Source organism: Styela clava, chromosome 13 (assembly GCF_964204865.1).
Source record: "Styela clava chromosome 13, kaStyClav1.hap1.2, whole genome shotgun sequence".
Taxonomy (NCBI): Eukaryota; Metazoa; Chordata; class Ascidiacea; order Stolidobranchia; family Styelidae; genus Styela; species Styela clava.
In genome coordinates, this window is record NC_135262.1 from 11,261,554 (window position 1) to 11,318,005 (window position 56,452).

General features: G+C 36.2%; 3 protein-coding genes across 7 annotated transcripts; 1 reads left to right on the plus strand and 2 right to left on the minus strand.

Moving 5' to 3' along the window:
- Positions 1 to 11,537: 11,537 nt before the first annotated feature.
- On the minus strand, positions 11,538 to 16,143 carry LOC120333467 (snaclec 1-like). The gene is made up of 7 exons (XM_078119385.1): positions 16,009 to 16,143; positions 15,522 to 15,696; positions 15,020 to 15,118; positions 14,731 to 14,840; positions 13,430 to 13,711; positions 12,787 to 12,825; positions 11,538 to 12,400 (listed from the first exon to the last, which is right to left on the minus strand). Exons 1-6 carry the CDS (start codon positions 16,064 to 16,066, stop codon positions 12,809 to 12,811), a joined length of 741 nt encoding a protein of 246 aa, XP_077975511.1. The 5' UTR covers positions 16,067 to 16,143; the 3' UTR covers positions 11,538 to 12,400; positions 12,787 to 12,808.
- Positions 16,144 to 19,943: 3,800 nt separating this feature from the next.
- Positions 19,944 to 45,838, plus strand: LOC120333426 (uncharacterized). Of its 4 annotated transcripts, none has more exons than XM_078119519.1 (16): positions 19,944 to 20,517; positions 20,960 to 21,084; positions 21,259 to 21,289; positions 21,692 to 21,804; positions 22,317 to 22,431; positions 22,523 to 22,614; positions 23,762 to 23,933; positions 24,594 to 24,757; positions 24,927 to 24,985; positions 25,355 to 25,460; positions 25,540 to 25,698; positions 25,823 to 25,953; positions 26,356 to 26,429; positions 44,135 to 44,311; positions 44,562 to 44,647; positions 44,999 to 45,838. In XM_078119519.1, the coding sequence occupies exons 1-16, from the start codon at positions 20,355 to 20,357 to the stop codon at positions 45,170 to 45,172; spliced, it is 1,941 nt and encodes a 646-aa protein (XP_077975645.1). In that variant the 5' UTR covers positions 19,944 to 20,354; the 3' UTR covers positions 45,173 to 45,838. The 4 variants fall into 4 exon arrangements, with proteins under 4 accessions (XP_077975645.1, XP_077975647.1, XP_077975648.1 ...); XM_078119521.1 differs by lacking the exons at positions 44,135 to 44,311; positions 44,562 to 44,647; positions 44,999 to 45,838 and adding exons at positions 26,692 to 26,848; positions 27,099 to 27,184; positions 27,537 to 28,456 and having other exon boundaries at positions 19,951 to 20,517; XM_078119520.1 differs by lacking the exons at positions 44,135 to 44,311; positions 44,562 to 44,647; positions 44,999 to 45,838 and adding exons at positions 26,668 to 26,848; positions 27,099 to 27,184; positions 27,537 to 28,455 and having other exon boundaries at positions 19,955 to 20,517.
- Positions 45,839 to 46,486: 648 nt separating this feature from the next.
- LOC120333054 (glioma pathogenesis-related protein 1-like) lies at positions 46,487 to 53,636 on the minus strand. 2 transcript variants are annotated; one of them, XM_039400404.2, is made up of 8 exons: positions 53,501 to 53,636; positions 52,960 to 53,134; positions 52,664 to 52,825; positions 52,090 to 52,219; positions 50,794 to 50,892; positions 50,043 to 50,081; positions 48,004 to 48,042; positions 46,487 to 47,808 (listed from the first exon to the last, which is right to left on the minus strand). In XM_039400404.2, the coding sequence occupies exons 1-8, from the start codon at positions 53,578 to 53,580 to the stop codon at positions 47,735 to 47,737; spliced, it is 798 nt and encodes a 265-aa protein (XP_039256338.2). In that variant the 5' UTR covers positions 53,581 to 53,636; the 3' UTR covers positions 46,487 to 47,734. The 2 variants fall into 2 exon arrangements, with proteins under 2 accessions (XP_039256338.2, XP_077975620.1); XM_078119494.1 differs by lacking the exon at positions 46,487 to 47,808 and adding an exon at positions 47,821 to 47,916.
- Between the last annotated feature and the right edge of the window lie 2,816 nt (positions 53,637 to 56,452).

Consider the following 56,452-nt stretch of genomic DNA (forward strand, 5'->3'; position numbering starts at 1 on the left):
TCTTTCCGGCTCCGCATTTCTTAGCCTTAGACCTCATAATGAATAAGGTTGATGCACTACTTCGCACTCCGTTTTTGCAGCTGCCGCTGGAACAAAAATTAGAGGTACAACGTCTTGGGCCTTATCAACCAAAAAATTGTTCACTGGAACAATCCCATGACGGAGGAAAGCGTCGGCGTACATTCTGCGCAGAAACTTGGTATAAAAAACACGAATGGTTGTGTTACAGCGAGGACAAAAATGCACTTTTTTGTTTTTATTGCCTACTTTTTGCTACCGCCCGTGACTCACGTTGGTGTAAATTTGGTTTTAGAGATCTTAAACATCTTTCCGAGCGTGCCAGGGATCATCAATCTTCTATGGAGCATCTGGACAATGCAGTAAAATACCGAACATTCGGAAATGTTAATATTGCAGCACAGTTGGATGAAGGACGCGCGGTTTCTATTCGTCGGCACAACCAAAACGTCGAGAAAAACCGCTATGTTCTCGGTCGATTGATAGATGTTTTGAAGTTCATTGGTTGTCACGAGCTGTCCCTCCGTGGGCACGATGAACGGGCTGGCTCTTCTAATAGAGGGGTATTTTTGGATATGGTGGAATACACCGCATCCCTAGATACAGTATTGAGAGATCATCTTGATGCCGCAACTGTTTCGAAAAGGACATCTAAGGATATCCAAAATGATTTGCTCGACTCAATGTATAAAATTTATTTACAACATTTGGCTCTGGAAATTGAGAATTGCTAGTTCCTTTCGATTCAGTCTGACGAGACAACTGACATCACGTGCGTTTCCCAACTGGCTGTGATTTTTCGGTTTGTGAAAGATGGTAAACCTACCGAGAGATTTCACAGCTTTGTACCAATTGTTGATCGCACGGCTTGCGGGATATCGGCTGTACTGAAAGAAGTGTTACAGCCCTACAACGCGAAGTCAAAATTGATAGCTCAAACCTATGACGGCGCGGCAGTCATGAGTGGGTCGAAACATGGTGTTCAAGTTTATATAAAAGAAGATTTTTCTCATGCGCATTTTTTACATTGTTATGCACACCAATTTAACCTCGTTATTAAAAATATGTGTCTTGATACCCCTCTCGTCCGTATATTTTTTGCAAATGTTTCGGGGTTTTCTTCATTTTTTTTCCGTTTCGCCGAAGCGCTCTGACCTCCTTCGCCAGATATGTAGCCGCCGTCTCCCAGCTTGTGCACCAACACGTTGGAACTTCCAATCTCGCGTGGTGCAGGGCGTGTCCAAAATTAGGTCTGAGCTCATTGAGTGTTTCAATGGCATTCAGAGCTCTCCGGTTTGGGACGAACGCTCTGTGAGGGAGGCGGCAGGTCTAAAGCGTCTGCTAGAAGATTGTGAGTTTTCATTTTTTCTCCACGATATTCTATCACGTGGATGTATTATACGGCGCATTGCAGTCAAGACTAATGGATGGAGCGTCTGTGCAGTCGTGTATTTCAGACTTCTGCGATGCTGTATCTCGTATCCGGGAAACAATAAATTGCGACGACACATGGAGTGCTTCTTTACGCCGCGGGCAAACAACGCAGCGTTTGATTTTGTCTGCAAAGGAATGCTGTGACATTCTGGTTAATCAAATAGGCGATCGTCTGCGCACTAAACACCTTGCCGCGTTCTCATTGATGAACCCCAAAAATTTTTCAAAATTTGCACGTCAATTTCCCATCCATTTGTTGGCTACTGTCTCCAAATTTTACCCCATGATAAACGTGGGTAAATTGGAAAATGAATTGCGATGTATATACACCAATCAAATTTTTTTGAAGATCACATCAACTTGCGCGCTCTATGGGTTCCTCATAGATAACACTCTAGTAACTACCTTTGCGGCGTCTGCAAAATTTCTGGACATCATTTTGACGACGCCTATTTCTTCCGCCGACGCAGAGCAAACATTCAGCACGCTGAAGCGTATTAAAACGTATCTCAGAAACACAATGAAGCAAGATAAATTAAATTCCTTGGCTGTTTTACCCATTCACAGAGACGTTATTTCTGGGATGCATGACTTTAATCCACGCGTTATTGAGCATTTTGCTTCCAAGAAACCGCGGCGTGTTGCATATATGTTCAAGCAGTAGAAGTCTAGCAGCATATATATCTATGAGTGAGCGACGCATGTCCTTATCTTTGCATTAACTTTCCTTTCTTTATAGTAACGTTTTAAACCTTATTTTAGGTTTTGTCTGCTTTCCGGAAGTTTCTGTTAATATGTCATTGTATTCATCTGGGTAAAAATTGCCGTACCTTTTAAAAGAGGTTTCAAAATAAACTATGTCTATATTTATTAATCCCTTGACTTGGACCGGTTTTAAAGACACCTCCATATCGTTAAAAATTATCGATTTTGCCGATTGGTTGTTACCGATGGAATGGTTTTTATACTCATAAAATGATGGGAGAACTTACAGCGCTCATCCTGTCCCCGTAGAAGGTGGTGACTTGGTCCCGCAGTAGCTTGGCCCGGTTGTCAAAATGACCACGTGCCGCCAAATAGATATCTTGTTTTTACAAAACGTGTGAAGCTGATTTTGTAAACGAATCAATTAATTCAATCAACAACCCTTACGATTTATAATTGGTCTGTTGCCCACCACAAAATGTCTCCATGGCTCACCAGTGGGCCATGACCCACTGGTTGAGAACCAGTGGGCTAGCGGGTTTGTGGGTGGATCTTCAAGTCTTGAGGGTCTAAAACGCGTTTCAAGCTTCTAAAAATTGCTATGTATAATGTATTTACATTTCAAAATATGGGTCCGACCCTCAACATGGCTACGCCCCCGATTCTGAAATAAAAAACGAAAGCATTTCAGTAAGAAAGCTAGTCAGTGAATATAAATCTTGCTTATCGTTTGGGTGATTTGAACTCTCTCCGTTTCTGTCCAGCTCTCTGGTTGAATTAATACCAAACTCTAATCCATTTGAGAAGAACTTGGAATCTGAGCTGGTTGACACTTGACGCAGACTCCCCGTCGAGAAAACTTCTGTCGCCTAAATGCGAAAATAACTCTGGCACGCGGGACACATTCTGTACGGCCCGCAGAACAATTTTCGCACACACTGAACCATTGGCAGGTATTTATATTTATTGGCACAACATTTTTTTAGCTATTCCAACTGGCGTTGGGATACTGATCTGGACAGACGTTTCGTGCCTTCATTTTAGTGAAAATACACCTCTATCTTCAAGCGTGAGTCATGTATTTTTTATTTACGTCCTCCAATCCCGATTAAGACAGACTTGGTTGGACGGACGAATCTAACAATATTAGAGTTAAATGCTAACTTGGAAGAAACGTATTTCTTTTCCTAAAACAATTGTAAACCACAGTTTGTGATGTTTTTTCAATTAATAATTGTTACGTAAGAGTGTAAGAGTATAATTTGGAGCGACATTGCAACTAACACCAGGCACGCGAAAGAACTAAAAAACGCCACCCATGCAACATAACAATATGATATATTTGAAGTAAGTGAACTCGCAGTTTTCGATCACGTTTGGGGTTTTTCCAGCTGCGACCAGTAAGGACTCTTCATTTTTTGCAGCTCTTTAATATCGCAACCTTGCTTGGTGATCCCTGATCTGAAACTTTTACATTTTTTTTATTTCATTCAACTTCCATTTTACTCATTTCGCTGCACTTCTAATTTTGTATGATTTTTTGCTTGCTCTCAGCTTCATCATTGGCTTGCGTGGGCCGCTCTTGATGCCGCTGATATATTTTTTCTGATTTATTTTTCGCGGGCCGCTCGCTCCCGATTTATTTGTATTCGCTCGCTCTATTCACTCCCACCACTCTCTTCAACTCCGTTTTTATTCCGTCTCTGATACTGCCTTTTCTTTTTTACCTCTTTTTGTCTCGTTAGACCAGCGTTCCCCAAACTTTTTTGGCCACGGAACACTTACGCTTATTATCTCGCGCCGCGGAACACCAACATGGTGTAATGCAAACGGTTCCTAAAGGATGCGTTACTACCGGTAGTGCACCGTTGCGAGTTGCAAAAAGCGCCGCGAAAACCAACAGAATTATGTTCAATGTTACTAAAATTATTGATTATTTTAATTTACATACTGCATTTATTATAAATTTTCCATGCCTTCTTATTTTAAATGCTGTGTATATCTGCCTTTATTCTGTAGGCCTACACATTTGCCTAATTCATATAGACTATGTTAAAACCAAAAAAAAAATGCTGTGAACTTGATAGTCAAAAAACTAGGCCGACGAGTGACGAAAATGCCACTACCCTCAAAAAGTTATTTCGATTTAGGCCGACTGTGACGCGATATTGAACGGTCGCCCGTTGGGCGACAACTTCACGATCCCGATATAGCATGTTGCTTAAATTAGGCGTAATTTTGATCCCTATTCCACGGAACACTCGAAAGATGCTCACGGAAAACTAGTGTTCCGCGGAACACAGTTTGGGAAACGCTGCGTTAGACTGATGGAGGCTCGCTGTCGTATTAACTCACCCCTTAACTTTTGCCCCGTTTGCTAAATTTCCTGGGCTGGACTCCCGAGGTCCTTTCGTTATATATCATATCCTATCTCTCTAGCTAGACTGATGGAGGCTCACTGTCGCATTCACTCACTCATCTTTATTTTTCTTGCTTTATTCCCTGGGCCGGACTCCTGAGGTCCTTCCTCACTCACTGCCTTGCAGTCGTATTTTTTCACACTCACTTTATCTTTATTTTCTCCATATTATCCACTCACACACTTCTAAACCTTTATTTTCCTTAACTGGGCCACTTGCTCCTAACGCTAGCTTACATTTCCTTGAGTGGGCAACTGAGGATTCCCGGCCACTGTCTCGCTGTCGCATCTTCTTACTCACTTTATTTTCCTTCCTGCTGGCATTTTTCCCGCCATTCCGATACCTTCCATTTTGGCGCTGCCTCGCCGGTGAACCTCACTTATCCTGTTTTTGGCTTGTCTGCCTGTGGCTCTGGTTTCTATTACCTTTCTTTATTGACTGCTGCTCCCGCTTGCTCGCGTGCTTCCTTCCCTCCTCGACCACATGTGTTGTCCGCTGGTCCTCTACTCCTCAGTCTGCCCTTTGGGGTTCGAACCCAACTCTATATCTGGCCGGAGGTTTAACCATGTCTCTACGCTTCCCCTGGGCCACCGCCACCGAGAGGATCATAATCTTACTTAATTAACAAAGTCACGCTTGGCAGCCCACGATGAGGCTAATTACCCGGGCTGACCTGGAGCAGGTGTATTCATACCGCTCGAAGTTCATCGGGACTGTGCGCTGCTTTAAATATTGAATGTGTGAATATTTGTGCAAATAATATGATATCCCCTTTTTAATCGTGGTTCATTTTAGTTTACTTTTTACAAAAACAAAAATGCGCAATCATCGCCGACAAGACGCTCAGATAATTCAAAGGAGTGAATCTGTAAACCGAATTCCTGACTGTCAATGAAGAAATACTAAGACTGGAAGACGGTTCAGCAATTTGGCTCTTTCTGTATCTTGTGATGACTGACCGTCTAATCCAGTGGTTCTCAACCTTTGTGAGCCTGTCGAACCCCTACAGTTTTCTGTGAGCTCCCGTCGAACCACACCGTACAAAGCGGTTAAAACCAGGAGCGCATTAGGAACTTTATAAAGAGGAAGCTATACTATGCATGGTTTTAGAATATTACCATTGTGGTGTGACTTTCTTTGTTGTGTAACAATGGTGTATCCCGAATGAGAAGCATGTGTTTCTCGTTATATAGAGCAGTGGTTCTCAACCGCCGGTTCACGGACCGATGCCGGTTCGCGGCAACGTTGCTGCCGGTCCACCAAATATTTTTCTAATATCAATAAGCAAATTGCAAAATACAAAGTATTGACGGCATATCCATTATTTTCATGATTTTTTTTCGAACTCTTATTGATTCGTAGTACCGGTATTCGTCTAACAACCGAACTTGGTTAGAAATCCTCTGCCCATTTCAAACCCTGAACGGCTGGAACCTATGGCCTCATAGCGGCGGCTAACGCCATAATGGAGGAGTTTGATAGCACACAGTTAGAGTTTTGGTTGTTATCAATTCTGAAAAAACATTCTGTTTTTAAATACATACTCTTGAGTCTTGACATTTTAAAAGTTTTATGGAGGTTGCAAAAACACATGAATTGAAAAGTGATATCACAAAGTGTAGTTTAGAACAAGCCACAAGTAATACCCAATAACTCGGAGCCGTTTTGAAAAATATTACCCTACGCTTACTGATTCCACCTACAGGGCTATCATATTAGTCCTAATTTTTCTTCGAATTGATATAATTTATGTATTTCGAAATTTAAAAAATCGGGTAAATATGTGAGTATGATGAAAGGATAAGTGGCGACGAATATGAAAATAGGAACAAAATCGGAACGATGTGCAATAAAAGTTTTACAGAAGGAATTGAGTATGAATTTGAATATATCGCTGAGAAGCTTATAGCGCTTGAAATCAGTAGGACCGAAAAGAGCTGCACCATGAACGTCTGGGTTGTAGAGATGGGAACAATTGGATAGGAGCCTATAGTGCAGTGGTTCTCAACCTTTTATGGCTCGTGGCCCCCTTCCAGCGCCTTTCTGCACTCGTGGCCCCCCTGTTCGCCATCTCAAAAAACTAAACGTGTTGGATTGTATTATGCTTTAACGACCTTTTATAGAATTCAAAATCAAATCACAGACAATAAAGTAAAAGCTTTTTAGTATACAAATAATGAGAGTCTTGCACTTGGGACTGCCAGACGAGGTTCCTTATATTAGAAACCGTCTTTGATATAGATAAACGAATGTCACTGTCAACACCAAGACGGTTTTCTAGATTTTGTTTTGATGGTAACAAGATCAGAAGAACCATATTCGCACAGATAAGTTGCGGAAAATTGAACTAGCAGTGAAGCAGCTTTCTTGCTAAGTAGTGGGTAAGAATGTGATATGCCACTCCATAGCTGCATTCAAGAGCGGGCTTTTCAACTTGGCCAACGTTGTTTCCTTGTCAATCTAACTCGGGCTCTTGGAAGGGGGGGGGGGGTCACGGTGGTTTCGGAGATGGTATAGATGTAATGATTCATTGCTCATTACATACAAGCATTGAGCAAATTCTCTGTTATCTCGATTTACTTTGGTTAAGCCAAAGCCAACGTAATTGTCGTTTCATTTTCGTAATATGGGCATTAGGAATTTATAAATGGGTTATCTCGCAGTCTAGTGAAAACTACAGTATAGACGGCTTGCCGGCGAACTCTTTCGATTGGTAGATTCCAAATCCCATTATGATCAAACAATTCACACACAAGAAAGTGAATACACCCTGCGAACTCAAATAACCTATTCAGACAATGAAACAGCGGCGAACGCTGAACGGGAAATTTTATTTTAAAGGGAAAGTATGCAAACGAAGTCGCTTTATAATCAATTTTATCAGCCTTGTGTCGTGGCCCCCCTTGAATTGCTTCGTGGCCCCCTTAGGGGCCACCGGTCCCCGGTTGAGAACCACTGCTATAGTGTTAACGATATCATAATCGTGGATTCGTGAGTAATGAATCTATTTTGTATTTGTATTACCCAGACCTTCAGGGTTTTTTCTCGATGTCTCGGAAATGTCGTGTTCCACGTGTCCCACTAGCTCCACGTGTCATACTTGTCCCAATGTGATGGTAATTGGCGTATAAGTAAATTATACCTGATTGAACTATTGTGATTACTATTTATAAAAATATTTCGATACTGATATTCAGATAATATTTATTTCCTATTTGAATTGTAGGAGACAGACATGATTAACTAGTTTTCTGCGAACTATGTTTACGAACAGAACATATTAAATTGATATATGTAGTGCCTCATTTTCCAAGCGGGACACGTGGGATACGTCCGACAAGTGGGTCACTCCGGGTGATCAATCATATTCATGACTCTTTCGAAATCGGTAATTGGGGTTGAGTGCGGTCACGGGAGCACAACCCCTAATGTGGCCGCAATTCTTCGTACAACGTCAATCCAATGATTCGTTCAGACGAAGTCCTCATTTAAATTTCCTCTTGTTGTTCAGATATTGGTTGGCACTACTTTGATACTAATTTGTGATATCCCTCATCAATTTATGCGATGAATTGCTTTCACGACCCATATAAATCTTTCAACCTGTTAACTATGTGTTTGACATACATATATTTTTGAGCTAAAACGTTACTCAACTTGTGGTTTATTAATTTTGATATTTCTATGTAGTCGTTTCTCGTTTTCGTTTAATGTTATGGGCATTTCTCTTTTTATTTATTTATTTCAAAGCATAGTAAAATGTTTGAAAATAATATTCTTTCGGAAAATATACTGATGAGCGGTAGTTTATGATACGATGAGAAGAATATATATGGATAACTCCGTAAGCATCGAGATCTTTGGGGTCCATATTTCTTACTTTAACTTTTTTTAAATCTTCAATTTCAAGAGGCGCTAATTTCGGAATAAATTTTATTTTATTACTGAATTATATTTAGCCCCTTTTATTCTCCAAAGAACCTGAAACTTTACAACTGTGAAGTACACATTGAAAATGTACAGATATATACGAGTACATGGGGGAGGATTGTAAACAAAGCTAAGAAATCATGAAGTATTATTGGAAACGTCATTTCCTATCCCGTCGGATATCTATATGGAATGACTCACATCAGCCGATATGATCCTGGAAGTGTTGCTGGCGGAAGGTTGTATAAACTGCAAAATAATTATGTTGATATGCAGCCTATTTGTATTAGTGTATATAACTGTGCATGGCTATAGATGCCCAATGCCCATAGTCAATCAACCTCGTTCATTCATGACAAATGTGGTTTGACACCAAAGAAGAATGTGGACTGGTCGGAGGCAAGTTTTGTATTCAAGTCTTTGTGACCTGAAGAGTTAAGACATTGAAATGAAAACTTTGATTAAAGCGATATACTGTATTAAATATATAAGTTAAAATAATGAAATACTTCGCAAAGAATAAGCAAAATACAGAGTGACCTAAGAAACAAATCCCTTAAATTTCTTAGTTACTTCTTCGAAATTCGAGAAAATTTATCTAATTTTGTTTACAAAAATTTTTGCTGAAACCACTAATCATCTCAATCATCGACGTCGTTCAAATAATATCCAGCACTTCGCTAGCACCGTCACATAATGTTTCATATTCACCGTTTGATATTCGTTTCCATATTCGTCCGGAACATTTCGTACGCAAATGGCTACACATGCCGCGCACTGGGTGTGGCATTCTCTGCAAGACTTCCCGATGTGCCCCTGTAAACGATATTTTTGTTATTGACATGCCCAGGTAGCAGAAAGTGCGCTTCAGCATAAAACCAATGGACCAAGACAATTTTGCGCAGCGTATACAAGTCTGTCTCCAACATCCTGAAGATAGTTTAGCTTATACAACACATTCTAAAATCTAGAGCAATGGTTCTCAACCTTTTTTCTTTCGTGGCACATTTTCGCTGTACAATAATTTTGTAGCCCACTAACTTTTTCATGCTGGGGAAAAACTTCACGAAAAACATGGATTTTTTTCTGCGAAAATTGACACTTTCCTTTTAATAATAATTAGGTTAAAATTACCACCCTGTAACAGAAAACAGCATCATCCATTGCTACTACCATCAAATTTAATTAACTTTATCAGCAACTCTAGCAATTTTTAATAGGTTGTGGCCCACCTCAAAATGATCCTGTGGACCAGCTATGGCTCACTGGTTGAAAACCAGTGTTCTAGGGAGAGAATAACGTTTGTGCAAAGCGTCTTAGACTACTGTAACGTTCTGGTATAATCATACACAAACAGAAGTCCAAGGGTAAACAATGTTTAATAAACTTACTTCATCTTTGTACAAGTATGTGTTCTCGTTGCAATATGGTGCTGCAATGCGTGCTCAGTCTCACAATCATTGAAACTATGGGAATTTGATAATTCTGGGTGATAACAAAAATATATCTTAATTGATATTCGATAATATTTAACTTTGTTTCAATAGATTTCATCGTCAGATTGGTATCTTTCGTATCTTTAGGGCGCAAAAGCACATCGATTGTGCAGATAAATAAATTTTGGGTGTACCCTGCGAAGCACATTAATTAAGTGAATTTCACCTGCTATTTCTTTTTGAGAAGATAATGAGAAACACTGTTTTAGTAAGCTTAATATAAAATGAATCTGAAGCAGCTTCATAATTGTATTTTGACAAGCAGTCTATTACACGTTATTTATATTTTCAAACATATATCTGAGCCTAAAGAATTCGTGGTCGCACTTTTCAAAACCAAGGAAACAGCAACATATCGAGGAATTCGTGAGTTCTCTGGAACTATTTCTATAAATACAGAAGACGCAGATCATAGAGAAGCCGACTCTCGAGTTTCTTCTCACGTCCATGACACAGCAGCTGTGCAGGAAGGTATTGTGTTATTTTTAAAAGGAATCCATCAGGATTTCACGGCGATTAAGTTTTACAAACTTATAGTTATCATGAGGAATTTCAAATAAGTACACAAATTATATACATGTTCGAAAGCAGCAGACAGGGGTAGCTGAAGAATGAGCTTTTTTCGTGAATACAGCCTTGCATGGAAATAAGTATATATGTGAAAATGTGGTATTGGGCCAACGGGCGAGATACTAGAATATTCGATTTATTAAAAATGTAACTATTCACTGGAATCCATTTTAGCAAAAAAGCAATATCTGATATCTAATACACCAACCAACTCATTAGAAAACGAGGGCAGTTTTGAAAAATAACATTTTATAATCTGATTGATTCAATATTTTTATATAGTGTGACTTCGATTGTGATCACTATGGTCGTAACACAACCGTTTGTATAATCCATGTGTGTACGGTTACAGTTTAATCTATTGAAAATGGCGACACGGAGATCATGGTTGCAACCGACTATTCAACATACATCGTTTGCATTGATTGTAATATTTTTGAAGGTAATTTGTTTATGATTTGGAAATGGCAAGAAACGAATTAGCTTTTTATTCATACACAACCGTAAGTTTATGAAAACGAGTAAAGCATCTTATTTGTAAATTAACTGTTTCAAGTTACAGCAAATGCGTTAACTGTAATCGAGGTATAACTTTGAAATGTGGTTTTGAGTATTGTGCTGCCAGGGAAATCAGACAAGCACAAGAGAACAGCTGCCATAATCATCTATTGTTACGTAAAATGGTATCGCACTCATTGTTGATTATTTCTTACAAATATCAAACATGTCTTATTTTAAGAAACACTGGTCTAATCTCTGGTTTACTGTTTCTAAATTTATAGAACATCTCAGGTTGAACTGATGCGGCATTAATTATCTTTACAGATTGAAACGATGTCACAGTAAAAATAAAACGAATTGTCTTAACGAAATTTTGTCTTAAGAGCCCAGCGACAGGTAAAACATGCCACATACACTAAAGATGAAACGCACTAAAACGTGCGTGCGATGTACCTTTCTATTCATTCTGAAACTACGTCGAGGCCGCACGCCATCTTTCCCCGGATTCTGATGAAATATAAGATAATTAAACAATGTAAAGTACCGTACTAGATTATGGTTAATCAGTTTTCCATTCTATCATAAATGCATTCCTTGAAATTCTATTGCAGATCGTCTATTAAAATTTTTGTGGTGCCCCCATTTTCTTGGTGCCCTGAGCACGTGCTAATTTTTCTTGAATCGGTAATCCAGTACTGCATATAATACCGAATTTTTGAAATGTTAAATGTCACGCTACTAGTCAGCAGTTTAGCTGCGGTTGTTTAACGTCAAAAAAACGTTTCGATGATCATCAAGGCATTCCAAGAACGGATTCGCGAAAACCCGTGTAAATCCCTCTACCACATGCACAAGAACCTGCCAAACAAATATTTCATCCGTAACTGGTAAACGAAGTATCCTAACTTGACTAAATTTCTAGGAGAATACCAGCCATTCTGACCTATGCTATATGGAGAGCGGACCGCGTTATATTTCTAGGCTGTGAACTATTATAAACATGACGACAAAGAGCTTGATTTCATTCTTTTATTTATTCCATAATAATTTGACTTCAACCAATTACATTTCGATTTAATCTTCAGAATAGTTGGTGTTGTTTAGATATTAGTAGACCAGACTTTGGGCACGACTCCTACAAGAAAGGCTGAAAGGCACGTTATCAATGGAAATACGGAGATAGATAATACAGTAAGAAGCTGTCAACACACACACATGTAGCATGATCAATGAGGTATTCAACGAATCAAAGAATATAATAACAGATCATTCGAAATTATCATAATTTTCACCAAAATTAGTTTTTCTTCCATCTGCATTCGTGTGCTGCAATACAAAAGTTGTTCTTTATCAGAAGTATACAACTAAGAGGTTTTTTTTGGAAAGCGAATGGTTGAGACGAACAATAGATGCCAGATATAATAATGGAAAGATGTAATGAATCTTGTGTTAAGCAGTCCAAAAATGGCGGCATTGCACAACATTGTCAAAACTTTTTTCGATGCTTTCAGCCAGCTTAAAATTCATCGTTTTCTACATTACGCAACAAAATATATTAAAACGCTAAAAATGTAAATCTCTGACTTCATATATCTGAAGCAAAGGATTGGAAATCAATAGCATTAGAATATTTGAATTAATTTGAACTGACTGATAAGCATTAACTGGTGAATCAAACCACGTGTTCCGCCAAATAATAATCGAATACTTACGATTTTTCACTTTTCCCCAGTCCTAATTTTTACGGAGAACTGGAAAGAAAAAACATTGGTTAATTCTTACAAAGTAGAAAGTTATCAAATTATCTTATCGAGTTTTATGTTTTGTACATTACCTTTGCTGTTTGTGCTAGATATACACCTGTAAAGCTACCTCGCTAGACATCACATATATATAACGTACTATATGACTGTAGTGAAAGGGTCTCTTAAACTGGCCCATTGAGATCTGCTGTACAAAGCCCCGCCAACGTTCAAAACAGAAAAATTAATAATTATCTAGTCAGGGTTTGGGGTAGGAATGCAGATGGCGCTGGAAATTCAAACATTTAAACAAATCCTATTCCCGACTGGATAATTACTAATTTGTTATTTTCATTCACTTTTGTTAATTAGCTTTTTAGTGCTATACTAGGCGTAAAAAATAACTGATGCTGAGATGAATACCTGTTAAAACAAATGTATTTATTTTTCTACCAAAGTAGACTGACTACAGGGACGAAATAGTACAGAAGTGTCGAGAGACTTTGAAATCTTTATAAATTCATTTAAAGCAGTCAATCAGAGCTCAGTTGTGTCTTTAAAAACGTCTAATCTGATATACATGAATGAGGCTCACTACTGGCCAAAATGTTACCTTCTAGTTTGGCCATTGCCATCACTTTTTGCTCCAAGCCATCAACAAATTTTGTAGCAGAGCATGTATAAAATCCTGCATCTTCAACTGTTGCATTTTCTATCACAAGAGTGACACCATTTGTTCCTGCAACTTGATGAACTTTTTTTCCATTTTTGTACCAGGTCATTTCCGAAAGTGCGTTGGATGCAGAACAGTCAATTTGGACGTTGCCAGATTCGTATACAGTAGGATCTTCGTTTGAAAGTGTCAGCTGGGCTCTGGTATCGCCAATTTTGTTTTCTGCGGTTTATAAAAACAGTATACCGGTAGTTATTTAGAATAATATTTTCTCTGTGACGATTAGGTTTTCACACGCAAAATCTTATTTTTCAAATATCCCCAATTAAATACAAGGGAGCTATGCTCAAATATATGGACACGTTTACCGATTCCAAGAAAAGCACCAAAATTCAAAGACATCAGTTATAACAGTGACTGCAAGTCCCGCTTTTACGAGACAGTTACGAGTTAGTTCAGTGTCACCGCCCTGTGTTACGGTACCGGAACTGCCCTATCTTCAGAAGTTCCTTTCTTGTGACAGCGTGAATTGAAATTGCAAGATGGTCCGAGTCACTACTGTAATATAACACCAAGTACGGCACTATTCGCCATTCGCCAGTCCAAAAATCTTAGCAAAGCAATGATTTCGTTACGAACCATCGACGTTCGATGGCAGCATATGCGTCCGCAGAACGTTCGTTGACGTCATAGCAAACAAAAACAAATCTCACAGAGCTAACAGAAATATTTGTAATAAATAAAAGTAATGGCTTTCTGGAGAAAAATTTCACCCTTAAACCTCGGAAAATTTCGAAGCAACTGGTCCAGTATTGGAAGAGAGAAGTGATTTTATCATGACGAAGAATATGAACAAGAACAACAACATAACATTGAAACGATCGTTATGTACACTTACGTGTCCAGTAAATTGAAATGAAAGGTTTCAAATGAAAGGTTTCAAAGTTGTGGCAGGCAAAAGTATGACCTTTTATTAATGTGACAGAATAGCAGAAGCAGCTCAATTTTTCAACAAATATTTGACTAAAGCACAGTCCCCGCATTCACAAATAAAGGAGACAACAAGGCGAAGTTACGGTCAGCCAGTGAAGGGATAAGAGCTACAGATCCAAATTTCTCGGAATTATATCAACAAGTTCGACAAAGTCATCTTGACATCAAAATTGTCATGGAAATGTTATAACTTAATTTTTTCATATTGGTGAAGCAAATACCAGACATGTACCTAATTATTAACTAACCTCTTTGGCAGATATAGCCGTGTGGTTCATCACATACCCGTTCGTACCAGAGGTTTCCATCGGGAGAAAATCCACAGTTTTGTGTTTCGTCATAAGTTGGCTCTGCACCCCTGCAACGTATGTAAACTTCAAAATGGTGAAGCTCTAACTAAATCGACAATTTGTTGAGAAACCGGACGACGTACCGGCAATAAGTATTTCCACTTCAGCGCATATTCGCAAATTGTTACAATTGTTGTCATAATTTGATAACAATATCCTTCAAGCACACAAAAAATCATGTACAAACCAATATTGTGGTACGGCGTCTACTCTCGTTCCATCAAACCATGACCATGTCTGTTCGACAAAATTGTCTGAGAGCCCGATCCATACGTCTCTGGTTTTCCTGTCAATACATTACATTCATAAAAAAAAAAAGATAGTCGATTAAGTATTCCAAAGTCAGTGGGAGACGGGCTTTACACTTCTTAAACTTTTATCTCTTTACCGAACTTGTCTGTTGTATCTTATATATCTGTTTGTGATATCTATATGAGAAATCGAAATAAACTATTTACCAACTTATTCATAATTCAATTCGTCCTTTATCTTATTAAAACAATACAAGGAAATGTAACTTACAATAATTCCTTTTAACAATAAAATACAATTACTCTCTAACGCTTACAAATTTATATCAATATCTCACAGCATGACACTAACTTAACCATAAATTTTGATCAGCAGATTTATTGAAATTTAAATTCCCCAAAATAAACATCAAAAGAAAAACAATCAGCTTCATTTACCATGGCTCAACAAGTTGCCATACTGTAAGTTTCGCAGTATCGTCAGTAATTGCTACCAAACGATGCTTTCCGCGGTAAGAGCAGGCACTCACAGCATCATGGAATGATACGTGGTCAACGTCACCAGTCCAGAATGTGTATTCTATTCTGTTTCTCGTAAGCGTTGATCGCAGGGCTTGAATAAATAAACATAAATGTAAATATGGCTTCGAAACGGTTACAATTTTCTTTTTTATCTAACGTGACTGTAATGATTTGCTTCAATGCTCATGTGCTGATAAATTGACAACACAAAAATAAAAATAAAAATTTCAACGCAAGTTCCAATTTTTATTTGAGTTTTAATCTGGTATGGAAAATAAAGTTTTTCGTTTTATACAAGGTTGTAATTATGAAGATTAAAAACAAGTAAAATACAGCGTTGTTATTTTCAGTCAATGTTAGTCTTGTGAATACTCATGTCTCACGAAAAAAGTACACGACTTACCTCCTTGTCCTAAGCCAATCAGTCCAACAAAGACCACAATAAAGCAAGATTTATTCATGTTTCACGATAGTCTAATGATATCTAAAAATTATAAACACACTTTAATGTCTATCTTCTTTATAGCTTGTATTCGGTTGGTATTACTTAATATATTTGGATTTTTTTTTGCCGTATATTTTTGTTATATTTCACTGACTTAAAAATTTATTCACACTTCCATTTTTTTATTAAAGTATATTAAAAATAAATATAGTTATTCTATTCGAGTTATTCAATGAACATCAGATTTAATGGTCACACACATTTTCATTCAATTGACAAAGAGTACTGACAAATAATTTCGTTTAAAGCATTCTTATTCATCGGTGGCCCCTGGTTCATTCCAAGGTAAGGTATAGAACATCCAAGCTGGTTGTTCTGGCCTAACGAAATTATCCTGCTATTTATAATGATTCATCTCGCTGCGGTATTTGCTATAATTCTATTTCTAATGCACAATTGGCTACATTTCATTATTTTATCTGTCTGCCTAAAATAAAGCCCCGTGGACGTGTGTCAATAGGCATTGTCAAATTAACACATCACACTTCTTGTAAGTGCCAAATATGATTTATGGTTATGAGTACGTAACCAAGTTGAGGATTAAAGCTGAGATATCAACATATGTTTCTAAAATCGATAACAAGCTCTTTCATACTTGAATTCTCTTTTTTAAACGTTCCCATCTTGTGTACACAACATTATCAGGAGTTATGTAATATAGAATTTTATGACACATGAACTCAATCTGTATCAACCACACTTCGCATGGTGTTTCTGAGTTTTGGAAGCGTTTTCACTATTTTTTGCTAGAACCCTTTTCATTTAGTGTGGCGACATATGTTCAATTGGTTATCGGTATAGAGCAAATGTACTCGCGGACCGGCAAAAAACTGAAACCACCGGAACAGAGAAGAATAGCATATGTTTGCGTAATATAAAGCAATGTCCGCTTTTAGACAAAAACACACACAACCTTTCAGACGAAGACAAACTGACAAATAATATGCCGGCCAAAAATTGAAATGGGTGAAACATAAATAACACCATATATTTGCGTAATGAAATGCAGTGCTGGGCACCCATTATGAGTAAGAAAGGCACACATAAAACATCTCACATAAAAACATGTACATGCAAAATCATGTACAAACATAATTAACTCTAGTGAGAATTTTGCTACAGTTTTGTTTCCACTATAGGATTGCAAACGAGGCCTCAAAAAAGTTTCTGCAACACGTAGCTCTGCAGCGGCGCCGATTTCCTTACTTCGTTTTAATTAGAGCTGGTGATGAAAATATTTTTTCGCTCAACGCATATAAGTAACTAGTTGAAAATACGGACAACATTTTGATTGCTTAGCAATGGGTATTCTTTATCAAGAGACATCCAAAATTGTGACAGTGATTCTTTTTTAAATTTGGACTGTAAATTAGTATCTCAATTTTAATTAAGCTTTTTCTTTTTCATCTGGTTTATCATATTAATTCCCCTCCAGTTGATCGACGCCTCAAACGAAATGAATTTACATTAAAATGACAGAGTCGTCGGTAAACTGGCAACAGGCTCAAAATACTGAAAAAGATCTTAGCGGCCCATGCTTTTTGAGCGTCTCGTGACCAAGTGCAGGGTCGCAACAAGTTCATATCCTACTGGAATATAATACTGTTCTTGAATTTTTTTTCTGGTTCAAACAAAGAAATATGTATAACGCTTTATATGGATGGTCATATTAATCATGAAAAGCATGTAGAACTGATAAAGCACGATTGCCAATTTGTAGGTTTCTGAATTTTGCGAGATTTGATGGAGCGCATTCACGATGAATCGGAGCCTAAAACGTGGAATATGTGATTACTCGGCACCAAGATGTCACGAAAGACGTCGCCAAGATTTCGCAAAAGACGTCGCAATAGGACGGCGGAAGAGAAATTGCGTAATAAACCAACGCAACCCTGTATTCGGTAAAGCGATTGAGACGGCATAAAAACAACAAAACAACGAACTTTCTCGCGGACCGGCAAAAAAGCTTCGCGGCCCGGCACCGGCGGTTGGGAACCACTGGTCTAGAGGGGTTCTCAAACTTTTGGTTTCATGCAGCCCCTTGCGAGGTTGACTATTATTTACGAGGCCCCACAAGAAATTTACCAAAATGAAAACCAAAAAACAAATTCAAATTGCGGTTTCAAATTTTCTTTAATGCTGTTATTGTTTCTTTGGAAAGTTACAAAATTATCCAAGTCAATATTAAATGAGTAAACCAGATAGCTCGCGGCGCCGTTTCTTTTATGGAGCCATGGGTCTCGGTATGGTACACTTTAAGAAACTCTGGGCTCTTGAGAGCTACCTAACCTCTGTATACAAAATTGGATATACATGGTCAAATTAGAATGTAGTTCTGCAAGAGTGGCAGGCTATCTATATAACTCCAATTTAATTACTCCAAAATATAGGCACCATATTATAAATTTGATATATATATTGCATTGACATATTAGTTCCATTTAAGTTACGAGATTCACCGTACAATATACTTTGTGTAGTGTGATGAGATCGGTATATATAACTGATTTATATAATTTCTTGTTAAAAATCATATAAACTGGTGATACCAACGATATTACTTTTAAAGGGAAATTGAGGAAAAAATGCCCTTTTCCCCAGATTCGTGTGATTATTTATACTCGTATGCTAGGTGTCGATGACAATTATGATGAGGTGGCATTATCAGATGCGATGCGATGTTTTCTGCGACGTAGTCGCGTAAAATCAGCTTGTTAGTGAACGTTGAAGAAATTGAAGGTGCACAATACTGTATAACCTACTATAAATCTTTTAAGCGGTGAGAATGATAACTATTACTTACTTGAGTATTCTTTCATGGTTTCGGTCGCGCACAAAATAGCATAAGTTGATTTACGACGTCATTACGTTCAAATTGGATGACTAAAGTCATTTGGCTACTTGGAACAAAACGGCTCACGTCACACCAAATCATCGCACACGTATCTGTGACATTTCGTTCAAATGGGTAAGTAAGGTTGTTAGTCACTTCGAAAAAATGGCTTACGCTAAGCCAAATTATTCCAAGCAGAGCCGTGATTATAATTATGAGATGCACAAATATACCATCAGACATCGCCGTGTCCCATTATATGTTTTGTATTGAATGGTACTAAAGAGGCCTAATATAATCAAAATTCATAGTATGTAGCCCACACTCCTATATAGTTTGCCAATCAGTCAAGACTCAAGAGGTCGAGTATATTTCAAATCAAAGAGGCGGGGGAGATTACGCATCATCCAATGATTGTTATATAAACGTGGCGATGCTGTGACAATAAGTGACTCTGCGGCCACTTCCTCATATTATACAGCAATTGGTCTACAACTCACATTTATAGGTTATATCATGTCATATACCTATATATCTGTTATTGACAGGGCGCTATCTATCTTTATTTTCTGATTTTTAAAACCCGCGCCATTCAAAACTCGACATATTTTCAACTTTTTAACGCAAAATGAACTGTTGACGATGGTGGTAAAATGTGTTAGCGCTGATTTCCAATGATTCGTGGTTTAAATGATTTTTGATATGATGAAACGTTTTTCATTTTTCGCAATTTTCAATTTAGCATATGGAATCATACGTAAAGTCGATTTTTTTAAATAGAAACAAATACTTGCTTTTTCCAAGGTAATTTATTCAATTTTATACAGGCATTGTCGCAATAGGATAGTAAGTAACTCGTTCTACCGCCTTCCTCATTTTTCATCGGTGCAAGCCGACGGAAGCCCTGGTTAAAAGGTAGTTTTCATTGAACACATGACAATTGAATCAGTCATGCACCTTCCAGTTAATTTATTCATATTTTATTGGGGGATTTTCGCAATAGGATAGTAACTCGTCCTTGCGCCGTCCTTATATTTTATTGGTGCAAGCCGACGGAAGCCCTGGTTATAAGGTAGCTTTTTATTCAACACGTAACAATTGAATTAGTAAATCATAGGAAACGCAATCGTGCCTGTGCAGTTAGTGCTACCTTCTAACGAGGAAACAATGTTACGTTGGTTGCGGCGATGTGGGTGTGATAGAATATATTAAAATCTGAGAAGTTGGTTTTGCCTCATTATTGTCTTAACTACGAAACTGTAGAGTCGGAGTCTTGTATTTTTTAATTTGGTAAAATATATTGTAACATATGTGTATTAGTATGACGAGCTTGTCTCATTTTATCGGCCACTAGGTCAGTTCGCTTGCAAGACAATATAGGAAATCGTTTGTCTAGGTTTAGTTATTAAATATGGCAAGTCATAAATTTGCTCCACCGCCATCTTCAAAAAGGGACCCATCAATTGACTACCGATATAATGCAAACGAAGAAACTTTAAATGAAACGGAGAGAGACCTATACGAGAATGTAACATACGAACAACCACGCGCCATCCAGGGTAACTCGAATGGAGGTAAGTGATATTTCAGTAAATTTCCCATATTTTTAGAAGTTCAGTGTCATTTAAGTGAGTGCTGAAATTTTTGTTTGTATTTTAGCTAAACAGGGTTTTTCTATATCTTTGCTGTGGACGTGGCACTGATTCATAAGGATTTGGCTGTATAACTGAAATTTATTCTTTATTTTAGGTGTCTCTAACTAACTCTCGGCTAGACTGTGTTTCGCCGAAACCGTGGTAAATTCAATGCAGTGGTTAATCTGCAAATAACTAATAATTTATTGATTGAGATGTTGCTTTAAAAAGAAAGTAATAAAAAAAGAATTTCATCTATAGTAAAACCTTTGATAAAAGACAATTTTTGGTGCCCGTATAGCTTTACAGCTGCAGATTTTAAGAAAGTTAAAAATGTCACAATGACTGCGTGTGACATGTGAAGATTAATTTTTTTTTTCAGGTACTTCAAACAATACCATTGTCGAGACCAAAACTCCAAAATGCACACCTATCAACGTCGTCTTATCTATCGCTGTCGTCATAAGTATTGGATTATCAGTATGTGGAATCATCCTTGTTATACAAGTAAAATGAAAAAAGTTTTTGAATATTTCAGTGTAGGGAACGTTTACTGTTTAATTCTCTTTGGCGCTCGCGAATTTCATTTTTTGATGATAACGAAAAATATTTATGTTTAATTGCATTTTGCGCACCCACAAGCATTGGCGTTTTAATATTCTTTCAATTATTTTCCTACAGGTTGATAACAGGCTTGGGAGAGCGATCGAAAGTAAGAATTATTTAATTGTCATCACTAATATTTGCTAGGTTCCCTAGGTATTTTCAAAACTACGGGATCAAAGCCAAACGCAAGAAGTTAAAGGAATAATTGAAGCTAAAAATGTATGAATTATAGTTTGTACATATAGACGATAAAAGATTGCGCACGGATGTTGAAGTGAATTTGAAAATCTAAATGAATTAATTTACTAATAAGAACATTGTCCATACATAATGAGTAAAGAATATACCATTTGTCGAATGTAATTTTGAATATGGCACTCCGTCCATAACCGCAGATGAATGTACTTAAGTATATATATCCGAAACCCGGGTACAACCTTATCCTAAAATCATTTGCATCGATATTTTCCAGTAGTGTTAATGTCCAAATTCTGTTTTTTATTATCAGAGTTATCAAAAACTTCTACGCCAGCAAGTTCTTGTTTCCGTATAAAAGAAGGTGGCCAAAACCAGTCTGGGTTTTATACAATTCATCCAACTTCATCACCGTCGTTTTTTAAGGTTGCACATTGCATTCTACATTTAGAGAATAATATTATTCGCATTTTTAGTTTCAAATTTGAACGCAACATCATATAGACTGGCATAATAATAGATACATAATAATTTACTGAATAGATTAGTCATAAATTTTACTTAGCTGATACCTGAACGCTTGCAAAGATGGTTAACAATGAAATACCTAGAATGCATGGACTTTTAGCTCATATTCATCGCGTTATTGTTTGTACTGCTACTGCGTGCATGTCACCAATATGTATTATTACAGTGCTCACAAGCTTAAGCTATAGCGTATCTCATCGTGCCTTTTTCGGATATTGTCATGTATTTTCATAATGCTCACAAGCTCAAATCACAAAGAGGGAAAATTTTATGTTTTTGGCGTATAGACTATACTTTGTTACAAAGTTTTGCCAGTGATCAGTGTCGGTCATTTTTATACAATGTGTCTTACAGAATAATATTTAATCAGTTATTCCACACTGATTTTGGGCTTCAAAATTCATTCTCAGGTGTTCTGTGACATGGAATCGTCGGGAGGTGGATGGACCTTGGTGGCCAGTGTTCATAAAAATGAGAGTGGTGTAAAATATAAATATACGGGGGAATCAATCGGAACACGCGATGGTAAGAATTTGAGAATCAAGATTTTATGATCTAACAAATCAGAACTTTTGTTATGAACCGGTTAAACAGTTGATGCTCCGAATCTTTACAGGATATGGTCTTTGGGAAAATTACCTTGCTTTTGGAACACCTGAAAATGCACACAAGAAAGATTTTAAAAGCCCGGCGTACTTTTCTCTTCAGGTATGGCATGTTATTACAAGGTATGTAGGGATTTTTATATTGCTAGTACTCCATCATATTACTAGTATCATACGCAGCACAAATCAATAGAGAATACGATAAATTTTAAAATCAATCAAAATTGTTTCCATAAGAAAAGTGTTCTAACTTACCCGAAGTGTATCACTGTCACGGTGTCTCAAAAAAGTCGTGGTCACAAGGTGCTTAAAACTGCACTTGCAAACCCCTCCTTATTTGCCCCTATCATCCTACCACTATACAAGTGCCGGTGCCAGTTACTTCTATTTTAAACATTATTTGAGCACTAACATCAACTATGCTGAGTCGCACATACCTTTCACCAATCAAATATTAGGCATATTGAGTTCAATTTTCTACTAATTCTACTACTTTTCTACAAGTGGTACGGTACCAGTACTAAATTGAACTCATTAATGTAGTCCGTACCCCCAGAGAGGTTGACGGAAAATTGAACTTGCTCCAGTCTATACATGGACATTTATGAATCTAAAAGCAATTTCACTTACCCTAAAAGAACAAATAATATGCAAGTCGGTTCCCTCTTGAATAACAGCGAGTACAGTATTAACAATATTTCGCGTAGAGCGACAAAGCAATCATAAAAAATCGTGAACAACGTAGGGTAGCAGAAAGACCGGGGTCAAACTTTGAAAGCAAAATTTTTTAACACTGTGGTCTGTGGAATATGCGTACATCACAGTAATCATCATAATCGCATTATACATTGTGGAAACTAATTGTTACCTATGCATCGTTGTGCTCACCGAATCGTTGTGCTCAATCGAATTTAAACATCGCAAAGCCTGTGTGACGTTTACCTACCCCATAGAGAAATAGATTGATTACTGTTGGGCTCCATGGATACTTTTTCCCCACGCCTCCATTCACCTTGAAATGAAATTTCAATTTCTTTCTGTTTGCACAAAGTGATTTTCAGTATTGTGAAAAAATCAACTACTGACTGATTGTGTTCACTATAACTAGACAACCGCATCTAAACACCGCAAGAACTACAAGCCTACATGAATGACATGTAATCTGGCCTTAGGTTACGACGGTCATGCTCCTACTTTTTTGTTCAAGACAACCTGGTAATATAAACTGACATAATTTCTGTTTATATAAGTCTTCCGATGTCATGATCTGGCACGTTGAGAGCAATGAAGAAATAACTAATGCATCGCAGAAAGCTTTTCTGAAGTATTACACGACAACAGGATTTCTTAGAGACTATGGTGGCACTCTCCAGTCGTTATACAGCCAGCACTACCCGTTGGCGCAAAGAAATCTGGGGCCAAGTAAGTTTAATTTCAATTTGTAAAAAAAAATTCCCATGAAATATTACGAAATTTTAATGGAGGGTTATATTATATGTTTGATTGTAGATTGCAGCCAAATCATATAAAAATAGTTCTATAGTAAGTTGGTACAATTCAATTTTCATCATTTGGCAACAATGGAAAAAAACATATACTGTGCTAAAGTTAATGTTATGCCGTCTATTTCCAGGCAATGTTACTGTCAATCGGTAACACGGAAACCCCTGAAATTTGGGTGTGGCTGTAGGCTATTCCACCATACACTATATTTTATCTGCCCAAATCGAGATCACGTCAGTGTCACTAAATTTACATTTCGTAACGAAAATAATTTTATTTTTGACATGATTGTTATGAATGCTGTAAGTTTTTTACCAATATATTATTATAATTTTATATTTGATTCTTTCCGCATGCGCCTTGAAATTTTGACGTGAAAAAGGGATGGTTGCATGGTAAGAGCTTGCCGGCCATTATATGATCTATATTAGGGTTATCAGATATGAAATTGCAGGCTCTCCACTCGCACCGACAGCCACCCATTCATTGAGTGAATCATAAATTAACGCTATTCATATTGGATGAAAAATACATATCTGGCTTCAACTATTTATATTTAAATACGACGTTTTATTCCAGGTTTGAAAAATTCATTAACAAAAATGATAGAAGCATTAAATAGTTCTGGTGAAGATATCAGGTCCTCGGTATTCCAGTTTTATAAATATACATACGACTTCGGCGGAAGTGTACAGAACTATATCGGCGATGGCGGATCGGACATGTTTGATGGTGGAAATAAAGTAATAAACCTTGAAATATTTTTTATCACATGAAAGGCATGAAGTATTCAAAATGCTCCCACAAAAATATTATACATGTTCTGAATATAAACTTATCTGAAGTTATAATTGTCCATTCCTGTTTATAATAAAACGTTCGTAGTTTGAATAAATTTTATATTTTTTGCAGATATTTTATCGAATCGGAGATGACCCAGAAGTACAAGTAACCTATAATGAAATGTACAGGTAATGGCAAGTAGAACGTTCAATTGTATCATGTACATAAACCACAGCACAACAATGAGTGAATAGGTCTTACCGATCCCGAAACACATGCAACTGAAGATATATGGCCTGCGGCTTCATTTATGTTCATGAAATATCAAGTTAAATGTAGGGTTATACGACAGTCAAATTAAACATACTTCACATGAATTTTTTCATAAATATATCTTGAAAATATTAAAAATAGCTTTCATACCCTTATAACTGTCTGACCCCGATTATATCTATGCCTTCTAATATGAAAAAAACGATTATCTCAATCATTGAGCCGATTTGTATTTGAAATTTATAAGTTAAAAATGCCAAAACAATCAAAAATTCTCAATGCAGAAACGAGAGTCACGGAGTAGAACTTCTGTCTTCTACCTCTCATCCATTCAATCTGTTAATGTGGGTGGAAAATACGGATCGTTCAGTCAGTTCGTTTTCACTTAAAGTAAGTTATTTTCTGAAAATACCTTTCGATTAAATTGTACCTACAAAACAGCACCAAATTTTCTTTTATGTGTTTCAAGGCGGTTTCAGATGCTGGAGCTGACGGTAGAGGTTCATACTCTACTTATGATGGAACAACAGCAATAGAAGACATTATTCTCAAATTTTTTGCCTTCAATGTATATGGTACAAGCGACCCATCCATTTCTACAGTGTTCTACTATGTTTACAACCGCAATGTGAGTATTGTACGATTATTCGTACTATCAGTTATATAGATGTTAATCATCATCAAGGAAGAATACTTATATTTATGTTGTAATATTTTGTTATGCTTTCTGAATAAAAATGATAATTTTACAGATTTCGGGATCCATAGCGTCAGCTGAATTCAAGAAATCGCTATGGACCAATGGAACCAATACCTTACAGCATGAAGTGACAGTTACAGGCAGTCCAAAATTATTTCTATTAGGCTACACGCTTTTATCAAGGTTTGTTTAGTTTAGATTTTAGCCACTTACGCATTCAACGATGTCTCAAAAATGTCGTTTCTTACTTGTCCCATGTATCTCACAATTGTCCAACGTGCCCCACATATTCTGCGTTTACCACACTTGTCCCAAGTGACCCACTTGTTCCACGTGCGACAAGTGGAAGACAAAATTTTTGAGAAACCACTCATTTGATGATATATATGAGAGGAGCATTGGCTGCGCATTCGTTTTGATGCAACCGAACTGTCAGCCAATTTGAAACGGCCGTGATAATTTCTTATCGGGTTTAGTTTACAAGACTCTTGACAATCAGTCAACAATTGTCAAATTTATCATCATGAAGTGGCCCATTATACGCTAAAATTACTGAATAGTAACAATAACACTTTTATTCTACAGCCAAAATGGACAAAAAATACCAAAGTCGAATATCACATCTGTTCTGAGTAAAATACTGCTACATATTAAACCAGGTATAGAGCATATATATCAACAAAAGTATATGGTTTTCTCTTGTTTTTAAGTTCAAAAATTGCGTCAGCATGAATTTTTTGAGCTACTATACCCAAGGAGTGTGTCGAACTAAATAAGCATAGATGTTCTTTTAAGAAGATGAATAACCTCTACTACCAATTGTCAATTACCTTAGAAAAATTGTATCTATAGATCGTTTTGCTACTTTCACTATTTAACTCCATCTTGTCCTTTCAGAATTAACTTGCGACGGTTTCCCAGGTTCTCTTTTGCAGCCGATTTCATATCTACGTGGAAGTAAAAACAGTGTGTACAATGCAATACCAGACAATGAAAAATTGCAAACCAAACCAGAGTTTCTCCAATTCAGAGTATATAACAGATTTGGAATACCTAGCGCGCTTTGTTATGGAATTAGGTAAGTGCTGGCAAGACATTCAACGGTTTGATTAACAATTGGAAAGCAAAATAAAGATCTATTAGTAGTAGAATACAATTTTAAAGAAGTCGTATCATTTGCATATTATTGGTATTTTCATGTATCCCAGCCCACATGTTTCAGCTTCAGAGTTCAAAGATGCAGCATACGGTTGTTTTATTTTTTCTTCTCATGTGTCCTATTTAATTATGTTTTACTTTATGCACTCACTATCATTTAAATCGTTCAGGACCGAATCATGTTGGCCACACAATGTCTGCATTGGGGGGCCAAACGTGGTCAAAAATAAAGATGATTCACATACAATTTATACTGGTACGTTTGTTAAGTTTGTATATACGCAATTTTGTACGGTAATTTTCTTGTTCCAATAACTCACATCTCTTCGGTCCCCAGTACATGGAACTAAAATTTCATTTTATTCGCATCATTTATCAACCTTTTCAGCCAGATTCAAATCATGATGCAAAATGCAGCGTAGTGCTATTGTAATAGTGTCACCTTTTCTTGGCTGTGTTTTCAAATACTTGTCTGTGGGAAGTATACATTGTTCACATGTTGTCTCGACCAACCAAATCCCACATTTTCCACTTGTCCCGATGTTAAATCTGCTAGAATCTTGATTTTGATTAAATTATTTGCTGAATTTTTTCTTATTATTTTCTAGGTTGGGGAGGAGATAATTCCACCCAGGTTGAATCTACCGACACTGTTCTCATCTTTACAAGATAGAAAATTACACGATGAAAACGTGACTATTCAATACTTCGTTCACATGTTTACTATTTGTATTATATCATTTGAAGAATCATACTGGACACAGTCCTTAGTTTAAAATAAACAATTCCTAATTCGTTACAAGCGATTTTGAATCAGCCTGTTCGAATAACAGGCGAGTTAAGTTGATTACCGGTATTTTTTAGTTAAAAACTTTAACTTTAAAAAATGAGACTTAGTAACTATGCCGATATATTCTTTTTCATCCCTATGCATTTTTAAATTATATATATCTGCTTGTACGTGTTTTACATCTTTATATTTGTTCATTATTCCACAATATCATACGAAAACACTGAACAGATTTTTGACTGTGGTATGCAATTCCCGTGGAATTTATTTCCAAAAATTTCAAAGAGAATCTTCCAGACGCGTAGGTAATTCAGGATCAATTTTAATCACGAAATTAAAATAAGAATTATGCTTTAATTTGCTATTTGTGTGCCCGTGCTTGTGTGTTCTGAGCAGCATTGCCATCATACCAGTGCCGCAACTTGAAACCAAATTTACTTTACGTTTCATTTAAACTTTACTATATCTTTAGGTATTTTTTTGACTTACTCACACTTATTTCTATTTCATTAACCATTTTAAAAGGTTGTATATATCGTTTTATGAGTTGGATTGGAATTGTTTGTGTCCATATCTTAATAAAAACATTTGAATAGAGTATCAAATGGCCAAGTATGATCGAGTTAATATACGCGTTAGCAATCCATACACAGATGTGTGCCATCGAGGGGATTTTTCTTTGCAAAGAATGGAGGCCAGTCAAGTCATTAGGTATTTTCTCGTGTTCATGTATATATCGTTTTATGACTTGGATTGAAATTTGTTTGTGTCCATATCTTGATAAAAGCATTCGAATAGAATATCAAATGGCCAAGTATGATCGAGGATATACGCGGTAGCAATCCATACACAGATATGTGCCTTCGAGTGGATTTTCCTTTGCAAAGAATGGAGGCCAGTCAAGTCATTAGGTATTTTCTCGTGTTTATATTTGAACTCACAATCATTTGACTGAAGGCGATCGTAAGGTCGCAGACTGTCTGCCGAACACAATAGATATCGTTATATTTATGATTTGTGACTATTACGAGATTTTAGTTTATATATATGTATTTTAAGTGGTAGTGTACAACACTAGAACATATCAATGATCAGACAACAGAATCCCTTGAACTAATGGTTTGTTTTCTGCGAGACAAACTACTTATCCTTCATTTATGTTTTCGTGCCGGTGGATCCGTATACCTGTGCATTTAATGCAAGGATGCTGTAGCAAGTGTAAATATGACTATCCTAAGTGAATCGAGCGTCTTGTTGCACACTAACACAAATATATTTCTGTAACGTTCCGTCTGACCAATGTCAGACTTCTTCAGACATACATAGTTCAACTATAACAAAAGAGCAGTCGCGTGCATATTTAAACAATGTTTAAACAACAAGTGTCTAAATATACATGCAACTGTTTTTCTTGTTATAGTTGAACTATGTACGAAATGTCTGAAGAAGTCTGGCTTTGGCCAGACGAAATGTTCCAGAAATATATTTGTGTTAGTGTGCAGCAAGACTCTTGAATCACTTAGAATTCTTCGAGTTCTCAAAATGAAGTCAGAAATCAGTCGTATGAGAAGTTTTGTAAAGTCGCGAACGTTCAAATAGTCCTATTTTCATATCTCTGCAAGCTAACATGAATTTATTTGATATGAAATGTACCATTGGATCTTTTGCAAACTTTCTTTTGAGGCTGTTGTTTCACCCCAGATTTTGCTTGCTACTGTAATTATGATCACAGGCAGACCATGTTAGTCGTTGGGCACACCTTAACATTTTTGCTGGCATTGGATGAATCACATTAGTGAATTAGTCACTCGACTTTCGTGCTTGTGCAATACTCGTTCGTTACATAATGTTAAATTATCTTTATAAATATTGCCACGTCGTTTCCAGTGTTACTATGTTAATATTTGTTTGAAATAATAAACCGATCTTTCGTGAACTGGGAGATTAGTCCTGACCATGCTCGTTCAATTCCTCTTGCAAGGTCGCCGATTGATAAAAAAAAACATGAATGGTTTATTTGTAACTATGAGAATATACCATGTGCTCGAAGACTTTACGCAATAGTTCAAAATGATTTTAATCCCAAACTTTTTTATCTTATGTATACAATATTCAACTCGCATTACCCGAATCGTATGACGTAGTGAAGCTTCAAGGTCTGTCGTTGCCGTTCCACTATCCAGGGATACATTTTATAACCAACAAGGTGCTCCCGAAGTATTCGTACCAAGATGGCGCACAACCTTAACATATTATGGGTATCAGGCCATAGTTGTTCAGGTTGTGCGTCATCTTGTTACAAATACTTCCGGACCGCCCCCGACAAAGTATAAAATAAACTTTAAGATTTGATCTTTAAGAAGGCGCTTAAGAACTTATTTCAGTACAAAAATATTACAGACAGAAAATGATATATTTTGATAAATACCTAACTTTACTGAACTGACGACGTCGTGATGCCAGTCATTTTCAATTACTTCGCCACAGTTGATTATTTGTGGATTAGTTATTATTATAGAAAAAAGAACACTTAAGGGCGCGAAGGTCAAATGTCAAAACAATGTTTCCGTGAATATTAAAAATGCGGAAAGGAGTCTCGCAACTACCGTTTGTTGAGAATAGATTTTTTCACTACAACAACAAGACTAATAACAACAGTGTAGCAAGCCCATCCGTTAGGAAAAGAAATCAAATACGTGGACTATGGGAAAACAAGCATTAACGCAATAAAGAATTTGAATTAAATTAAAGATATCATCGGTATTATTAGACACATTCACCCTAACACATTTATTCATAGCAAATTTTACAAACATAAACACTCAGGGACAGGAGGCTGATAATTTAAAAGAGAAAACTACACAGTTTGTTATGTCACATCCAATCCATCCTTACTTTTCATTTTGGTTACAATATATATATTGATATAGTTTCTAATCATTTTTTGAAATTACGCTAACGCTTCTTCGTTTCATCACCATTTGCAATACAGAACTAACACAGGCAAGAACTGCCAATAGTCCGGCAGATAAGGGAACCTTTTTGGCCCAAGTTTGATTTCAGACATAAAGTTTTTTTTATTTGTGATTATTCATCTTGGGGTCATTGTCCATCATTTCTACATGGGTGTGGAGTTTGCAGCCTTGAGCAATTTTTTTTACTGCTCGATATTTGTATTGGTGTTTTTCGTCAAACCTGTGCATCATAATGACGCACAACCTGAACCATAACCTGTTACAATACTATGTTCAGGTTGTGCGCAATCTTGGTGCGCAAACTACGCAAGCAACAAATTTACTAGGAAATAAAATCAATAAGTTTTAGGTATTTGTTGAGATATTTTTATTAGTGTTTTCGCAAACTTGCGCCTCATAATGACGCACAACCTGAACCATAACCTATTACAATACTATGTTCAGGTTGTGCGCAATCTTGGTGCACAAACTACGCAAGCACCAAATGTACTAGGAAATAAAATCAATAACTTTTAGGTATTTGTTGAGCCCAGCTTTGGGTCGCGACCCATATACAGTATATGGAAATACTGTCGAAACATACGCGTAAAATAAAGAGTACTATTTCAAAATACCCGTTTTTGTTGCAATTAACAATACAATCCTGCTAATGCAGTCGCCAGTGGTTCAAGTGGATATACACCCAGTGGAGAACAGTCAATTATATGTTAGCGAGAATTGTTATGCAGCGGGATGATCAAGACGACGCAGTGAAAGATAATGATATCACGAGAACAAGAATGAGAAAATTGCTACATTTCATAGTATATCCCTGGGAAAGAATGTAGTTCATTCTTATGTTCCATGCCAATGCTTTCCAAACTACCAAAGACTCTCAACAGTTTTGCTCCTTTTCTTCTATAAAAATACATTGTTATTATATATTCGCATTTCCATCTGTTTGTTCGTGCTCCCAGATAACCGATCAGCGGCCTCCAAGGAGGAAGGGGTCCCCTCTTAAGAAACCCTGTCATAAACTAAAAGATGCGACTGTGCTTCTCTTGCCTGTTGTCATGCTGTCCTTGGAATTCAGCTACAACAAAAATTTCAAGAAAACAGATTTTTAAATTTCATGATTTTATTAATATTCTCAACAATGAATGATATACGGGTGGTAAAATGCCAAGTTATTCCAACAACATGATCCTGTTTTGCAATTTACAACCAATATTTTGTATGTAACTTTGTTTGACAGAGGCCCAAGAGCTGTAACTACAAATATCAAAAATGTGAGGCCAAAAAAGTCACACTACAACATTGTCAAATGTGCTGTATTTACCATAGATAACAGGTTTACCAAAAAGAATTACATGAAACATGGTAAAATAAAGATCAATTTAGCAATATTTACTTGGTGATATGCATCTGTTGATGATTTTATGTGTTTGTTTCGGAAGTTTAATAACAGAATTAGTTGTGGTTGTTGGGGATGTTTTAAAAAGGGGTTGCATGGAAAAAAGTTTTCACAAAATATCAAGGTTTGATAGTAGTAGAGAAGTACAAAAAATACTCCCATGTTTTTTTTCATTTGATAACCACGCCACAGAACTTCCCCGATAAGTATACGCAGCAATTGCGAGAGGCAGAAATGCCAAGATGGGATTTCATCGCATTGCAAACCAATATTAGCAATTCTTATATATATTCGCGCATTCCCATCTGAACAGCGTGGAAAAGATTATACCCATCTACACACTTTAAGAACTAGGTCAGATGAACGTCATATTATCGAATATCAGTAAAGGAATAGTGCAATGGGAAAAGACATATAAGGCGGAACTTTCAGTAGTATGCAATCAAATAATCTTATTGTAGAATATATATTTAAAAACATTTCGTCACGCCAACTGCAGTCCGAAACTTTTTGTCTCTGGCTGAGCTTAGATACCAATTGGCACTCATGTAAACTGGTAAGACTATAAGAAGCACGCGATGGAGCAGATACTGAGAGTATCCATCCCCCAGCTGTCATTTGAGTGGGTACTGCTGTTTTTATTGCAGATGTTACTGATCTTTTTGTATTAAAGATTTACTGGCATCACCGATTCAAGAATGTTGGAAACCAACACGCAATATTACAAAACTTACTTTCAACACGCGGTTTGAATGAATGAAAAAGCTGAAATTTTATCCTTTAGAACAGCATACAAATTCTATGGAATGAAATCACACACAAAAGCTCGTCAAAAACCTATAGCTCAATAATCAAGTAGAATTTGATGCATGTGCGCAAAAATGTGCGCGTTACTACGTACAACCGAAGCACGCAGGAAAATGTGTGTGATGTACTATAGTATTCAAAACGTTTGACTCAACTATGTTGGCATAACAGGTGCACATCTCGGTTTCGCATATGCATACCTTCTATTTCCACAAGGATATATTAATTTTGCCAAAGTCAATGCAGTACTGAAAGGCTGCGGTTCTTCCAAAAAAAAACACGTTACACATCTTTAGATACCAGTGGATGGTTTTACATGCCCTTGTTCGAAGTGAATAACGAGGTCAAATATTCCAATCCAATTAATAAAATAAAATATTTCCCAAGTCCCTAAGCTTAAACTAGGAAAACGAAAAGCGCGCGGCAACGCAAATGTAGTTTGAAGAGCGCAATAGAAAGTGGATAGATTCTGTCGATGGATCCTGGCTTGTATTAGTGAAATAAACTACCATTTGTTCTACTAAAATTGAATTTCTGACATTGTAAGGAGATTCAATGTTACTATGTATGCAAAACTAAACCATATAGTTATGAAATAATTGTTTTTAACAAAAAGGCGCTCCTGAAGTATTCGTACCAAGATGGCGCACAACCTGAACATTGTATGTTCACCAGGTTAGGGTTCAGGATGTGCGTCATTTTGGGCCGAATACTTTAAATCCACTTAAAAAAAATTGCTCAACATTTTATACTCCACACCCAGCTGGGTATCATTATATATGTCATATACATTATATCTAAACAATAAAAAAAACTTTATGTCCCAAAACAATGTTAATGCCCGCTTCTGCCGGACTACAATAGATTGTCGGTGAAATGTGTATGGCAGAATCTGTTAAATATATTTCAAACAAATCAATATTCTATAATTCAAAGACACTGCTTTCTATAACATTATCTAAGCTACGTGGCCTTGAGCCTCGTAGGCCTATAGCTTCAATTTCCATTTGATAGTGCAAACAGGTTTGAATAATATCTGATATATATATATATATATGTAAACATTATTTCAACTCACCGGTTGTAGTTAGAATGGAAGCCGGGGCGATCATTGTCGCTAAATTAAAGAATATTGTGCATATTTAATTAGGTTATATATTTCTTCTAATATAATGAGCTTAATATAAACGCACGTTCTAAACAGTATTGGTAAAATTAGTTAGATCTCACATGAATGAATTTTATTTTAATAATATATATTGGCGAAATATGTTCAATCGCTTATGGATGAAGAGGATTCTTAAACTTTTGGTTTTATGGAGCACCTGACGAAGTTGCCTATTAGTCTTTAGAGAGCGCTACAATAAATTTACAAAAATGAAACCAAAAACAAAATCAAATGGCGGTTTTCAAATTTTCCTAATGCTGTTATTGTTTTTTTGGGAAGTTACAAAATTAGTCAAGTCAGTATTATATGAGTATACCGGATAGCTGAGTAAACTTCTAAGGAGCAAATGAGGCAACAATGTCTTTTTCCAACATTCGTATGATTATGTATACTCTTATGCAAGGGGGTTATGGAAAGGGTTCTAGCAGAAAATAGTACAAACGCTTCCAGAACTCAGAAACACCATGCTAAGTGTGGTTGGCCGATTGAGTCCATGTGTCATCAAAATTCTATATTGCATAACTGTTGATAATGTTGTGTACACAAGTTGGGATCAAGATATATTCAATCGCTTATCGGTCTCGAGGGGTTCTCAAACTTTTGGTTTTATGGAGCCCCTGGCGAGGTTGACTATTATGTAGGCAACCCCACAATAAATTTACAAAAATGAAAACCAAAACCAAATACCATAACCTCTTTATACTAAATAGGGTAGACTTGATTAAATTAGGTTATATTTCCTCAAAAGTGCAATATATTATATAGCAATATATTGCATTGATATATTGGTTTCATTTAAGCAATGAGATTCATCGTACAGTACACTTTGTGTAGTGTAAATTTATTGTTTCGACAATTGTGTCACCTCTGAAAGGAGATCGGTATATATAACTGATTTATATAATTTCTTGTTAAAAATCATATAAACTGGTGATACCAACAATATTACTTTTAAAGAGAAATTGAGGAAAAAATGCCCTTTTCCCCAGATTCGTGTGATTATTTATACTCGTATGCAAGGTGTCTATGACAATTATGATGAGGTGGCATTATCAGATGCGATGCGATGTTTTCTGCGACGTAGTCGCGTAAAATCAGCTTGTTAGTGAACGTTGAAGAAATTGAAGGTGCACAATACCGTATAACCTACTATAAATCTTTTAAGCGGTGAGGATGATAACTATTACTTACTTGAGTATTATTTCATGGTTTCGGTCGCGCCCAACTAGCATAAGTTGATTTACGACGTCATTACGTTCAAATTGGATGACTAAAGTCATTTGGCTACTTGGAACAAAACAGCTCACGCCACACCAAATCATCACACACGTAGCTGTGGCATTTCGGACAAATGGGTGAGTAAGGTTGTTAGTCACTTTGAAAAAATGGCTTACACTAAGCCAAATTATTCCAAGCAGAGCCGTGATAATTATGAGATGCACAAATATACCATCAGACATCGCCGAGTCCCATTATATGTTTTGTATTGAATGGTATTAAAGAGGCCTAATATAATCAAAATTTATAGTATGTAGCCCACAATCCTATAGATTAATAGTTTGCCAATCAGTCAATAGGTCGAGTATATTTCAACTCAAGGAGGCGGGAGAGATTACGCATCATTCAATAATTGTTATATAAACGTGACGATGCTGTGACAATAAGTGACTTTGCGGCCACTTTCTCATATTATACTGCAATTGGTCTACAACTCACATTTATAGGTTATACCATGTCATATACCTATATATCTGTTATTGACAGGCCGCTATCTATCTTTATTTTCTGATTTTTAAAACCCGCGCCATTTAAAACTCGACATGTTTTCCATTTTATAACGCAAAATGAACTGTTGACGATGGTGGTAAAATGTGTTAGCGCTGATTTCCAACGATTCGTGGTTTAAATGATGTTTGATATGGTGAAACGTTTTTCATATTTCGCAATTTTCAATTTCGCATATCGTCACCCTAATAACCGAATTGCGTAAGTCATTTTTAGCAGTTTTGAGAAAAACGTAAAAAACTTCCTAATGATATTGCTATGCCATTGAGAGTCAATAATTTGCCATAGTTCAATTTTTTGATCGTAGCCGGATTTAAGTTAATTTGTATGACGCAGTCATGTGACGTTATAATGAATGGCGCACTGTGACTTAGGCAGAAATGTGTCTATGACTAGGGGACATACGCAATTTTGCAACTTGACTATATGTACCAGTCCTGAAAATCAAACAATTCAAAAACGAATGTAATTCTTAGTATATACGATGTCTAATGACAAAAAAAAGCTAATCTGATTTAATTACATTATTTTTTATGTTTACAAATATATATTTCATCAATATAACACGCTCTGCACATCCACCGAAATAAGATTAAAGTTAAATATAAAGAATAAAACAGCAATGTACCCTTATATTAAAGCCAACCAAGGTGAATTGGACTCAGACAGTGAATATCACAAGTACACGCCTTCCTATACTGTAGTATAAATTGAAATTTATAAGCGCTAAGTTAGAATCTGAGATGCAAAAACTCAAAAATCCTTCGCCGAGGTTATTTTGCCTTTGTGACGTGAAACAATTGAACAAATTTGCTTATCATACAAAATTTCTATTTTTTTGGGTCTCGGAATTCTTAAAATAAAATCTGAGTTAACAGACAGGTGCGCAGCATTACATAAATACCTATTTTATGAAAAACTCAAAACCGCCAAAAATGGCTTACGCAATTCGGTTATAAGCGTGACGATATGGAATCATGCGTAAAGTCGATTTTTTTAAATAGAAACAAATACTTGCCTATTCCAAGTTAGTTTATTCAGGCATTTTCGCAGTAGGATAGTAACTCGTCCTACCGCCATCTTTATTTTTTATTGGTGCAAGCCGACGGAAGCCTGCTAATAGGGTAAATTTTCATTCAACACATGACAATTGAATTAGTCATACACTTTTCAGTTAATTTATCCATATTTTATCAATAGGATAGTAACTCGTCCTACCGCCTTCCTCATTTTTTTTTCGGTGCAAGCTGACGGAAGCTTGCTAATAGGGTAGTTTTCATTCAACACATAACATTGAATCAGGCATTGGTCACAATAGGACAGTAAATCGCCCTACTGTCGTCCTTAGTTTTTATTATTGGTGCAATCCGACGGAAGCCCTGGTTATGAGGTAGTTTTTTTTATTCAACACGTAACAATTGAATCAGTAAATCATAGGAAACGCAATCGTGCCTGTGCAGTTAGTGCTACCTTCTAACGAGGAAACAATGGTACCTTGGTTGCGGCGATGTGGGTGTGATAGAATATATTAAAACCTGAGAAGTTGGTTTTGCCTCATTATTGTCTTAACTACAAAACTGTAGAGTCGGAGTCTTGTATTTTTTAATTTGGTAAAAAATATTTCAACATACGTGTACTAGTATGACGAGCTTGTCTCATTTTATCGACCACTAAGTCAGTTCGCTTGCAAGACAATATAGAAAATCGTTTGTCTAGGTTTTATTATTAAATATGGCAAGCCATAAATTTGCTCCACCGCCATCTTCAAGAAGGGACCCATCAATTGACTACCAATATATTACAAACGAAGAAACTTTAAATGAAACGGAGGGAGACCTATACGAGAGTGTACCATACGAACAACCACGCGCCATCCAGGGTAACTCGAATGAAGGTAAGTGATATTTCAGTAAATTTCCCATATTTTTAGAAGTTAAATGTCATTTTAGCGAGTGCTGAAATTTTTGTTTGTATTTTAGCTTTTGGTTTTTCAATATCTTTGCTGTGGACGTGGCACTGATACATAAGGATTTGGCTGTATAACTGAAATTTATTCTTTATTTTAGGTGTCTCTAACTAACTCTCGGCTAGACTGTGTTTTGCCTAAACCGTGGTAAATTCAAAGCAGTGGTTAATCTGCAAATAACTAATAATTTATTGATTGAGATGTTACTTTTAAAAAGAAAGTAATAAAAAAAAAGAATTTCATCTAGTAGTAAAACCTTTGATAAAAGGCAATTTTTGGTTCTTCTTATAGCTTTACAGCTGCAGATTTTAACAAAGTTAAAAATGTCACAATGACTGCGTGTGACATGTGAAGAGATTAATTTCTTTTTCAGGTACTTCAAACAATACCACTGTCGAGACCAAAACTCCAAAATGCACACCTATCAACGTCGTCTTATCTATCGCTGTCGTCATAAGTATTATATTATCAGTATGTGGAATCATTCTTGTTATACAGGTAAAATGAAAAATGTTTTTGAATATTTCAGCGTAGGAAACGTTTACTGTTTAATTCCCTTGACAATTGGCGCTCGCGAATTTCATTTTTTGATGATTTCGGAGAGCCTAACAATGAACAAAAAGGAATAATATTTATGTTTTATTGCATTTTGCGCACCCATAAGCATTGGCGTTTTAATATTCTTTCAATTATTTTCCTACCGGTTAATAACCGCCTTGAGAGAGCGATCGAAAGTAAGAATTATTTAATTGTCATCACTAATATTTGCTAGGTTCCTTAGGTATTTTCAAAACTACGGGATCAGAGCCAAACGCAAAAAGTTAAAGGATTAATTGAAGCTAAAAATGTATGAATTATAGTCTGTACATATAGACGATAAAAGATTGCGCACGGGTGTTGAAGTGAATTTGAAAATCTAAGTGAATTAATTTACTATTAAGAACATTGCCCATACATAATGAGTAAAGAATATACCATTTGTCGAATGTAATTTCGAATATGGCACTCCGTCCATAACCGCAGATGAATGTACTTAAGTATATCCGAAACCCGGGAACAACCTTATCTTAAAATCATTTGCATCGATATTTTCCAGTAGTGTTAATGTCCGAATTCGTTTTTTTATTATCAGAGTTATCAAAAACTTCTACGCCAGCAAGTTCATGTTTCCGTATAAAAGAAGGTGGCCAAAACCAGTCTGGATTTTACTCGATTCATCCAACTTCATCACCGTCGTATTTTAAGGTTGCACATTGCATTCTACATTTAGAGAATCATATTATTTGCATTTTTAGTTTCAAATTTGAACGCAACATCATATATACTGGCAGATACATAATAATTTACTGAATAGATTAGTCATAAACTTTACTTAGCTGATACCTAAACGCTTGCAAAGATGGTTAACAATGAAATACCTAGAATGCATGGACTTTTAGCTCATATTCATCGCGTTATTGTTTGTACTTCTACTGCGTGCATGTCACCAATATGTATTATCACAGTGCTCACAAGCTTAAGCTATAGCGTATCTCATCGTGCCTTTTTCGGATATTGTCATGTATTTTCATAATGCTCACAAGCTCAAATCACAATCAGGGAAAATTTTATGTTTTTGGCGTATAGACTATACTTTGTTACAAAGTTTTGCCAGTGACCAGTGTCGGTCATTTTTATACAATGTGTCTTACAGAATAATATTAAATCAGTTATTCCACACTGATGTGGGATTTCAAAATTCATTCTCAGGTGTTCTGTGACATGGAATCAGCGGGAGGTGGATGGACCTTGGTGGCCAGTGTTCATAAAAATGAGAGTGGTGTAAAATATAAATATACGGGGGAATCAATCGGAACACGCGATGGTAAGAATTTGAGAATCAAGATTTTATGATCTAACAAATCAGAACTTTTGTTATGAACCGGTTAAACAGTTGATGCTCCGAATCTTTACTGGATATGGTCTTTGGGAAAATTACCTTGCTTTTGGAACACCTGAAAATGCACACAAGAAAGATTTTGAAAGCCCGGCGTACTTTTCTCGTCAGGTATGGCATGTTATTACAAGGTATGTAGGGATTTTTATATTGCTAGTACTCTATCATATTACTAGTATATATCATACGCAGCACAAATCAATAGAGAATACGATAAACTTTAAAATCAATCAAAATTGTATCCATAAGAAAAGTGTTCTAACTTACCCGAAGTGTATCACTGTCACGGTCTCTCAAAATGTCGTGGACACAAGGTGCTTAAAACTGCACTTGCAAACCCCTCCTTATTTGCCCCTATCATCCTACCACTATACAGGTACCGGTGCCAGTCACTACTATTTTAAACATTATTTGAGCACTAACATCAACTATGCTGAGTCGCACATACCTTTCACCAATCAAATATTAGGCATATTGAGTTCAATTTTCTACTAGTTCTACTACTTTTCTACTAGTGGTACGGTAAGAGTACTAAATTGAACTCATTAATGTAGTCCGTACCCCCAGAGAGGTTGACGGGAAATTGAACTTGCTCCAGTCTATACATGGACATTTATTAATCGAAAAGCAATTTCACTTACCCTAAAAGAACAAATAATATGCAAGTCGGTTCCCTCTTGAATAACAGCGAGTTCAGTATTAACAATGTTTCGCGTAGAGCGACAAATCAATCATAAAAAATCGTGAACAACGTAGGGTAGCAGAAAGACTGGAGTCAAACTCCGAAAGCAAAATTTTTAAACACTGTGGAATATGCGTACATTACAGTAATCATCATAATCGCATTATACATTGTGGAAACTAATTGTTACCTATGCATCGTTGTGCTCACCGAATCGTTGTGCTCAATCGAATTTAAACATTGCAAAGCCTGTGTGACATTTACGTACCCCATAGAGAAATAGATTGATTACTGTTGGGCTCCATGGATATTTTTTTCCCCACGCCTCCATTCACCTTGAAATGAAGTTTCAATTTCTTTCTGTTTGCACAAAGTGATTTTCAGTCTTGTGAAAAAATCAATTACTGACTGATTGTGTTAACTACAACCAGACAACCGCATCTAAACACCGCAAGAAATACAAGCCTACATGCATGACATGTCATCTGGCCTTAGGTTACGACGGTCATGCTTCTACTTCTTTGTTTGGGACAACCCGATAATATAAACTGACATAATTTCTGTTTACATAAGTCTTCTGATGTCATGAACTGGCACATTGACAGCCATGAAGAGATAATTAATGCATCAAACAAAGCTTTTCTGAAGTACTACACGACAACAGGATTTCTTAGAGACTATGGTGGTACTCTCCAGTCGTTATACAGCCAGCACTACCCGTTGGCGCAAAGAAATCTGGGGCCAAGTAAGTTTAATTTCAATTTGTAAGAAAAAATTACCAAGGAAAATTACGACATTTTGATAGAGGGTTATATAATATGTTTGATTGTAGATTGCAGCCAAATCATATAAAAATAGTTCTAGGAAAAGGGTATAATTCAATTTTCATCATTTTGTCAACAATGGAAAAAATAAGCTACCATGCTTATGTCAATGGGATGTCGTCTATTTCCATGCGATGTTACTGTCAATCGGTAACACGAAAGTCTCTGAAATATGGGTGCGGGCTATTCTACCATACACGAAAATTTATCTACCCAAAACGAGATCATGTCAGTGTCACTAAATTTACATTTCGTAACAAAAATAATTTTATTTTCGACATGATTGTTATGAATACTGTAAGTTTTTTTTTCACCAATATATTATTATTATTTTATATTTGATTCTTTCCGCATGCGCCTTCAAAATTTTGACGAGAAAAGGGGATGGTTGCATGGTAAGGGCTTGCCGGCCATTATATGATCTATATTAGGGTTATCAGATATGAAATTGAAGGCTCTCCACTCACACCGACAGCCACTTCTTTATTGAGCGAATCATAAATTAACGCTATTCATATTAGATGAAAAATACATATCTGGCTTCAACTATTTATATTTAAATACGACGTTCTATTCCAGGTTTGAAAAATGATTCTTTAACAAAAATGATAGAAGCCTTAAATAGTTCTGGTGAAGATATCAGGTCCTCGGTATTTCAGTTTTATGAATATAGATACTATTTCAGCGGAAGTGTACAGAACCATATTCATGTTGGCGGATCGGACATGTTTGATGGTGGAAGTAAAGTAATAAACCTTGAATTATTTTTTATCAGATGAAGGGCATGAAAAATTCAAAATGCTCCCACAAAAAATAATATATATACATGTTCTGAATATAAACTTATCTGAAGTTATAATTGTCCATTCCTGTTTACAATGAAACGTTCGTAGACTGAATAAATTTAATGTTTTGTGCAGATATTTTATCGAATCGGAGATGACCCAGAAGTGCAAGTAACCTATAACGAAAAGTACAGGTAATAGCACGCAAAACGATACTCTCGTGCGTATTATGTACATTAACCACAGCATAACAATGAATGAAAATAGGTCTTGCCGACCCCCAAACTCAACTTAACATATGTGGCCAGTGGCTACGTGTGTCAAAAAACCGTGTGTAAAAAATCAAGTTAAATGTAGGTGTTTACGACAGTTAAACTAAGCGTATTTTACATGAGATTTTCTATAAATATGACATAAAACAGCTTTCATAACTCTCTTAGCCCTATTATATTTTTATCTATGCTTCATGATATGCAAGATTAAATATCTCAACCATTGAGCCGATTTGTATTTGAAATTTATGGTTCCATTGCATTTGAACCCAAGACAATTGCAACTGCATACTATTGTACCTATGGAATTTTTTTTTGTTTTACGGATATTTGAACCCATATTAACCCTAACCCATGGCGATTTAGCACCCGCATATAGATTGAACCCGCGGATATACAGCAGTGGCGTATCTACGTAAAATGGCGCCCATGGCAAAGTTGAAAAATTCGCCCTCTCGATACTTGGTTGACGATTCATAATGACTGTTATTGAAATGTTATACCCGTACGTTATTATTCAAGTAAAAATTTCAGTTTCAGTTGTCTCTAATTTGAAAATATTTTATTGAAACGAATTACGATTAAAAACCTTTCGCCGTTTTGCGCCCCTGTCTAAACAGCGCCCATGGCACTTTCTAAAAATAACTATCGATTAAATCGTACCTACAAAATTGCACCAACATTTTCCTATGTGTTTCAAGGCTGTTTCAAATGCTGGGGCTGACGGTAGAGGTTCATACTCTACTTATGATGGAACATTAGCAATAGAAGAGTTTACGCTCAAGTTTTTCGCCTACAACGTATATGGTGCATCCGACCCATCCATTTCTACAGTGTTCTACTATGTTTACAACCGCAATGTGGGTATTGTACAATTACTCGTACTACTAGTATAACATAAATTTTAATCATACGGCGTATTGTTATGGTTTCTGAATAATAATTTTACAGATTTCAGGATCCATAGCGCCAGCTGAATTCAAGAAATCGCTATGGACCAATGGAACCAGTATCTTACAGCATGAAGTGACAGTTACAGGCAGTCCAAAATTATTTCTATTGGGCTACACGCTTTTATCAAGGTTTGTTTGAGTTTTGGCATCTTATACTCATTTAACGGTGTCTCAAAAATATCGTTTCTTAATTGTCCCATACTTGTCCCATGTAACTCACTTTTCCAAGGTGCCCCACATATTCTACGTTTATCACACTTGTCTCAAGTGACCCCTTTGTCTCACACGTGTACTACTCGTGGGACGTTCCACGTGGGACAAGTGGGAGACGAAGATTTTTAAGAAACCGCCTATTTGATGATATGAGAGGAGCATTGGCTGCGCATTCGTTTTGATGCAACCGAACTGTCAGCCAGTTTGAAACGGCCGTGATAATTTCTTATCGGGTTTAGTTTACAAGACTCTTGACAATCAGTCAACAATTGTCAATTTCATCATGAAGTGGCCCGATATACGCTAACATTACTGAATAGTAACAATTACACTTTTATTCTACAGCCGAAATGGACAAAAAATACCAAAATCGAATATCACATCTGTTCTGAGTAAAATACTGCTACATAGTAAACCAGGTATAGAGCATATATATCAATAAAAGTATATGGTTTTCTCTTGTTTTTATGTTCAAAAATTGCGTCAGCATGAATTTTTTGAGCTACTATACCCAAGGAGTGTGCCGAACTAAATAAGCATAGATGTTCTTTTAAGAAGATGAATAATCTCTACTACCAATTGTCAATTACCTTAGGAAAATTGTATCTATAGATCGTTTTTCTACTTTCACTATTTAACTTCATCTTGTCATTTCAGAATTCACTTGCGACGGTTTCCCAGGTTCTCTTTTGCAGCCGATTTCATATCTACGTGGAAGTAAAAACAGTGTGTACAATGCAATACCAGACAATGAAAAATTGCAAACCAAACCAGAGTTTCTCCAATTCAGAGTATATAACAGATTTGGAATACCGCGCTTTGTTATGGAATTAGGTAAGGGCTGGCAAGACATTCAACGGTTTGATTAACAACTGGAAAGCAAAATAAAGATCTATTAGTAGTAGAATACAATTTTAAAGAAGTCGTATCATTTGCATATTTTTGGTATTTTCATGTATGCCAGCCCTCATGTTTCAGCTTCAGAGTTCAAAGATGCAGCATACGGTTGTTTTATTTTTTCTTCTCATTTGTCCTATTTAATTATGTTTTACTTTATGCACTCACTATCATTTAAATCGTTCAGGACCGAATCATGTTGGCCACACAATGTCTGCATTGGGGGACCCAACGTGGTCAAAAATGAAGATGGTTCACGTACAATTTATACTGGTACGTTTGTTATAAGTTTTAAATACGCAATTTTGTAGGATAATTTTCTTGTTCCAATAACTCACATCTCTTCGGTTCCCAGTACATAAAACTAAAATTTCATTTTACTCGCATCATTTATCAACCTTTTCAGCCAGATTCAAATCAGGATGCAAAATGCAGCGTAGTGCTATTGTAATGTGTGACCTTTTCTTGGCTGTGTTTCCAAATACTTGTCTATGGGAAGTATACATTGATCACCCGTTGTCTCGACCAACCAAATCCCACATTTCCACTTGTCCCGATGTTAAATCTGCTAGAATCTTGATTTTAATTAAGTTATTTGCTGAATTTTTTCTTATTATTTTCTAGGTTGGGGAGGAGATAATTCCACCCAGGTTGAATCTACCGACACTGTTGTCATCTTCACAAGATAGAAAATTACACGATAAAAACGTGACTATTCAATACTTCGTTCATACGTTTACTATTTGTATTATATCATTTGAAAATATCATACTGGACGCAGTCCTTAGTTTAAAATAAACTCCTAATTCGTTACAAGCGATTTTGAATCAGCCTGTTCGAATTACAGGCGAGTTAAGTTGATTACCGTTATTTTTTAGTTAAAAACTTCAAATTTAACTTTAAAAAATGAGACTTAGTAACTATGTTGATTTATTCTTTTTCATCCCTATGCATTTTTATCTTATATATATCTGCTTGTACGTGTTTTACATCTTTAAATTTGTTCATTTATTCCACAATATCATACGAAAACACTGAACAGATTTTTGACTGTGGTATGCAATTCCTGTGGAATTTATTTTAAAAAATTCCATAGAGATCTTCCAATCTTCCAGGATCAATTTTAATCACAAAATAAAAATTATGATACAATTTTCTATTTGTGTGCCCATGCTTGTGTGTTCTTAGCAGCATTGCCATCATACCAGGGCCGCAACTTGAAACCAAATTTACTTAACGTTTCATTTAAACTTTACTATATGTTTAGTTATATTTTTTTGCCTGACACACACTTATGTCTATTTCATTAGCTATTTTAAAAGTATGTTTAAATCGTTTTATGGCTTGGATTGGAACTGTTTGTGTCCATATCTTAATAAAAACATTCGATTAGAATATCAAATGGCCAAGTATCATCGAGTTAATATAATAATATGCAAAGAATGGAGGCCAGTCAAGTCATTAGGTATTTTCTCGTGTTTATATTTCAACTCACAATCATTTGACTAAAGGCGATCGTATGGTCGCAGACTGTCTGCCGAACACAATAGATATCGTTATATTTATGATTTGTGACTATTACGATTTTAGTTTATATATATGTATTTTACGTGGTAGTGAACAACACTAGAACGTATCAATGATCAGACAACAGAATCCCTTGAACTAATGGTTTGTTTTCTGCGAGACAAACTACTTATCCTTCTTTTATGTTTTCGTGCCGGTGGATCCGTATGCCTGTGCATTTAATGCAAGGATGCTGTAGCAAGTGTAAATATGACTATCCTAAGTGAATCGAGCGTCTTGCTGCACACTAACACAAATATATTTCTGTAACGTTCCGTCTGACCAAGGTCAGACTTCTTCAGACATACATAGTTCAACTATAACAAAAAAGCAGTCGCGTGCATATTTAAACAATGTTTAAACAACAAGTGTCTAAATATGCATGCAACTGCTTTTCTTGTTATAGTTGAACTATGTACGATATGTCTGAAGAAGTCTGGCTTTGGCCAGACGAAATGTTCCAGAAATATATTTGTGTTAGTGTGCAGCCAGACTCTTGAATCACTTAGAATCTTTTGAGTTCTCAAAAAAATTCAGAAATCAGCCGTATCAGGAGTTTTGTAAAGTCGCGAACGTTCAAATAGTCATATTGCAGTGCGGAGTTTCATATCTCTGCAAGCTAACCTGAATTTATTTGATATGAAATGTACCATTAGATCTTTTGCAAACTTTCTTTTGAGGTTGTTGTTCCACCCCAGATTTTGCTTGCTACTGTAGTTATGATCACAGGCAAACCATGTTAGTCGTTGGGCACACCTCAACATTTTTGCTGGCATTGGATGAATCACATTAGTGGATTAGTCACTCGACTTTCGTGCTTGTGCAATACTCGTTTGTTACATAATGTTAAATTATCCTTATGAATATTGCCACGTCGTTTCCAGTGTTACTATGTTAATATTTGTTTGAAATAATAAACCGGTCCTTCGTGAACTGGGGGATCAGTCGTGACCATGCTCCTTCAATTCCTCTTTCAAGGTCGCCGATTGATAAAAAAACATGAATGGGTTATTTGTAACTATGAGAATATGACATGTGCTCAAATACTTTATGCAATAGTTTAGAATAATTTTAATACCAAACCTTTTTATCTTATGTACACAATATTCAACTCGTATTACCCGAATCGTATGACCTAGTGAAGCTTCAAGGTCTGTCGTTCTACTATCCAGGGATACATTTTATAACCAGCAAGATGCTCTTGAAGTATCCGTACCAAGATGGCGCACAGCCTGAACATATTATGTGTACCAGGTCAGGGTCGTTCAGGTTGTGCGTCATCTTGGTACGAATACTTCCTGAGCGCCACCGACGAAGTATGAAATAAACTTTAAGATTTGATCTTTAAGAAGGCGCTTAAAAACTTATTTCAGTACAAAAATATTACAGACAGAAAATGATATATTTTGATAAATACATAACTTTACTGAACTGACGACGTCGTGATGCCAGTCATTTTCAATTGCTGCGCCACAGTTGATTATTTGTGGATTAGTTATTGTTATAGAAAGTAGACTTATGGGCGCGAAGGTCAAATGTCAAAACAATGTTCCCGTGAATATTAAAAATGCGGAAAGGAGTCTCGCAACTACCGTTTGTTTAGAATAGATTTTTTCACTACAACACCAAGACTAAGAACAACAGTGTAGCAAGCCCATTCGTTAGGAAAATAAATCAAATATGTGGACTATGGGGAAACAAGCATTACTTTTTCTTCTGGTTACAATATATATATATATATTGAAATAGTTTCTAATCATTTTTTTAAAATTACGCTTCCGCTTCTTCTGTTCATCACCATTTGCAATACAGAACTAACACAGAAAAGAAGTGCCAATAGATTGTCGGTGAAATGTGAACGGCAGAATCTGTTAAAAGTATTTCAAAACAAATCAATATTCTATAATTCAAAGACCTTGGGTGGCCTTGGGCCTCGTAGGCCTATAGCTTCAATTTCCAATTGATAGTTCTTCGGTCTGCAATCTCAAAAATAGAAGAAATGAGGCGCAAACAGGGTTGCAAAATATTTGATAAATATATATGTAAACATTATTTCAACTCACCGGTTGTAGTTAAAATGGAAGCCGGGGCGATCGTTGTCGCTAAATTAAAGAATATTGTGCATATTTAATTAAGTTATATATTTCTTCTAATATAATAAGCCTAATATAAACGCACGTATTAAACAGTATTAGTAAAACTAGTTAGAGCTCACATGAATAAATTTTATTTGAACAAACTTTAATATATATTTAAGAAGATATCGTCACGCTAATAACCGAATTGCGTAAGTCATTTTTGGCGATTTTGAGATTTTTATAAAATAGGTATTTATTTAATGCTGCGCACCTGTCTGTTGACTCAGATTTTATTTTAAGAACTCCGAAACCCATAAAAATGGAGATTTAGTATGATATGTACATTTGTGCAATTGTTTCGTCATAATGAATTATCATTGTTACCGCAGGACTATTGTGACGTCACAAAGGCAAAATAACCTCGGCGAAGTATTTTCGAGTTTTTGCATCTCGGATTCTAGCTTAGCGCGTATTAATTTGAATTTATACTACAGTATAGGGAGACGTGCACTTGTGATATTCACTGTTCGAGTCCAATTCACCTTGGTTGGCTTTTATATTGGGTGCATTGCAGTTTTATTCTTTATTACTTATCGATCTTAAGATCGGTAAGTATATTGATAGGTATTTGTCTGTATGTATGTCTGTCTGTCTGTGTGTGTGTCTGTTAGATGCACGCGATATCTCACGAAAGCGAGATTGAATCTGCTCCAGATTTTGCATGTGCATTCATCTTATCTCGGACCAGAAGCCTATTGATTTTGGGCGAATTATGTCGTATAATTAGCGAGTTATCAATCAATTATTGATATAGTGATCTAGATTTTTGTAAAGCGAGAGAATTTTGAAACCCGCCGAGTGTGTGTGTGCGATGCGCAGTGCGCAAGTTACAAGAGCGGATGAATCGAAACTGCAGTTTCTGTTTTGGGGGATCCCCTAACTATCGATCGATAAGTCTTCGGTTTCCAACCGATATTCTCGTATTTAATCTTAGTCTTATTTCGGTGGGTGTGCAGAACGTGATATATTGATGAAATATATATTTTTAAACATAAAAAAATAATGTAATTGAAACTGATTAGCTATTTTGGGGATTAGACATTGTAGATACTGAGAATGACATTCGTTTTTGGAATGTTTAGTTTTCAGGACTGGTGCATATAGTAAATTTGCAAAATTGCGTATGTCCCCAAGTTATAGACACATTTCTGCCTAAGTCACAGTGCGCCATTATGACGTCACTTAACTGCGTCATACAAATTAACTTAAATCCGGCTACGATCAAAAAATTGAATCATGGCAAATTAATGACTCTCAATGGCATAACAATATCATTAGGAAGTTTTTTACGTTTTTCTCAAAACTGCTAAAAATGACTTACGCAATTCGGTTATTAGCGTGACGATATACAAATAGACAAGCTCCCATGATCCCCAAACTGAAAATAAACCATGAAAAAAAAATTCGTCATAGCTCGTAATAGATAAGAACCTGAGAATTTAGTTGCAACTCAAAGTCCAGATTTTTAAACTCATTTTCAGATAAAATAAACAATCAAGGTGACGGAAATAGAAAATGGGTCTCGCATGTTGAAGGACAATTCAATTAAATAGACCTCGTCACCCGCATGTTGTTTTTTAAATAAACGTAATGTTTTATTTATATATAAGATTAAATAAGTTAGTAGCGTTACAAACAAAGACAACAATTAGGAATGGGGGCCCTCACAAAGTTGAAAAGTCCAGGCTTTAAGTGACATATCTATTAATGGAAATATATGTGATATATGCCATAGAAAAAGTATTTTGAAGTAATATTTTATATGTCGCTATAACTTTACGTTTGGTTGTTTATTCAATGTTTTTTGATACTCAACGCGTTGTTTTGATGTTCAATTGGTCTCTGTTTTGAGCTCTGTCTACTTATCTACTATACCGTTTGCTTGAACAATATGGACATCTGATTGAAAGCTGTTAAATATTTGACATAAATTCATATTACTTATATTAATTACTTAAACTCACCGGTAGCATTCGAAGAGGAGGCCGGAGTGTCCATCCCCTCTGAACGATAAATATCGTTGACTATTGGGTTAAGTTTAATGTAGTGTAATAACGTTACTACTAGTTCAGCGAAGACTTCGCCATACAACGCAAAAGTGCCCGTCTTCTGATTGATGTGAGTAGGTCTTTAAAAACGGTAATTCACGACTCAGAGTTCACATTACTATAATTTATATTGAATGAAGAAACTGCGTGCCAAAAGAGCACGAAATTCCTGCTGCAAGGGGTCCACAGTTAGGCCTGTTGATATTCTGGGTCATGGCGTTGGCCTAATATTATCAAGAACGGAATGTTGTCATAAATCGAGCGTTCAAACCCAGTGTTCCCTCTAAGGTGTGCGCGTGTGCGCGCGCACACAGCTTTCAGAGGCTGCGCACACGCATAGATTTACTGCGCACAGACGTATTTTGATGTAATGTAACAATGTGCTCGGTTGGCAGGTTGAGAAAGTTTGTTGTTGGCCCACTTATTACCCGGTTAGAACGCCAAAATTTCTTCATTGGTTTTTGCACAAATATTAGTCATTTCCAAAAAAGTGCGCACACACAAAAATTTCTGCGCACACATACTACAAAAAATTAGAGGGAACATTGTTCAAACCTCTCTATGAATATTGAAAACCTATTGCTGAAGAGATCACTTATCTTAGAGCATAATTCATTCGTGTCATTGCTATTGGCTGCCTTGTAGTTGACAACCGATCAAAATTTACCTGTATCGTCACGGGTTGAGTTCGCGCACAGCTTATTTTCACATACATCTTGTGGTGGACAGCGAGAACAGGAAGGTCCACCAATGTAGGGCAGTGTGGCTAAAATTTCGAATCATAAAAATAGGATTTATTGTGACGAGTTTGAACAATTACAGAAGGAAAGAATCTCAACCAATTTTCAAAACTTACATCGATAAGATATTTTTTAGTAATCCTTTCTCTCTAAATCGACATTAAACACGCTTTAAAAAATTTCATGTGAGTTTTTCTTAAATAGTGCATGCATATATGATTTCTTTTCATCTTGCCCACAATAAGACGAAAAAATGACGAAATTATTTTCCAAGGGATGTTTCCCCGAGCATTGACTTCCTTGTTTATTTCGTAATATTGGCCAATCGGCAAGATGCAAAAAGTGACGTAACAATAGGCCTTTACGCATCCGCTCAGACACTTTTTTTCACTCAAACAGATTTTCAGTCGTGGTTGTGAACAATACCTCGTTTTCGCGATTTTAAATTCTATTCGTTAGTTTTTGGTTGTACTTGGAAATTTGAGTATGAATCAAATAAGTTAGTCATCATTTTGCCTTTTTAGGAGTTGTAGTTTAATTGCAGTAATCCAAAATTTGTCTAGAAATAGCTGTGATAAAATAGGCTAAATTCTCTACCGGTACGCAACGCTCCATTACGTTCTCTGCGAAGGATGCACTCGTGGCACGTGCTTTCGGCGAAACTCTTGCTGTGATTACAAGTCACATAAACTCTAGTACTGCTCACATTCGGATATTCATGACAGCAATGTTTTGCTAACAGCTAACTTCGGGATAGTTGTCTACAAATCTTGTTTATTTGTTTTGCTATGATGTTCTCGATATTCTGCGATATAGAGTTTGATATTCTAAGTCCTCAGAAATGTAGGATTTATATTGTTGATTGAATTGAATGGATTTCCCAACTTTTGTAAATTTATTGTATTGTCAATGTCACAGTGTGAAGATGTTGCTACGCGACGGGAGAAGAGAGATCGAAAGACACAATTTTTCTCTCACGTGTAGTGAGTGATCGGAGTTCAAAACAGCATTAAACAGAGTTCAACATAACTGTTTATAAACATAAAAATATATATACACACACAATATAAACGCGGACACTATAGTCCACGACACACTGACAAAAATATTTGTCCGGCCCGTTTTCAAAACAGTTTGAGTCATAGCCTACCTGACCCGTGGTCAAAAAAGTTCGGTGATCATGATTTAGTTTAGTCCATATTATAAATAGATAGTGAACATACCAGCTTTATTTCCTGATGGCCCATAGTTGCATACTATTAAAGTTGAATTGTATACGGTAGTTCCATTAATTGATATGGCATTGCATACAGCGTATCCGCATCCTACTTTATACGTAGTTGCCCATATCACCTAGTGAAGAATAAGATTTACGGTATGGCCATACTATTTTTGCCACTTAACAATACTCTTGGAGAAAAATGTTGAAAATTGTTACTCCGGTAAAATGACACCAAGGTAGTTTTTTTTATTCATGTTGAAACGTATTAAAATGAAAAAGCTACCACGCATAAAATCACATACCAAAGTAGCACCCTCAATATTAGTGTGCGGGGGTCTGATGACTATATGCTGGAATTGCATATTCTAATCTATGTTTTCTTCGTTGCAGGGTCCCAGACGGGATTGTAACCTCACCCCAGACCGAACCAATTGGATAGGCAATGTAAGAGCGAAAAAAAACGGAATTTTTCAACAGCCTGCAAGGACGTGATTCTAGACTAGTACATAGAACTTTGCAACCATTATTCCCAAAGCGTCTTGAAATACAGGCATTACTTGTTGTATTTGATATACCTGTGTATAGTGACCGCAAGAGATACAGGAATACATATATCTGTATTCTCTCTTTTCCGCTTCCCATGTCTGGATTGCATTTTTGAAAAGTGGATATCCATCCGTAGATTTTATAACGAACAGATTTTCGCCAACACTATTGAACTCGAGTGATTTTCTGTTCTGTATTTTGAAATCAACATTAGAAAATAGTTGGTACTTCAATAAGGTGTTTATCAGAAAATTTGAAAAATAACTTGACAAATTTTTGAAATAACTGATTCTTAAATTAAAAAATATTAACAAAAACTACCTACTTCGTTATGTTCGAATACGCATTTCGAGGAGTAGTTTGTTGCTAGGCGTTCAAGTTCGACACTCCAGCTCATTTTGAGCATATTGCTTGCGTTTGTTGTAACGTTTGAACGGATCTTGTTGTGCTGCTCCACAATCCATTCTTTTTGTTGACTTGTAAGCGCAATTTTTATCGCTCTGAGTTATATAAAAGAGTAGGTATTTAAGTAGTCGAAATTTTTAGATAAGATGTTTTATTTTATAGTTAGATTTGTTTCAGCAAAAGATTCTAGAAATTATATACCTATTCTTATGAACAAACAATTCGATTAGCTACGAAGTCGTACTAGCTAAATATAAGTACAGTTATCTAGTAAAAAGAATTTTATTTTCATTCCGTATTTGACAAACTATACAACCTTTGTCCTTCATTTTTCAATCGCAACCAGTAGCCTACGCCTTCGAACTATTTTATTTTAGCCTTCCAGTGGAGCAGATGTTGCACACAATCCAAAATATTTCACCAATAAAATATTTATCTGTAAAATAATATGAGAAACTTACCTAACAGGTTTCTGAAGGCTAGCGTAGATGCATAAACAAGATATAAACACCGAATAGCTTTTTGAAATAAAATGACGCATTTTCTAAAAATTGCAACGTTGCTGTTTGCAGGTATTGAGAGCTTACAAGACAAAACTATGTTTGAGTGTTTATTATGAATAGAACCGGTAATAAATGAATATGGTGACACAAATTTGATACGGATTTCCGTGATAATTAGTAAGCGATGATGCACTGTCACATGCAAGTGCTTATCGAGCCAGTCAGCGCGAAGGCAGAAATAATTTTTATTTTTAATAAGTAGACTCTTAGTCTTAATTCCGATTATGAATTCCGATTATGCGTACAATTTCGTATACATATATATATACTGTGCCCAAATTTGATAATGAAAAACGCACAAATGTGCCAAATTAGAAAATAAATTGCACGAACTATTTGACACACTTTTCTTTCGAGTAGATATGATAAATAGCCTACGATTTACAGTATATATTGATAGCATATGGAGATTTTTGTCCGGCGTTGAATTTATATTTATGTTAACGCTTGAACCGAGCGATTAAAGACGATGAAATGACAGATATGAGCGGAATTGAATGGAATTTGGAAGCTATGTATATTTGAAATCAGCAGTGTACACAAATATTACAGCCGAATAGTTTCAATAATTTTTTATATAACGAGTTTGATAACTGCTATTCATGCTAAAATGCATTTTTTCGATGTTTCAAAATTATTTCATATAAATAATCTGCTCACTTGGAACTTTATGAAATCATTTTCAATGATACACTAAAAAAGCATGTTTATTTTGCGAACGGCCATTTTAATTGTCTCATTTACACATATTGCCAAGATAAATTCATAACCCGAAGTAATTTAATATGACTTTATAATTTTCTAGATAATAGACTTCCCAACTTCCCAACATTTTATGCCTCGTGGCCCCCTTCTGCAGGGTCTAGCACTCATGGCCTCCTTCCGCAGGGTCTAGCACTCATGGCCCCCTGTTCATCATTCCAGTGGTACTTATAGTAATACTTTGATTGGCATATTCCGAATCCCAATAGGTTGAAACAATTCATGCTTAGCAACGTGAGAACACCCTGTGAAATCAGTTTTGCGCTTGTCATGGCGACCCCCTTCCAACTGTTCTTTATCCCACTTGGTGGGCCCCGGGCCCGCGGTTGAGAACCGCTGTTCTATGAGTTCCCGCTGACCTATCCGCTAGATGATGCAAAAGTTCCACATTGTTGTTTTACCTAATATTAACCCTTTCGTCCTTGTCATCGAATCCAATGCTACAATGGCGGACAGCTTCTTCAGTTATTTTTCTCATTATAACCTCTCTTAATGTCGTTGCTTTTGGCTAAATACAATTAGCTCATGTTGCAGATTTACGTAACATGCTGCAGGTATACTGGTAATGTTATATGTATGTGATTTCAACATAACTTATATGTTGTCTTTCATCGACTATGTGTAAAATCTGTTAACTTAAATCCCCACTGTGGCTGTATAGTGAAGAGCAAACTACATACGGTACCAGAAAAAATGATATTCGTTGCACAGTTACTTCATGGAACATGGAGTGAATGCAGCCCTAACTTGGTACCTAACCAACCAATTGATGTACGGTAACCCTATATACAGATATATCACTTTCTGACTGTGTTTAGGATTTAGAAGCCAAAGTACCTTGCCTTGGTTTTTCCAATTTACAGTTTGCAGAATTGTGCAATTCCACAATTAGAAACTTAACTCTGTATTGTCTTAAGATAGGCTATTTCAAAAGAATAAAAGTTGTAAGTTAGATGCTTGGTTGCAAGTTTTTACCAGAATAAAACTTCTGCTAATTGCAGAACTGTTGTCTAAAAGGACTAGCCTATTTCAGTATTTGTTTAATAAACCTACCGTACTGCTGTTCTGACAGACTGATCTATTTTAAATACAGAAATGACTCGTAAATGAAAGAATATGCGATAGGCAACCAGGGACAGGTGTTTGAAGATTTAAATATTGTTATTCTACATTTGAATTACAGTGTTAGGTAGGCTATCCAAGTAGTTTTAAAATACTGATGTGAAACGCCAGGGTATTTTTGCGAAAAAAACTTCAATTATCTATAGTAATTACAGTAGCTCACAGTTTACCGATTCAAATATGTCCCTTCATTCGTTTCAGTTCACTATAACAAACAGCCAATTTGTCTTAAAATTGAGGGCGTGTGGCGCGGCGACAAATGCATTAGAAAGCGTCAAACTTGTCTCGATAATAATCTAAATGAATCAGGACATCTAACGGCCGTCATTGTCTCGCGTCATTGCCAGATTGCAATTCCTCCATGGTATATAACGTTCAGACGTCGTTACATATTCACTGCTAACAAAGCTCTGAATAAGCACACTGGCTATGTGAGGATCTACTATTTCTGTAATGGCCCTAATCTTCATTGTATGGCATTGAATGCCATGTTCCTCTTAGATTTGAATTTTCTACTGATTATCAGGCTGTTTTGAAAAATAGTTTTTTGTTGGTATTTGTGATATAAAAAATTCTAGTTTGATCAAAATTTAGTATCTCATTGTGCCAAGTGTTAGCTAAAAAGCTCTGGGGATAGTATGGATTACACCTCTCCAAAATAAATAAAAGTGTCTTTTAAATAGTTATGTGTAGTTTTACCAAGACATGACTTTACAAAAGACAGACTTGTAATGTCAGAATGTGTGTAGACAATACAAACCTTTCGTGACACAGGCAAGATTGTATTTCGTCGGGACGTGAACACAATGGAAGCGCACTCAGGTTCGAAGGTGGTGGAATGCCAAGCCCCCAATTACAGCTTCTACCTCATTTACGCTACGCCCCTTACAAAATTAGGCTTTCCAACTTTCTACATTCACTAATTATGAGAATAAAATCACTGAAAGGCCATGGATAATCATAATG

Coding starts and splice junctions, on each gene's coding strand:
- LOC120333054 (XM_039400404.2), bottom strand. CDS start 53,580: ATGCGTCATTTTATTTCAAAAAGCTATTCGGTGTTTATATCTTGTTTA. Junction 50,893..52,089: donor GCCATCAGGAAATAAAGCTG/GTATGTTCACTA, acceptor TCGAAATTTTAG/CCACACTGCCCTACATTGGT. Junction 48,043..50,042: donor CTCCTCTTCGAATGCTACCG/GTGAGTTTAAGT, acceptor TCTTTAATTTAG/CGACAACGATCGCCCCGGCT.
- LOC120333426 (XM_078119519.1), top strand. CDS start 20,355: ATGGCAAGTCATAAATTTGCTCCACCGCCATCTTCAAAAAGGGACCCA. Junction 24,758..24,926: donor TGTTTGATGGTGGAAATAAA/GTAATAAACCTT, acceptor TATTTTTTGCAG/ATATTTTATCGAATCGGAGA. Junction 26,430..44,134: donor ACTGCTACATATTAAACCAG/GTATAGAGCATA, acceptor TTGTCATTTCAG/AATTCACTTGCGACGGTTTC.
- LOC120333467 (XM_078119385.1), bottom strand. CDS start 16,066: ATGAATAAATCTTGCTTTATTGTGGTCTTTGTTGGACTGATTGGCTTA. Junction 15,697..16,008: donor GATTGGCTTAGGACAAGGAG/GTAAGTCGTGTA, acceptor TATTTATTCAAG/CCCTGCGATCAACGCTTACG. Junction 13,712..14,730: donor CGGCTATATCTGCCAAAGAG/GTTAGTTAATAA, acceptor TATAAACCGCAG/AAAACAAAATTGGCGATACC.